A 72,089-nucleotide genomic window follows, 5' to 3' on the forward strand; every position below is an offset into this window, starting at 1 on the left:
AATGATTGGACTCCAAGACCATGTGGATTGCATCTTGTCTTCAATGGCTAGGTGCAATATCAGAATGGCTTCATATCCATGATTAAATAGATTTCTGGAACATCAGAACACTGATACACCTAAATCTCTTCCACTGAAGAGGACCATTGATCATGGCTTTTTTTTTTTTAAGTTGGTTGCTCAATAGCTTATTTATCTAGGCATAATATTATGGAAAGCCAGAAAAAACAATCACTAGTGGAGGCCCAACCTTTCCAGCCCCAAGGGATCATTATGAACGCCTGAACCAAAAAGAAGCCTCAGCTTTGGAAACTCCCTGTTATGACTGACCCACAGCGTGGGCATTTTTAGTTCTGTCAATAGCCTTGAAGAAAAGGACAGACCCAGAAGCATTCTGCAATGGTGGAAAATTCAGGCATGTTGACAATGCTAATTCTATCCCTGACAGTGGGATGAATATCTCGAGTCTGGATTTTCCCCAGGTTAGATATCTGAGATTTCCTCATAAAGAGGCAATGTTGACCTAATGATGTGCTATGTTTACAATATACAGATGATCCCACTGTCTCAACCATTACAGCTCTTGCTTCATAGAGTGGATCACTGATTCTAGAAGTGGCAAGAATTATATGATCAAAGATGACCACCACCATTTTACATAGGAGGAAAATGAAGTAATAAGTAGGGAGAGCAACAAGTGTGTAGTTGGATATACAGTAAATGACATTGAATCCAAGTCAGAAGCTATCATCCCTGACTTAGAGGGTTCGTCAGAGGTCAAAAAACAAAAACAAAAAGACCTCCCTTCCTTCTTTCCTTCTTCCCTTCCTTCTTTTTTTCCTCCCTTCCTTTTTTCCTTCCTTTCTTCCTCCTTCCCTCCTTCCTCCCTCCCTCCTTCCTCCCTCCCTTCCTCCCTCCCTCCCTTCCTTCCTTCCTTCCTTCCTTCCTTTTTTCTTCCTTTCTTCCTTCCTTCCTTCCTTCCTTCCTTCCTTCCTTCCTTCCTTCCTTCCTTCCTTCCTTCCTTCCTTCCTTCCTTCTTTCTTCCTTCCCTTCTTTCCATCCTCCCTCCCTTCCTTTCTTCCTCCCTCCCTCCCTTCCTTCATTCATTCCATCCTTCCTTCCTCCCCTTCCTTCTTTCCTTCCAATCTTCCTTTTTTTTCTTTCTGCTTTTCCTTGAATAGTAGGTTCATAATAAATCATATTTGGCTTACTAACTGATTGACTCTTACCTGGTCCTACTTTATCACCTAACTGCAAGACAGTTGGTCTAGGCTAGCCTTCTGCTGAAGATTAAAACTAAATATTTCCCTCTCCCTTCCCACCAGCAGTTTAGTGACATAGTAATTAGAGGAGTGAATCTGAAACCAGAAAGATTAGAGTTCAAATTCTCCCTTAGTCTCTTCCTAGATTTGTGATTCTAGGCAAATCACTTAATCTCCAACAGCTTCAGTTTCCTCATCTGTAAAACGGGGTTTTATTTCCCAGGTTAGTTGTGAGGATAATATTTATAAAGCACTTTTCAGAGTTAAAATATATTATTATACTATGTGTAAGGTGTATTACTATACTATATAGAAATAGTCTAATCAGAGAGGAGTGGGATATGCTACCCGACTTCCTTATCATGCCCTTAATGTCTTTCTTCAGTAATCCTCATATTCCACATGCTGATGCTAAGCTTTCAGCTTCCAAATATTGATTGTTGATTGTTACATTTCACAAGTAATTAGATGAAGAAGTTGCAAAAAGTCTTTCTCATCTTTTTTCTCATCCCCACTAAAAAGTCTTTTACTTGCTTTGGAGGGTTTTTTTTAGATAGATAAAGAAAGAGAAGATAAGTCTCAGGTGAAGGACCAGTTGTCCACCTAATAGAAGCTGTGACTAATAGATTGGTAAGGATGACTGTGAACTATGTGCCAGTGTGGATGGACCACAGGATGACCCATGGCTTTGGGAAGCAAGGTTTAAATTTGGAATTGGAGTTGGTCACTTTGCTGGCCAGAAGTTAAGCCATTGTGAGAACAGAATCTCTGACCAGGAAGCAAATTCTTTCAATTTATCCAGAGCATCAGATGGCCAAAATTAGTAGAGTGTGATAGTATTCCTCAAGCATGTTAGTTTGGGTTTTCCACACCATACTGAAAATAGGTGATTCAACTCTCTGGCCCTGTTCCTTTCCTGGCTTCCTGCTGTGACTTGGATCCTAACCTAAAATGTCATTTACCAGAAATGGGCAGTTTCCCATCACTAGTGAACAGTGAGAAGGTTGGGGCAGAGATGATGAATGGAACACTGAAAGAGAAAACTCTTGAATTGTGTTCCCTTCCTCACTTGTTCCAAGAGGTCTGAGAAGAACAATCCTGAATTAAGAAACTATCTGGTTCCAAAAGTGCATGTTTAATTGTACCTGTTTTTCTACAACCCTACCAACAGTGGATTTTATCCTTTTATTTTATTTTTGCTGATTGAATTAGTGTAAAATAATACCTTACAATGATTTTAATTTCCATTTCTTTAATTATTAATGAGAACAAGATATCTCCTTCACGTGTTCATTTAATGTAGTATTATTGAAAGAATTTCTTTGTACTTCTAAACGAGATGATCTTTATTTGGTAAGAAAAGTGTAATATTGTCAACCAAATAATCTTTCTCCTCAAATATTCTATGTTCCCCACAAAAATGTTCATGAATTTTGGGAAAACACTGAAGATAGTCACCAGAAACCAAATTTTTATGTGGTTAAAATATATAATGGGGCCATATTTTTTTAAAGTGAAATAAAAACCTAGACAAAATAACACTCTCTTAGTGGAGCTGTGAATTGGTCCAGGGGAAAAAAGTGAATAAAATGTTTATATCTCTTAACTGTTATTAGGCATATACTCCCAGGAGGTCAAAGAGAAAGAGAAAGCTCTTATATATGCCAAAATATTCATGGCATATTTTTTGTAATAGCAAAGAACTGGGGGAGGAAAAAAGGAGATACTCATAGCCATGGTTTGGCTAAACTTATGAACACATGAACACAATAAGGCTTTACTTTACTGTTAGAAATGATGAGGATGATGAGTAAGTATGGAAAGACATATATGAACTGATTGAGTAAAATAAGTAGGGCCATAAAAGTGATGTACACCTAGAAAGTTGAAGAGTGCATTTTTGAGCTACTGTTAAACTTCTGGCCAGTTTCAAGTGACTCAGAAATACACTACAGCTACAATTAGAATCATACAAGACTTAGCAGCCACAATAAAAGACGACAGGTCCTGAAATCATATCTACTGACAATCAAAAGAACTAGGCCTGTGACCAAAATATCATATACAGTGAAATTATCTATAATATTGAATGAGAAAATATGGACATTCAACAAACTTACATATTTTCAGGACTTTCTATCAGCCAAATCTGAATTTAATAGAAAATTTAACATATAAGAACCAATATCAAACATTAATTTCAAGGAACTCATGGACAAATTGTTTATGTTGTTTTTAAATGGGAAATGTATACCACATGTTTAAAAATGACATCAACAATATGGTAGCATAAAAGACAGAGTTATGATAAAAATAGTAAGCATTTAGTAACAAATGAGGTGCAGAGGAAGAATAAACTCAGAGACATTAGAGGGAGGAAGTGGGCTCATAACTTTGAAAATCTACTTATATTAGAAATGGGTTAAATAGGCAACACTACATATATACCATGAAGGGTATAACACCCTCCAAAATATATAAAGAAATAAGGGGTGAGGAATGGGTGAATAAGTAATCAAAGGATGAGGGAAGAAGACAAGAGAAGGATCCATGGGTGGTGGGAGATTAATTAAGGAGCAGAATTCAAGCAAAGAGTCAGCAGAGATAAGAAAGATATGTGTGTGGATGTGTGAGGGAGATGGTATGTGTGTATGAATGTATATGTATATATCTGCATATGTATACATAAATATATGCTTTCTTAACTATATCCTGCTTGGGGTGGGGAGGGGAATGAAAGGTGGAAAATGAATAAAGTAAAAAAAGTGCATAGTAGAGAACAAAATAATAATTTCCAAGGAAGTAAAGATGGACATTCATGAATATAATTTCTTCTACTAATATATATACTTTCTCAAACTGGTAATTTGTTATTATATATTTTGAATCCTCCCTGATGTTCTGCTGGGCACTTAACAATATTAAACAAAGAAAGAAAAGAAAAAGAAAAGCAAACAAAAAGTATGTGACTCAACAAGGGGCTTGTTACTTTTTGGATGACAAAGCAATTCCTTCATTGGCCATTGAGCCAAAGGAGCTAATGACCCCAAGGGTCATTACCATCCCAAGCTTTCTCTTACTCTGTTGTCCTTGTGATTTGAATTATTCTAGGACCATTTGGAATCATTCCCTATGAGAGGTGGAAGAAAGGTAGCGCACTTTATCCCCATTCTGGTCATTGTGCAGCTATGAGCACATTTATTTAAACCTATGTCCTGTCTAAGGGAGCCTGATGATGAATCTGGATCTGCTCTTCTGTATTTGTTCTTTCATGAACTTAGGGTGAATGAGAATCAATCTCAAGATGGATATATAAGACTTGAAGTACATATTGTGAGTTTGGGAGGTTCAGGAGTCTTGAGTCCTTTGATTAAAATTGCCTAGCAGCTGTCCCTAAAAAATTACTCCAACACTTCAATCACCAATGAGACAATGAATACTATTTCTGATCTCATCTGACAAAAGATATCTGTCATGAGAAAGACAAAACAGCTGAGGTGAAATGTGAAATGACTCTTTAATAGTTCTATAAACTGCTTCATGTGCTGAAGTTTATAATTCAGCTTCCCAGCACTCTGTAACATTTATGATGTTATTGATTGCTTAAGTCTCATCAATTCTTCCTTAATCAATGTGTTTAAGGTTTTTTTTTAATCATTTCTATTATATAAAGGAAATTAATAACTGTCCCTTACATGATTCTTATTATACATTGCTTACATTTCTATTCCTCCTTTTGGCTAGAGAGTTGATCTTATAACCAAAAAGACATGTGCAAGTCTTGTTTCTGGCATATCCTAATTGTATTATTTTGGGTATATCACTTGACTTTTTATTGTCCCAGACAAATTTTATTGTCCCAGACAAATCTCTAAGAGTATAAATTGCAGGTCAGGTGCTAATTTTAACTTTAAAAAAAAGAAGTTTCCTTAACAGGAGTTCTTTATTCCACTGACATCATATGTCTGTTCCTAAGGGGTAAAGCTGGAGATGGAGATAGAGATAGATAGAAGTCAATAGAGATGGAGATAATGATAGAAATAGGTGCAAATGTAGATACAGATATAGATAAAAATATAGACATAGACATAGTGATATTAATGATATCGTATAATAATGTCACCTAATATGTATATATAAATATCATTTTAAGGTTCATAAGATGTTAGAATCCTAGTGTTAACTCAATGGAATTGATAGAAACAATGCTTACACCTTTGAGAGTTCACATAATTAGCTCACACATTAATTCACAAGTCGTTAGATATCCAAGTTTACACCTCCCATAATCCCACTCTCTCAGAGGAAGAGTCAACCTTTGGGTTCACACCTTTAAGAGATTATATATAAGAAGCTCTCAGTATCAGCAAGGGTCAGTTGGAGATTGAAAAGCCAGGAGTCGGAGTTGAGCTAGAGGCAGAAACTGGAAGAGCTAAAAGACAAGCTGCAAGAGCTCTTGGAACCAAGGAGAGAGATAGGCCTCTAAGAAAACTACCAGGCTATTTTGGAAGAGACAAGAAAAGATTGGATTTTAACTTCTGGCTGTATTTGAGGTGATTATTACTCTGAACTGAAACTAAGGCTGCCTCCAGAAACCTCCCCAAGAAACCTGCTCCCAGAGAACCATCATATTTTAGAGAAAAGAAGAACACCACAATAAAATACTGAACAAATTTCATCTCATTTGATTGTCACAATAACTCTGGGAGATAGGTGCTATTATTATAATTTCCATTATATAATACACAGATGAGGAAACTGAAGTTGAAAGAGGTTGTGAATCACCCACCCTCACTCAACTAGTAATTGTTTGAAGCTAGATTTGAACGCTGGTTTTTCTGACTTCAATTCAACTCTTTGAACCTTTGTGCCACCGAGGTGTCAGATAAGAGCAGATATAGAAGTGTGTATATATAAAGACATCAATATGTTATTATGTTGTTATTATTATTAGTTATTTTTATTAGTTCAAATCAGATAGCTCTGACTAGAGAAACATGGCAAGATACTCATAATAAATAAATGAATAACATAATAAATAAAATAATAATAAATTCTCTCATACACTCCTTTCCTATAGGACTGTGCAATCCTTTGAGTAGCAGAATTCTGCTTTCAGTGGGGATTTAAGAAAGATTATATTCCCTTTCTACAGTATTGCTTATTCTAGGTTTATGATACTTCCAGTCACAGGATTAGATCCTGTCAAAGAGTTCTTTACTCCAAACGCAAACTACCAGTATTCATTAATAGCTTGAAATGATCAAGAAAAACAAATTACCACTGTGGAAGGACATTTGTTTGTGTCCTCAATCTGGTCAATCTGGTCCCAGAAATCCAAATCCCAGCCAGCTCAAATGTGTTATTAGTTACATGTGTTAGTTAGACTAGGGGTAACAGCAGTCCTGCCTACTATAGTTTTGGGAAAATATAATACAGATGCTAAAAGGACTACCTACCTAAAGAGACCACTGCAGCAGGTTAACCATACAGTATACTTCTTGTCTTTAATCTAATGATTAGGTTTGCCTAGGTTCTTCCTGAGTTCTTAATGAAGGATTACATTCTTTTAGTCTCATACTCATTGTTTCATCAAACCCCTATAATTTTTACTTAGGGGACGATTCTACTTTGGATTCTTATCTAGAGTTTCCCCCAAAGGGAGAGGGAATAAAAGAAATATTCAATGCATAGTGTGAATCAAGTACAGTCCAGGTGATGAATTCCTACTCAAACAAAGATTATATTGTTATTATAAATTATTTTTAATTATTATAATTATAAAAGAATCAAAACTTTTAACAAAATAATTTAAACAAGATTCAGTATCTTTTGGGAGGGAAATAAATAACAACCATCTTTAATTTGTCGACCATTTCCTCAATTATTTTACATAATCTAGAGGATTTAACATTCTTTTTAATAAAGTTTTTTATTTGCAAAACATGCATTTTCAACATTCACTCTTTAAAAAAAACCTTGTGTTTCAATTTTTTTCTCCCTCCCTTCCCCCAACACCCCATCCCTAGATGGCAATTAATCCAATATATGTAAAATACGTGCAATTCTTCTATACATATTTTCACAATTATCATGCTGCACAAGAAAAAAAAATCAGATCAAAAAGAAAAAAATGGGAAAGAAAACAAAATGCAAGCAAACAAGAAAAAAGTGAAAAAAGTGAAAATGTTGTGATCCACATTCAGTACTCACAGTCCTCTCTCTGGGTACAGATGGCTCTCTCCATTATAAGATCATTGGAACTGGCCTGTAAGATTCTTAAGTATCTTAAGTAATTATTACCAGTATAATAAGCCAGGACACTAACATTTGGCTAACATTTAAACTTTGTTAGGGCATAAAAAATTTCTGTGGATGACAATCATATTATATTTCACTTCTTTTGACACTATCTAACCAAACAGTGGGGCTGATATCTTCTCTTCCCTCTGTGCCAGTTTAGCACATATACACTCTTCCCTCCTATTCTCAGGAGGTAGGAAATGAGAAGGACACCAATTGTCATCAAAGCAATCTCTCCAGTTCTTTTGATGCTCACTAAATCAATGATGAAGTAAGGAAACAGATAAAAGAAGCAAAGGCAGCCAGGGATGCTCTCCTTCTCCACTCCGCCCGTTGAACCCACCCCATGTCTTCTACATGGCTGCCTCTGAGAGAATCACCATTTGGAAGCTGCCTTTTTATTTTTGGCACCCCACATTATTAACTTTTCTGGCTCAGCAACTAATTAGGAGACTCAAAAAAGAGTGGTTAGAAGCCAGTCCTAATTGAGAGGTCTCAAATGGTCCACTAGAAGGAGGTAGAGAATATTTGTGCAATAAAGAACGGAGAGGTGCCCCATTACATATAAATAAAAAGCTGATCCCTACAGATACTAAAGAGCTATGGTGCTTCTGCTCACAAATGGCGTTGTGCTGATTCTTGAACATGCAGAGACTCCTAAATGAGATCCATGATTCCTCAAGAGTTTAGTCTAATGAATCACAAAGGGAAAACCAAATGAATGATGACCACCTATTATTCCAGACCATGGGATGTAGTTGGATAAACAACTCATGCAGCAATTCCATTGTGATTCTACAGGTGGAATCCTATGCATTAAACCCAGAAATGATTAGAAGAAGAAGAGGAAGTCACATGATTTTTTTGGAAAGTGCTTTCAGTGATGCTACACAGATGCCATGTATATAAATCAAGCACTGGTCCATTCAATCACATCACTCTTCTGCCCATTAAAGCCCAATGGCTCCCTATTACTTTTAGGATCAAATTAAACTCCCTTGTTGGGCATTTAAAGCACTTAACCACCTGACTCCAACTAACCTTTCTAGCCTTATTGTACAATACTCTCCTTTGCATACTCTATACTAAGCTGACCTTCTGACTGTTGTTCTTCATATATGGCATTACATACAAGGTATCTGAAATGCACCCCTTCCTCACCTTTGTCTTTTAAAATTCTTCATTTTCTTCAAAACTCAGCCTGAATCCTTCCTTCTATACAACAACCTTTCTATTCCTTGTATGTCAGATAACCCTATATAGTACATGTTTTCTCCATTAGAATGTAAGCTCCTTAGCCTAAAGACCTAACTCCAGAGTCTGGCACATAATAAAAGCTTACTAAATTATGATTGATTGATGGTTGAAATAACCCCTGCCTGGCTTTTCTCAGAAACAAAGTCTCATGTTTTAACATCAATATTTATTTGATGGTGGTAGGAGGCTGTGAGTCATGGACTATCAGAGCCTCTGAAGAAATTAAATTATAGGTCACACAGGAAACAATGGAGAGGTATATGGTGGCTTTGAATAGGTGGAAAGTATCACCAATGAAAATTGCTCAAGAGAAGCAACATACAACAAAACATGGAAACTGAGGCACAAACAGGTAAGGTGAACTGCTTAGAGTAAACAACAAATAGCCCATGTGTTCCCCCAGTATCCAATCAATGTAAACAGATCAAGAAGAGAGCCTTCAAGCAAGTTCTCCTTTTTTGATGAATTTTGAGAGGATGTGGACAAGAAGACAAAAAGTAATTAACTGATTGAAATCTACACTGTGGTTTTTGCCTTTTCTTATATCCCTAATGCTTAGCATAGCACCTAGTGTTTAGTAAAGCTTTTTGTTATTGTTTTTGTATTTGTTATTTGTTATTGATTGACTGAATAATTAAAGAGAGTATCTTTGAACATACGCTCATCAAAGAAACAGAAAGGAGAAATTGTTGTTCAATAAGTGATCTCTATCACATAAGATAAAATATTCCCACACAATTACAAGAAGGACAATTTAAGAGCACAATGGAAAAAGTGAAATCTTAAATTTTATTTTTTAATAATATTTTATTTTTCCACAAATGCATATAAAGATAGTTTTCAACATTCATTTTGATAAAACTTTGCATTCTAAATTTTTCTTTCTCCTTCCCTTATCTCTCTCCTCAAGACAGCAAGCATTCTGATATAGAATAAATATGTGTAATCCTTTTAAACAAATTTCCATATTGTTTATGTTGCATAAGAAAAATCAGACCAAAAGAAAAAAAAACACAAGAAAGAAAAAAAAACAACAAAGAAAAGAGTGAAAATAATATGCTTTGATCTATAATCAATCTCCATGGTTTTCTCTCTGAATGTGATTTTCTATCCCAAGTCCATTGGAATTGTCTTGAATCACCTCATTGTTGAGAAGATCCAAGTCCATTACACTTGATCATCACATGATCTTGTTACTGTGTACAATGTTCTCCTGGATTTGATCACTTCGCTCAGCATCAATTCATCTAGATCTTTCCAAGTTTTTTTTTCTGAAATCATCCTAGTCATCATTTCTAAAATCTTACATTTAAAATGTATAAGAAACTATCAAAACGCATATATATCTAACGGCAATACCTAGTCTCAAGTAATCAAAAGTCATACACTATCATCATTTGAATTAATGTTTAAAAGGCAGGACTTAAAGGAGCAGTGAATAGAGCACTGGCCCTGGAGTCAGGAGGAACTGAATTCACATCTGGCCTCAGATACTTAATACTTCCTAGCTGTGTGACCCTGAACAAGTCACTTAGCCCTAATTGCTTCACACACACAAAAAAAAGACAGGACTTTCTTGTAGAAAGAATCCTAATCATGTTAAAAAACACTGTATAATTTTCCAATGTCAATCCAACTTGGCTTTCTTTCTCCCAGCAATTACTTGTTCCATGGCATTATCCAACCACAAACCCCATTCAGCAGATAGCATATAAAAGAGAAAACACAAATTATCAATATTTCAGAAAGATGTTAACCCTCACTAATAATCAAAGAAACGTACATCTGAAGTATTATCTCTCCTTCACAAAACTAGCAGCAGTAAGTAATTAAGAGCAACAAAGTTTAATGCTGGTGGGACTGTAAAGAAACGGGTACACTTCATATATATTTTGGGTTGAAATTCAAATTGGTGGGATCTTTTTAGAAGTCAATCTGGAAGTATTCTGCAGAAGTTAGATCACCTCATTTTTGGATTATTGCAATAGTCTGCCAGTGATCCTACATGCCTCTAGTATCTCCTCACTTTAATCACCTACAAAAGTGATTTTCTTTAAATTAAAAGATGTGACCATGTTAAATCCCTAACATTTTTCTTTATTCAGTGGCTGCTTTAAAACTTTAAAAACTCCAATGGCTCCCAATCACCTCCAGGATGAACATAAAACCCTCTGTTTGACATTCAAAGCCCTTTATAACCTAACCTCCTCCTACCTTTCTAGTCTTCTTCTACCTTACTCCCTAACTTGAAACAATGACACAGGCTTTTTAGCTAATCCACAAATAAGACCCTCCATCTCTCTGATCTGTGCTTTCTCTCTGCTTGTCCCTGCTTGTCTCTGCTTGTCTGCCTGGAACACTCTCCTTTCTCTGCTTTCCACCTACTGACCTCCCTGGTTTCCTTCAAGTTTCAACAAACATCCTTCATTCTACAGGAAGTCTTTCCTCTCTTCTCTTTATACCAGTGACTTCCCTTTGTTATGTTCTGCTTCTTATATATATGGCTTGCTTTGTACATATTTATTTGTTGTTTCCCCTCTTTTGATTGAAGGCTTCTTGAGAGCAGGGATTGGCTCTTGCCTCATTTTGTATCCTCAGGTTTTGCACAGTGCCTGACCCATAGTAGGTCCTTAATATATGCTAATTGTTGATTGATTGAGAAGCATTTCAGGCATCCTGCTCTGTTTCCAAGAAGGAAATTATCACACTGAGAATTAATTTTCCACCTGATGAAATCACAGTTCCTGATCTCCCATCTTAATTATAATAAACTATCTTACTAAGCAAAAGAACAACCCACAATAGGTATTCCAGATATTATTTCTTCAAAGGTTCAATCTTATACTCAAATCTCATAATCTCCAGACAGATGCAACGTTGCAAAACTCCAGTTTGGCCATGGTAATTGGAATATGATATTCCAAGAAGGCAAAGGATATGGACTCAGAGCCAAGAATAATTCATTCAGAAAAACAATGTAATACAAGTAAAAATGAATATTTAATGAAATTGGGGAAATGGATGCATTCCTGATTTTAAAAGTTGCTACAGAGCAACTTTGGGACTAAAACAGAGGAGTGAAGAAAAGCACTAAAGTATGAACAGGAATGATATGATAAAGAACCAAGCAAGGATAAACCACCTTAATTCCAATATGGAGAAATGTAACCTATGTCTGCTCTGAACCCATCATTATCAGGTTTCATGAAGGTGCTCATTTAGACAAGGTCTAAGAAGGAAAAGGAAGGGGAAGAGGAATATACTGTGTAGAGTAGTGGAGATTGAGAAGAGAAAGGAAGGTTAAGGGAAATAATCTCATAATGACAATTCCCAATATAAACAAGGAGAAGGGGGTGGGGGGAAAATAGATGATACTTGGACCTTGATCTCATTTGAATTGGTTAAAAGAAGGAAGAATACAGAGAGAGAGAGAGAGAGAGATAAGCATGAAAATATATTTCACAACAGCAAAAGAAAAAAGAAAAGAGAGAAGAATGGAGGGAAAATTAGGAGGACAGATTAAGGAAGGGGTAGTAGGTGACACAGTAGATAGAGTACCAGGCCTGGAGTCAGGAAGTTCTGAGTTCAAATCCAGCCTCTGATACTTATTGGTTGTGCTATTCTGGACAAGCCATTTAATTGTGATGACCTCAATTTCTTTATCTGTAAACAGAGTTGGAGAAGGAAGTGGCAGATCAACCAGGAACTTTGCCAAGAAAACTCTAAATGGAGTCATAAAGAGTTAGACACAACTACTGAAAGGAAATCTTTTTTTTATGTTAAACATGTAGAAATATATGCTAAATCCAATATATGTATACACATATAAGCAAACAACAACAAAAAGAGTGAAAATGCAGTGTTGTGGTTCACACTCAGTTCTCACAGGCCTCTCTCTGGGTGTAGATGGCTCTCTTCATCAGTGAACAATTGGAACTGGTATGAATCATCTCATTGTTGAAGAGAGCCATGTTCATCTGAATTGATCATCATAAAGTATTGTTGTTGAAATGTATAATGATCTCCTGGTTTTGCTCACTTCACTCAGCATCAGTTCATATAAGTCTCTCCAGATCTCTCTGAAATTATCTTGCTGGTCTTTTCTTACAGAACAATAATATTCCATAACATTCATATACCATAACTTATTCATCCATTCTCCTACTGATGGGCATCCACTCAGTTTCCAGTTGCTAGCCATTACAAAGAGGGCTGCTAAAAACATTTTTGCACTTGTGGATCCCTTTCCCTCCTTTAAGATTTCTTTGGGATATAATCCAAACACTGTTGTATCAAAGGGTATGCACAGTTTGATAACTTTTTGAGCAGAGTTCTAAATTGCTCTCCAAAATGATTGGATCTGTTCACAATTCCACCAACAATGTAGCAGTGTTCCAGTTTTCCCACAGCCCCTCCAACATTGGTCATTATCGTTTCCTGTCACCTTAGCCAATCTGAGTATCTCAGAGTTGTCTTAATTTGCATTTCTCTGATCAATAGTGATTTAGAGCACCTTTTCATATGATTAGAAATAATTTCAATTTCTTCATCTGAAAATTGTATTGTTTATATCCTTTCATTGGAAATCCTTTTTTTTTTAAAGCTTTTTATTTTCAAAACATATGCATAGATAGTTTTCAACATTCATCCTTGCTAAATCTTATGTTCCAAATTTTTTTCTCCCTTCTTTTCCCACACCCCTATCCTTAGATGACAAGTAATCCAATATATGTTAAACAAGTCCAATTCTTCTATACATATTTCCACATTATCATGCTGCACAAGAAAAATCAGATTAAAAAGTTAAAGAAATAAGAAAGAAAACAAAAAACAAGCAAAGACAAAAAAGGGAAAATATTGTGTTGTGATCCACACTCAATCCCCACAGTCATTTCTCTGGATGCAGATCACTCTTTTCATCACAAGACCATTGGAAATGACCTGAATCACCTCCCTGCTGAAAAGAGATACATCCATCAAAATTGATCATCATATAATCTTCTTATTGTGTACAGTGTTTTCTTGGTTCTGCTCATTTCACTTAGCATCAGTTCATGTAAGTCTCTCCAGGTCTGAGAGAAAGTCCTAAGCAAAACAAATTCTAAGCATGTACAAAAATATTTATAGGTGTTTTTTTTTCCAGTAACAAAGGATTGGGGGATGGATAAACAAGTTGTGATATGTAAATGTGATGGACTGTTGTCCTGAAATGTTATTTCAGTGTAACTGTCAACCAGGATTCCAGAGGACTAATGATAAAACATTGCATCTACTTCCTGACAGAGAGATGAAGGATTCAATGAAAAGTGGGCCTTTTTTGTTATGGTTAAGGTAGAAATTTGTTATGATTAACTATACATGTTTCTAATGATTATGTTTCACTCCTGTTCTCACTTGGGAATAGGGCTGGGAAGAGAAGAAGAAAGCAAGTTTTGACTGATTAAATTTTTTTTTCAAGAGAGTTCTTGAACGTGCTACATTTCTGCTCTACTATAATATAATTTTCTATTATGATCTTCTTCCAGGACATGAAGGGAAATGTTTCATCTCTATCATGAGAACTATGAGGACATTTGAAAACCTTAAACACAGTTGCTCTGTCTTCTGAGAAGTTACAACTAAAGAAAAAGTACAGTTTTATATGCTGGTATCTTGGGACAAAGCCCCTATAGTCTTACTTTAGTTACTGCTCTGCCAAGAGGTTTTTTTTTTTTTCTATTTCCCTGGAAGAGGAAAGTGAATCTGAGAATTATTAAATGTAGCATCAAAAGTGAGAGCCCCTTGGTGTCCTGGCTCCAAGCTCTGGAATGTTAGAACCCCTACCAGATCAAAATTGATCATCATATAATCTTATTGTGTACAATGTTTTGTTTTCTTGGTTCTGTGACAATTATATATATATATATATATATCCCTGCCCACAGTCATGTGCAGAGCATGCTCTGAGTGTCTCAGATTTGCCAGTAAACTCTATTGCATACCTTATCATTGCCTATCACCACTCCCATCCTCTATCCTTTCACTCGTGGGAAGTAAGGGACACTAAAGAATCTATATCTCTTGTTTGGTAACTTCCCCGATAGAGTGGTAATTAATAAAATCTTTATTTTTACAAAATGGGTCATTTTCCTGGAAATTAGACTTCCTCCTAACTGCACTAAAACCAGATATTTTATAAGATCTCGGAAAGCTTCTTGACTTCACCGCCCCCCCCCCCCCACCTAATTAGCTTCCCTGCTGAAAAAATGTGATATTAGTCTCTGAAGCAATAATTGGGCTGATAGTCAAGCTGTTTGTCAGAGAATTATGATGAAATTCTAAAAATGATCAGTTCCCAGTTTTATTGCTGAACTTATCATTCTCACCATTTTTATTAGTAGTAGTAGGAGTTATTATTATTATTATCATCATCATGATCAAAATATTTAAAATAACATCAAAATCATAGAAATACATCAAAGTTAATTGGGAAGCCCAGACCCAAGCTAATATATATGCTCCCAGGGCTACTATGCCCACTTTGATCAATTTCAAGTTGAAAGGATTATTTGATGGCTAGGGTATGTTTCACTTAGCACTATTTCATAATCCTGGCTTGAAAAAAGAACAAGATAAATTAAATTCAGATTCACACACACAAAGGATCAAAGAAAGAACAACTGGTTGATGAACAAGAAGGCATTCCCTGTTTCTTCTCACAAGGAAAGTCCTTGCCAGGTGTCAGTGAAAGACAGCAGGGCTGAAATTAGCAGAGGCCAGGCATTTTAAGCCAATGGTTTGCACTGAAATGAAATCAATAATTCTAAGGTCCAACTGGCAGAGAGAGGAATGGAGAAGGCAGAAGAGAGAAAGAAAAAGAAAGAGAGAGAAAGAGAGAAAGAGAGAAAGAGAGAGAGAGAGAGAGAGAGAGAGAGAGAGAGAGAGAGAGAGAAGAAGAAGAAGAAGAAGAAGAAGGGAGGAAGGAAAGAAAGAAAAGAAAATCTAGGAGGTTAAGGAACTCCCTGACACCATGAACTGTACTCCTAGAACCTTTTCCCTTTGATGAAAGGAGGCTGTCCTGTTCTCAGTTGATATGCTGAACCATTTATTAAAATGGCCAAGTACTCTAGGTGAACAAGATACACCAAAAGAAGTCATTGTTAAAATATCGAGATGCTATATGGCTGAGAGATGAAGAGGTAGTCAAGGAAGTGATATTTGCATAGTTCTCATTGCAATGGCAAGGAATGGCTTGGGAGGGATAGATATTTGGAGGTATTGTTAATAGGGCTGAGAATTAGTCCAGCCATATTGGAAACTAATTTGGTACAATGCCCCCAAAGTTTATAAACTAAATGTACATTTTGACCCAGATATATTACTACTAGTAATTAGGCATATACACCCAGAGGTCAGTACTAAAAAGGACACATATATGAAAAATGTTTCTAGTAATATTTTTCTCACAGCAAAGAACAGGAAATAAAGTAATTACTCATCATTTGCAGGATGTTTGAATGAATTGTGCCAAGTAAATGAAATATTATTATGGAATAAGAAATTACTCTATGATGGCTTCAGAGAGAACTGATAATACTTGCATGGAACCATGTAGAGAGAAGTTAGCAGAACCTGGAAAACAGTTTTCATGATGACCACAACAATGCAAAGGAAAACAACACTGAAAGCCTTCAGAAAACCTGGATTAATGTGGAAACTGGGCACTATTCCAGAAGATTAATGATGACTCATGCTTCCTACCTTTTGGCAGAGGGGTGGTAGACCAGAGGAACAGAAGGAGACATCCAAATACAAATATAGCCAATGTGTTCATTTGTTTTGCTTAACTATATTTACTAGTTACAAGGGAGAGATTCTATTGGGTGTTTGGTGGGTAGTGATAATGATGAGGGAAAAAAAGAGGAAAATAAAGAAAAGAGCATGATCTAAACACTAAAAAATAAACAGAACAGAACAAGGAAAGTCAGAAGGGGACACAGACTAGCAGAGTAATTTTTTTATTATAGTATTATAATCAATTTATGCCAAAATAATTATATTAACAGAAGTTACATATGCAATTCTCCTTTTTTCCTATTAAAATGTTCATTCCCTTTGGTACTTGTTAAATTCATAATTTTTAAAAGTTTCTTTAAAAACAATTAAAAATGATTCTCAGCTCTGAATATTAACTGGCCCAGCTTTAATGTTCAGTTGATTGAGTTAGTTACATACCCAAGGAAAGAATATAAGAATCAATTTTGAAACTTTAATATCCTTGAGGTGGTGAAAGAACTCCATGACACCATGAACTGTCCTCCTCGAACCTTTTCCCCTTTGACCAAAGGAGGCTGCTCTATTGTCAAGTGAAGTGTTGAACGAACCATTAGTCAAAATGGCTAAGTACTCTAGGTAAAGGAGATACACTAAAAGAGGTCACTGTTAAAATATTGAGATGCTAAAATATTGGGAGATGAAGAGGTATGTAGGGAAGTGATATTTACAGAGCAGTCTCACCGCGGTAGCAACAGCTGGAGAAAAGAACCATTGATTGCATTAGCATTTCTTTATGAGTAATTAGGAATTTCAGGGAGAAAGAAGGGGTTGGTTAATGAGGGTGGGCAATTCTGGAGAGCAATTTGGGACTATACCCAAAGGGCTATCAAACTGTGCACAGCCTTTGATCCAGCAGTGTTCCTACTGGGTTTATATCCCAAACAGATCATAAAGAAGAGAAAGGGACCCACATGTGCAAAAATGTTTGTGGCAGCCCTTTTTATAGTGGCAAGAAACTGGAAACTGAGTGGATGCCCAATAGTTGGGGAATGGCTGAACAAGTTATGGTATATAAATGTTATGGAATGTTATTGTTCTATAAGAAACAATCAGCAGGAAGATTTCAGAGAGGCCTGGAGAGACTTACATGAACTAATGCTAAGTAAAATAAGCAGAACCAGGAGATCATTATATATAGCAACAACAAGATTGTATGATGATCAATTCTGATGGACGTGGCTCTCTTCAACAATGAGTTGATTCAGACCAGTTCCAATGGTTTTGTAATGGAGAAAACCATCTGCACTCAGACAGTGGGAACTGAATGTGGACCGCAACATAATATTTTCACTGTTGTTGTTGTTGTTGACTTACATTTTGTTTTCTTTCTCATTATTTTTTTCCTTTTGGATTTGATTTTTCTTGTACAACATGATATTTGTGGAAATATGTATAGAAGAATTGCATATGTTTAACCTATATTGGACTTGGTGACTGGGGGATAGGGAGAAGGGAGGGGAACAAGTTAGAACATAGGATTTTGTAGTAGTGAGTGTTAAAAATTATCCAAGTGTATATTTTGAAAATAAAATGCTATCATTTTAAAAAATGAGTGGGCAATGCTCACTCATTAGAAGTCAACTATTATTTGGTAGTAGAACAAAACAATGAAAACAAAACATATCGAGGGTGGAGAGGTTGTAGTGTGCAGGGGAAGGGAAAGGAATAAGCATTTATTTAAGTATCAACTAAAGACCAGGCATTTTACAAAGATTATCTTTTTTGATCCTCGCAACAACCTTGGGAGTTAAGTGCTATTATTCTCTCCATTTTACAATTTAAGAAACTGAAGCAGAAAGAGGTTAAGTGACTAGCCCAGAATCATACAATTATTATGTGTCTGAGGTAAGATTTGAATTCAGGTCTTCCTGATTCCAAGTCCAGTATTCTCAGCACCACCTACTAATACTGATAGTATCAGTGGATGATGTAGCAAGAATAAGAGGAGGCTGAAGGTGGATGGAGGGATCAGTAAAAGCTTAAAAACATGGGCGCACACAAAATATTTAGATATGGTACTCATTGTAGTATAGGAGATGGGGGAGAGGAAAGTTCCTGAGGAACTATGTTTTTCTGGTTGTGTTTCATGTTGCTACTGTGCCCCACACATAGCGTGCACTGCTGTGGGGGGAAAAAGGTGGTGACAAAGCTATGATATCAGATCCAGGCTATGATTGTCTAGATCTAAATTATACCAGCTGAGGCTGATCCTAATTCCTTGTGTGTCATCACGCTGGCAATGGCATTGGGTTTACTTCATAACCTCTGACAGGTGTCTCTTATGTGCATGCAAATACTGCTGATTTGCTTCCCTGTGTTTAGATTCCTCAGCCACTTTTTGCAAATCTCTTCAGATCCTCCTCTGGTCTTGGTGCTTGCATCCTTGGACTAACTTTTAAATGATCAGATCTCCACTTGATCCCAAGCATACCTTTATTCTATATCTGCAACCTAGCTGCTTCAGTTGACTTGAGGGAAGTCACTCTAATTAGGGTTGAGTTCTAAGTCTTGGTAGAACTGGCCCTCCACCCATGCCCCAGGGGCAACCCACAAAGTATACCCAGATCTGACACGCACCCAAAGAATTCTTAGCTAAAAGGTAAGTGAGATATATCTCCAGGAATGTTCTTCTCTTCTTAAAGATCAACCTCATAACATAAATGCATGAAGACAAGGAGAAGATACATGGACTGTATTTAGTATAGTATTCAGCCACGAAAGGACTATTTTATTGGTTCAGACAACCTAAGCCTTTATGAGTATCTGGGCAAGAAAAATGAGCAGTTTGAGTTCCATAACTACTTGTAATGGACTTCTTGTTAATCAATCTGAAGGCACTTTCCTGATTTTTTCATCGGGAACTTGAAAGAATAAAATGACCTTAAAAAGTATCTGCTAGGATGCTCTCAGAAAAACCTGGAAAGACTCACATGAGCTGATGCAAAGTGACCTGACTGTGTACAAAGTAATAATATTAGAAGATGATTTGCTGTGAATGACTTAGCTATCTCAGCAATACAATGACTCAAGACAACTCTAAAGGACTTATAATGAATAATGCTATCCATCCCCAGAAAAAGAACTGATGGTGTCTGAATACAGAGTGAAACCTACTTTTATAAATTTTATTTTTCTTTAAAAAATTCTTGGTCTATGTTTTTCTTTCACAATATGACTAATATGGAAATGTTTTGCATGATGATACGTGTAACCTATATTGAATTACTTGCCTTCTCAATAAGGAGGGATGGGGAGGGAAGAAGGGAGAGGATTTGGAATTCAAAGTTTTAAAAATGAATGTTAAAAATTGTTTTTACACTTAATTGGGGGAAAACAAAATACTAAATGAATTCCAAAAAAGATATTGTTGATATGATTCATGAAAACAAGTATTTTCTTAATATTGAAACATTTTTTAATATTGAAACATAAAAATATTACTTGATTATAATAAATTTTTTGATGTCACTATATTCCATTTGACAATCAATAAATGTTTCTGTATCAATATTTTCAAAAAGGAAGGTACTTGCTATAATCATCATTTGATAAATATGAATTTGAATAATATCAATTTGGTTTTCATCTATAATGAGGAAGTAAATGGCTAAGAGCTGTATGGCACATGAATGGAAAGAATGTTGGACTGGGATACAGAGATGCTGGACTCAAATACTGACTCTTCAATTTCCTCTCTATGATATCTTGGATAAATCATATATCCTCTTTAGGCTTCAGTTTGTCATATATAAAATAAAGGTTTAGATTTGATGATCCCTAAGATCCTATTCTCTCTATTATCACATAATTTGTCCCTAAATCTATCCCCCAATTATAATTGAATCATAGAAATGCTGACTTGTTGAATACAGCATGAATGTGATCTAATAAAATCCATTAATGTCAAAATTATCCAGATAATGCCGAGTTAGTAGCAGTTCAGTCCCTTAGAAGTAAGAAATTTTATTGCTTTTTCATGTTTTCATTTAATGTTTTTATTCTGATATCTAATGGCCTATTTTAGGATGTGTGTATTTTGCCAGAAGAGAGAGATGGGATAATTCTCTTTGAACAAGACTCACCCAGTATCCAGTCACACATGCCTGAGCAATTAAAATAGATTATGTGATCACTACAATAATGACAAAGGCACAGTTGCCTAAAAACTTAGTAATGTTTTCATTTACTAAATGTATCATGATATAACCAAAATATAGTATCACACTCTGGAGAGATCCTAAGACCAGGTATCAAAAGACCAAGTTTTGGATCTGTTTCTGCCACTAAGTAGCTACATGGTCTGAGCAAATTGTTTCATTTCTCTGGGCTCCTCTTTCCTCAACCATTTAAAAATAGTAATAATAAACTGAAGGGCTCAAATGGAGATGATTTTAAGTCCCAAAGGACTCTAACATTCTATGGATCTATTTGTTGTTCAGTCATTTCAGTCTTGTCTAACTCTTTGTGACCCTATTTGGGATTTTTCCTGGCAAAGATACTATAGTAATTTGCTCTCTCCTTCTCTGGAGGAGAAGCTTCTCTGAAAAGCTGAAGCAAATAGAGTTAAGTAACTTACCCAGGGTCACATAGCTAAAAAGGGTTTGATCTGGATTTGAACTCAGGAAAATGAGTCTTCTTGACTCCAGATCTGGTACTCTACCCACTGCACCACATAGCTACCCTATGGATGCCATTAAATTCAATTCAGCAAATGTATTGGAGGTTTACTGATAAATGAAGTAATTTATGAATGTAGTATTTATGAAAATAATTTAAGAATGAAGGAAATAGGGAAAATTTAGATCTCCCTTGTTCTATACAAGTATATAAGTATATGTAAATATACATCTATATATAAATAGTTGTTTGTGAAAATATACACAATGTGTATACATGTGTATAGATATATCTACACAGTAACACACTATATATGTATACACATATACTTATTATATATGTACAGCATAAGGAAATTCTGAATTTTGTTTCCCTTTTTTCTTTATTTTATCAACATATACACATTTCTATGCCTGTATCTATATGAATATGTGTACATATATATATGAGTTGTGTGTGTGCATATTTATATATATACATATGCATATTATATCATTATCATATTTGGTCTTCACAACAATAGTAAGTGTGATTATTATCCTCATTTTATAAATGAGGAAACTGAGGCACAGAATGATTAAGGGAATTTCCCAGCACCTATTGTCTCAAGGAGGATTTTTTAATTCTGGTCTTTCTGATTCTAGGTGAAACACATTATCCATAGTACCCCCATTTGTCTTTAATATATGTGTGTTTACATACACGTCAGTGATTGACATCATGTTGAAATAAGAGATAAAGAGTATAGACTTTGTATCTGGATCCAAGTTCTTGTTTTGATGTTAACTTGAATACTTAACTATTGAACTTTTGACTGTGGGCAGATTGCTCATTTGATTGTCTGCATCTGCAAAATGGGTTGAATGATAATTATACTATTCAAATTTTGTAAGACATTAAACAAATGAGAGAGAGAATCTGTAGGAGTGTCTAAGAAACAATTTAGATCAAACAAAATTTAGATGAAAAAAATCAACATTGAAGGCCAAATACATTAAAATGCATAATTAAGACTGTTTTTCATCGCCAATGGTTCAGTGTTGACATTTTCCTTTCTGAATGTAACGCCAAGATTACAGTTTCTGTGAATCACCTTTGGTGACATTACCCTGAAATAGTTCCTGATACTACAACTCCTACTGCCAGGCCCCAGAAATCAGAAATGATTAATCAGGAAGGGAGACTCCTGAGAGGAGCCACTGAGCAGGAAAAAGCCCTGTCCTCCCTATTCCCTAGAAACAGAGTAGAAATGCAATGATATCCAATGAGGAAAACTATCTTAAGCACCTCCAGAGTTCCCAGCACTACTAAATGAATAGTTTGAGATGGGGGAGAGAAGGGATCACCCTCAGAGATATAGATCAAAAAAAGGACTGCAGAGATCATTTAGTCCATCTCCTTCTTTTTATAGATGAGGAAACTGAAGCACAGATTTAAGACCATGCATATATCTTAGTAATTAGATGCAGTAACTGGATGGAACAGTGTCACCTTTAGACCTAGACTCAGGAAAATCAAATCTGAGTTCAAATCCAGCCTCAGATACTTACTATCTATATCACTTGAGCACTTTCTGTTTTAATCCACTGGCAAAGGAAAAAGCAGACTACTTCAGTATCTTTGCAAAAACAAACAAACAAAAAAAATGGACAGTATGACAGTATACTCTGTGGAGTCACAAAGATTTGGACAAAACTGAATAATAACAACAATATGTAGAAAGCTAAAATAACTTTTAGAATTTGAACTCGTGTTCTTGGACTCCAGAGACACTGGCCATAAAGTCATTGATAAATAGTTGGAAGAGATTCTGAAGGTCTCATCTAACCTTCTCACTTGACTGTTGAGTTAACTGAGAATATGGCATACTCCAACTTCACTCAGGTAAGCAGTAGGCAAGGTAAGTTCTCTGTCTTCAAATCCAGGCCTCCTTCCATTCCACTTGTTTCCAAAAAACTTTGAACCATTGGTCAATGATAGAATTAATTCTCATCTTTGACCATGCTCTCATTCATTGTTCTTTGGTGGAGACAAGTCTAAATTGAAAGGAGTTATGGTGTATTGAGGAATATCCCCAATTTGGAAGTCAGAGGAATCATTTTCAAACCTAATTCTGCTACTTTTCATCTATGTAAACTCAGGTAACCAAGTCAGGTCTACTCTGTGGGTCTCAGTTTCCTCCTCTGTACAAGGAGTCGAATGGCTGACTCTTTTAGGTCTAAATCCTGAGCATAATTTGGAAGAGGAGGAGCTTCAGAAGCATGGGTTCCTTTTTGATGGTAAACATTTCAAGGGCAAGAACCAGACATCTATCTACTTTGTTACTTCCTCTACGACTAACATGTCATACTTTGATTGCCAAGGGTAATATGAAAATCTTATACTGGCAACTCTGGCCAGACCTCTATTGACTGCAGAGCAATGGGTGTGTTTTTTTTTTTTTGTTATCAAAACTCATCAAAGAAATTTTGCCAGACAAGGAGTATCCAATAAACAGAGGAAGATGATGGCTTGTCCCAGATTTACTCATCCTACCTTGTCTTCCACTGCCTTCCAAAAAGGGCTGGCTGCTTAGGCAACATAGTGGTTAGGCTCTATTCTAAACAGCTGATGTCTCCTCCATTGATGGCAGTTGGATTAAATACAACGACTTATGAATTCTGGGGTACACCAGGAGGAAGAAGTCAGAGATGAAGATCATAGGATCAGGGGCTTGGGGCTGATGGTTCATAAATCCTAGTTTCATAAACTTAGAACAGGAAGGGATCTGTGAGACCATCTAGTCCAACCTCTTCATTTTTACAGATGAGGAAACTGAGACATAAAGCAGTGAAGTGGCTTGTCAAAAATCACATAGATTAGTAAAGCAATATTGGTGGGATTTGAATCCATATCTTCTTCCCAAAGAAGGAGCGAGTGATAAAGGGGTTCAGAAACTGGGACTGGGGAGGGGGTTCAATTCTGCATCAAAAAGTAACATTAGCCTCCCTTGGGAGGAAAAATAGTTGACCAGGACATGTCCAGTCTCACCAGTCTACTCCACAATCCCAACAATTAGCAATCGACCAAGCATATCTAAAGCACTTATGAGCCAAATGCTGTGCTAAGTGCTACAGCTCCAAGGACAAAAAATAAAACTGTCTCTCCTCTAAGGGGCTTACAATCTATCAAGAGAAACATAAGGCAAGAATTTATGCAAAAATATGCAAGAATTTTTAAAAAATCATATACCTGGGGCCAGCTAGGTGGTACAGTAGATAGAGCACCAGCCGTAAAGTAGTTAGGAGGATCTGAGTTCAAATGTGACCTCAGACACTTAATACTTCCTAGCTGTGTGACCCTGGGAAAGTCACTTAACCGTAATTGCCTCAGAGGAAAAAAAAACAATAACAACCATATACCTGATAATTTGGGGGTGGGGGAAGCTGCAAGTGGACTCAACAGAAGTAACACAGACGGAGTATATAGCTAGAAAGATTCATGAATGGGCAGAGGTGAGAGAATGGGCAGAGTATCTCCCTTTTGGTTCAAGACTATTTCTGTGATGGATCAAATGATCTTACCTCAGGGACCTCCCCCAAGCACGATGAGCATCATGTAGGAATGTGGTCAGGTCACATTTCCCATCTTCAGTTTCTCCATCCCTGAGCACATGAGAGGCCATGTGCACCCTTTGTAAATAGGGAAGCAAGAAGTTAATTCAGTTGGGTATTGGTAGAGCATTTCCCCTTCTCCTGGTCTGGGAAAAGGATGGTGTTTCTCCCCTAATTAAAAAGAAAATGATCACTGAAAGACAGTAGAGGGAATACCAGAAGGAAATTGTTGAGGGTGAGAGGGTGGTTTCTTAACCATAAAGAGCTCCAAGTGTCAAGCCCACAGAGAGGACCTGGACCTGGGCCTTCCTTAACCCACGTAGAACACAGGAGCCCTTTGAAGGCTGAGATCAGGAGTTCAAATGTGTTTGCCATTTTGTAGAGGGAAGTACAAGGTGACACTTGAGTTACCAGCTATTTAAAATGGTACCTTGGCAATGAAGCAGCAAAGCGTTTTTAATTCCTTCTCCAACAACTTAAAGATGGCAAAAAAAAAAAAAAATTCAGACTTTACTCTTCTAATCTAAAATTAATTGGTCTGTGACAAAAAATCTCTCTCTCTCTCTCTCTCTCTCTCTCTCTCTCTCTCTCTCTCACACACACACACACACACACACACACATCTCTTTATACACACACACACATAATGCCCCAAATAATGTAAAGGAAAATAACACACACACACACACACACACAAAAAAAAAACACCTCAGAACTCAAGCTAACACAAAGACCAATCTTGGTTCTAAAGGACCATTTTTAAACTCTTAATACAGAGATGGGGACATTATGGATACATTGTGGAATCAATTGATCAATCAACAATGTTTATTAAGTGCCTACAATGTTCCAGGCACTGTGCTACGGGCTGATAATACAAAAAGAGGCAACAGACAGTCCCTGTCTTCAAAGACCTTATAATCTAATGAGATTTCTCTACACCAGACTAATGTGTCTCTGTATATAATTAGCCATTAATACACACCTTCCAGGGGTCCTCAAAACTATGGCCCTGCGGGCCAGATGCGGCAGCTGAGGATGTTTATCCCCCTCCCCCAGGGCTATGAAGTTTCTTTATTTTAAGGCCCACAAAACAACGTTTTTGTTTTTACTCTAGTCCGGCCCTCCAACAGTCTGAGGGACAGTGAACTGGCCCCTATTTAAAAAGTTTGAGGATCCCTGCATGCATTTGTTCATTCAAATCAACTGGGTCAGAGGCAATTTAGAACTTGGAGAGGAGGGAGGTAAAAAGGAGATGACTGGCTTGCTCTAGGCTATATCATCCAAATAACATCTAGATTATTGAGACTAGTTATTGGAGCTTCATTTCTCTTTGAACATATGAAACCATGACTGTATCCTAAAGAGATCTCCAAAAAGGGAAAAGGACCCATATGTGCAAAAATGTTCATAGCAGCCCTTTTCATAGTGGCAAGGAACTGGAAACTGGATGGCTGCCTATTAGTTGGAGAATGGCTGAATAAGTTATGGTCTATGAATGTAATGGAATATTATTGTTCTGTAAGAAATGATCAGCAGGATGATTTCAGAAAGGTCTGGAGAGATGTACATGAACTGATGCTAAGTGAAGTGAGTAGAAGAACAAGATTGTGGGATGATCAACTGTAATGGACGTGGTTCTTTTCAACAATGAGATGATTCAAGGCAGTTCCAATAGAAAGAACCATTTGCATCCAGAGAGAACCATGAAGACTGAATGTGAATCAAAGCACAGTATTTTCGCCTTTTTTTGTTGTTGTTGTTTCTTTTCTTGGGTTATTTCTCTTTCTACTGTTTTTATTTTCCCTTTTGATTTGATTTTTCCTTTATACCATGACAAATATGGAAATATGTTTAGAAGAATTGCACATATTTAAACTATTTTACTTGCTGTCTAGGGAAGGTGGGGAAGGGAGGGAGAAAAATTTGGATTGCAAGATTTTGCAAAGGTGAATGTTGAAAGCTATCTTTGCATGCGTTTGGAAAGGTAAAAAGCTATTCTAAAAAAAGAGAAAATACCAAACCATAAAATACTACTGTGCTGTAACAAATGATGATTTCAGAAAGATGTGAAAAGATTTACATGAAAAATGCAAACTGAAATGAGCGGAAGCAAAAGAACATTACATACAGTAACAGCAATATTATTCCAAGAACAACTGTGAACTATTACTATTTTGAATATTATAAATACTCAAATCAACTACAAAGGAAAAATGTTATCCACCTCCAGAGAAAGAACTGATAAATAGAAGCACACCTAGTATGGTTTTATATGTATATGTATATATGTTTGTATAATATATATGTGTGAGTGTGAGTGCGTTCTATAGTGGGCTTCTCTGCTGGGGAGTAAGGAGGGAGGGAAGGAGCTATTTCAGGAAATTATAATTCAGTAATATACCTTAAAGATGTAATGTACATATATATGTAAATATGTTAATTAATTATATATATATATGTGCACATATGTTTTATTAATGTCTTTTCTTTTTTTCTTCAGTCACTTGCAGACATCTCGACTCCTAGCACTGAACTCTCCTTTATAACCAAGAAATATAGTCAAACATCTCTTACCTTTGTAAAAAAAAATTAATTAAATATTATTAAATTATAAAAATTAAAAATAATTAAGCAACTGATACAGTGACCAAGTCCAAGAGTGTATGCTGCACTACATAGTCCCCTCCACCCTTTTGCCAAGAAGTATGTCTTCATATATCCTCCAGGGAAAAGATTGATCATTACATATAATTACTCAGAATTTGCTTCCTTTTAGTAGTCTTTTTCTTTAAATAATTATAATCAGATAAGAGACTCACTTAATTTTGTTGTTGTATCCCCTGCTCCCGGCACAAAGAGTGGCATTCACTCAGAGGAACCTGTGAGCTCACCCATTTAAGAATGCCCTCAAGAGATGGAGTTCTCCTCTCATCCATGGCTGCCTTCCCTGGGCAACTCTTGACCATGTTCTCCCAGGGGTTCCACTTAAATATTTAGAAGCTGTCTTTGATTTCTCCTAACATCTAGAAAGTACAGTGGGGGACCCCAGGCTCTCTACTTTGAGTTGTCCTTCATATTTGCCCCCTGATCAGCTCATCTTTACTCCCTGCCTACAATTTCTAGGTGACACCTTTTTCTGTTTTTCAGAATTGTCCATTGGCTATATGTTATCACATGCTCATATTTACCACACTCCTTTCCATAGTCCTCCATGGGATGCTTATCTTTAATTCTTCAGAGATGATGATATTCCATTTCTCCCATCAACACTATTCAAATGTTAATGTTGAAAATATGGAATAGGCATATGATTTAGGCATAAAGGATGGTGTCATAAACAAATTAGAAGAGCAAGGAATAATTTACCTGTCAGATTTATGGTGAATGCAAAAATATGTCCAATGAAGATCTCTTTATTGAGAGAGCATTACAAAATATAAACCGACAATTTTATTATATTAAATTAAAAAGGGTTTTCACAAACAAAACTAATACAAGCAAGATTAGAAAGAAATCAGAAGACTAGGGAAATTTTTAACAGTAAATATCTCTGATAAATGCCACATTTCTCAAATATATAGAAAACTGAGTCAAATTTTTTAAGAGTCATTCCTAAATTGATAAATGGTCAAAGAATATGAACAAAGTTTTCAAATGAAGAAATTAAATAATCCATAATCATATGAAAAAATGCTCTAGAAGCACTATTAAATAGAGAAATGTGAATTAAAACAACTCTGAGCTCACACCTATCAAATGAGTTGATATGACAAAAAAAGAAAATGATAAATATTGGTGGGGATGTGCAAAAATTGAAACACTAATATATTGTTAATGGAGTTATGAACTAGTCTAAACATTCTGAAGAGCAATTAACTATGCCCCAAGGGCTATAAAACTCTGTATCCTTTAATCCAACAATATGGCTACTAGGTCTATATCCCAAAGAGATTTTTTTAAGGGGGTGAAAGATTAGAAATATTTTCTAGTAGCTCTTTTGGTGATGGCAAAGAATTGGAAATTGAGGGAATGTTCATCAACTGAGGACTGACTAAATAAATTGTGTTAAATGATTATAATGGAATAATATTGTGCTATAATAAAGAATGGGCAGGGTGATTGCAGAAAAACCTGGGAAAGACATTAACTGATGCAAAGTGAATGAGCGTAACTAGGAGAACTTTGTACACGGTAACAGCAGTATTGTCTGATGGCTAATGACTTAGCTATTCTCAACAATATCCAAGACAATTTCAAAGGACTCATGATGAAAAATGATATCTCACATCCAGAAAATGTGGATCAAAGCATAATAATTTTACTTTTATGGGTTTTGTGAAAATATGTTCTGTATGATTGCACATGTATAACCTGTATCAAACTGTTTACGATCTCAGGGAATGGAGAGAAGAGGGAAGGAGGGAGAGAATTTGGAACTGAATTTTTTAAAATGAATGTTAAACATGCGTTTATATGTAATTGAGGAAATATTATTTGAAAAAAATTAAAATATTTAGCATAAAAAATAAAATTTAAGTTAAAAAAAAAGCAAACATGGGTCTTTGCTTCCATAGGAAGATTGTGGAATCAGTAAATGAACTTTGTAATTTCTTAAAAGCATTCAGGTGATGATTCCCTTTGTTTAGTTGGATATTTGCCATGATTTCTTTATTTTCCATTGCTTCTTCTTGCTTTATGAGATAATATTAGTCATAACTCTCCATTTTCACTATTCTTCACAACGTTTTTTACACTAGTTTAAATTCTAACCTGGTGCTTCCTTTGGTAAGCATTTTTATTCATCTGGCAAGTAATTCAACTGTTTGTTGACTAAGGAGCTTTCTGGACTCTTTTGGTTTCTCTGTTACAATTAATTTACAATGATTAAATTTATGAATGAAATAATTATCATCAGTATCAATATCAGTTCTCTTGTCCATTTTTGGTTTTCAATTTCCTCTTTAAATAACAAGCAGAGTTCCCTCATTTTATGATATGTTATTATGTTAAATGAACATAATAAACACTAAATAAACACCTACACATTAGTAGGTCCTTAATAAAGGCTTATTGTTTGTGTATATTCTTCACTTTTGTTTATTTCTCTCTGCATCCATTCATATGTCTTGCCATGTGTCTTTGACTTCCTCCTGTTCTTCATTTGGTATTGCACAAGAATACTCTATTATGTACATACTTCTCAAACCCTCATCATTTCATTGTTATCAACCCCTCCTACCTCCAAAGGTGGAGTAAGGGTTCCTTGGGGAGATACTCAAGGGAGCTAAGTCAAATGGAAAGCATCTTTGCAACTTTGCGTCACATACCACAGTTACATGTTCCTTCTCACCCTTTCTCTGTTTGTTCCACCCCAGCCTCATTATCATAATTTTACATGAGTTACATCCATTCCTCTGACTCTTTATGACAAGTCAGAGGAAGGGGAAGAACCAGGAGGTATAGTTCCTGTCCTTGAAGGGAGCAATAAGAGGGCATAACATACTCTGGTAACGTGGGTGGAAGGAGTCTCGTTAAACATGGGTGGAGAGAAGACATTCCAGCTCATTGATGCCCTGGAGGGCAGCCATGGAGCAAGGCAAGCCATGTGCTCTCCTGGGTTCTTGGGAGGAGGCTTATTTTCAGTATAGAAGCTGGAGTGGAGGAAGGAAAAAGAGAATGTGGCAGTGTTGGGAGACACACCCAAGAAGGACAGAAACTGATTTCCCCACCCATCCCTCAAGAACAAAGTTATATTTATGTAGGTGTGATGTAGACAGTAGAATATAGATAAGTATATATATATATATATATGTATATTTGTAGACATAATAGCTAATATATATTGGTCTACTTATAATATCTACACATGTCTAAATACAGATATGTGTGTATATAATTGTCTATTCATATTTTGTCTATATGCATATATCTGCATAGGTACAATTGCTTTATACATATTATATCTACCTATATGATTGTAATGATTTATATGCCATCCTCACATATACTTATCTAAATATATATGCATAGTTATTTCTATATATCCATATATAATTATATATCTATACCTATTTTATCTCTATACATAAAATATTTATATACATATTATCTCTGTATAATTACCTATATACATATTTGATAATCTGTGTATAATACATATGCATACAAACTATTTGCATTTGTATTTGTGGCTATACTTATAATACCAATGCTATATAATTGTGTATATACATCGTATCTCTATACATAGCGTTATATGCAATATCTTATCCTTCAAGAATGAATTATGCTTTTCAAATCAGCCAGTCAACAAGCATTTATTAAACACCTACTCTTTGACAGAGTTGTTGTTTGTCCTTCCTTCTCAAAGAAGACCATGGATCAGGAAGGTGATGCCATGACTTGTAAGTGAATTGGTTGAAAGTGAGGGAGGACTATGCAAAGTCATTCTCTGCTCTGGAACTATCTGAGTCCAATGGCAAGATGTAGATTGGGATAACTAGAGATGGTTTCTGATGCAGAGGGAAAACTTGGCCTTTTAAAATTAATATCTTGGGGCAGCTAGGTGGCACAGTGGATAGAGCACCAGCCCTGAAGTCATGAGAACCTGAGTTCAAATCCAGCCTCAGACACTTAACTCTTCCTAGCTGTATAACTCTAGGTAAGTCACTTAACCTCAATTGCCTCAGCAAAAAAAAAAAAAAAAAAAAATTAACATCTTTTCCATTTAACTGAGGGAGGTAACCCTTTGATAGGCACCGAAGAAACAAAAGAAGCAATGAGGAAGGAGGAGGAGAAGGAGACTTCTAGTCCAACCTGGTCACTTTACCAATGAGAAAAATGAAATCCAAAGGGGTAGGCATTACTTGCTCAAGGTTAGACATGTAGGAAGCATCAAAGGTGAGATCTGAACCCCAGGTTTCTGGCTAGAAAGTCAATGCTCTCTCCATTGCTCTTTCCATTGCTGCCAAAAATATTTTTGTATATATGTTTTTTCTTATAGTCAATAACTTTGGAATATGGCCTATTAATGGATCTCTGGTTCAAAGGTTACAAAACCTCTAGTAACATTTCTTGAATAATTCCAAACCATTTTCGAGAATGATTGAATCACTTTACAAGTCCACGATATAAACTTAATTAGTTTATAGGTGTTCTGATTAGCTCTTCCAACAATAAATTTTTTAAGCATCTCTTACCATCTTTTGGCATTTCTGCTAACTTAAGGGCATGAGGTAATGTGTCCGGCTGTTTTTAATTTTAATTCTTTAATTCATATCATTAAAAAATTCAGGCCAATTTCAATAGACTTATAATGGAGAGAGCCATCTGCATCCAGAAAGAGAACTATGGGAACTGAATATGGATCACAACACAGGATTTTCAATTTTGTTGTTTTCTTGCTTGCTTTTTTTCTTTCTCATTTTTTTCCTTTTTGATCTGATTTTTCTTGTGCAGAATGATAAATATGGAGATACATTTAGAAGAACTGCACATGTTTAACCTACATCGGATTACTTGCTGTGTAAGGGGAAGAAGGTTGGGGGAAGGGAGGGAGAAAAATTTGAAACCCAGGTTTGTAAGGATGAATGTTGAAAACTATCTTTGCGTGTATTTTGAAAATAAAAGTTATTAATAAAAATTTTTAATAACTTTTTGTTGACAGAAAAAAATTTTTAAAAGAAAAATAAAATCCATATCCTTGAACTACTTGTCTACTGAGATATGATCTACCACAATTTTATCTTCTTTCCCATTATCCTCTTCCTTTCTTCCTTCCAAAGACCAAAACAGTGAAGATCAGTAAAAATGAACAAACAAGCAACACTACAATATTCTAAGTAAAAACATTAAACTATTGTAATCAAAAGCCAAAGATAATCTTGACAAATGCCAGTGACAGCTATTAACATTCCTTGGTTGTAGGGATGTGGTTATGTAAGAGGCGTGTGCCATTTTCAAGGAAATAAATTGAAATGCTTCAAGGTCTGTGTTAACCTTTGTGATATCTTACCTTAAGTCACCTCTTCTCAAGAAAACTGGGAGAGCTCAGTTAGGTATAGGACTTTGCAATTGCAACATGAAAATACTTGTCTTCTTTAATCTCCGCAACAACTCTAGGAGGTAGGTAGAAAAGATAAGAACCAAAAAATTCACAGAACGAAGCTCAGAAAGGTTTAGTGATTTTCCTAAAAGTAAGAGACAGAACCAAGAGCCTACTTCTCCAGACTTCCATCACACCAGTACAGCTGCCTCTAAGATCCACATCATTTATTTTACATACACACACATGCACATGCACTGCTTGCTCCTTAGTTCTTTAGCATAGCAACCGTAGGAAAAGGGAGCAGTGATGTGCATTATTCCAATGAATAAATAACCTAAATATATGGCTTTTTATCCAATAGATTTCACAGAATGTTATGGCTGGAGGAAACCAAGGTGCAAACTTTGTGGAATAGTTAGCAGGAGAGTGAAAAATCGGAAAGTAAACCAGGCTCCATATCCATACATTCTACTCACTCCACCATGCTTCCTTTTAACAGAGAAGAAAATGCCAGTGGATGTTTTGAGGCAAAATGAGTTTCTACATACTTAGTGGAGATGATTTGAATGGTAAGGAGAAAGAAAAACATCTGAGATACAAAATTGGCATTCTACAATATGGAAAAACTGCATGGATAATGGGGAGATGAAGATATTTGGATCCCTAAGATCCCCCCAAAAAGTTCCTTTCCTTCAGCATTGTAAGAAAAGTTAAACTTATAAGCAAAGAAATCATCCTGGGTTCACCTCATTGTTTCACGTTGCTTTAATCACACATGTTTTCGAGTAAATAAATTATATTATTGTAGTCCATGTAAACTCTGAGGATTTTTCTTCCAACTCCTAGTCCCATTCTGATTGGTAAATTGGGTTACCAGATTTAGACTGGCTATATCTCCCCCTCAGGATTCTGGGGGTAACTCAGAAGGATCAGAGATAATTCTCTAATACATTGGCCTGAAGCCCCACCAGTATACTTCCCTCCAAGACTGTAAATTGAAAAATAATTTAATCAGCCAGTCTAAATTTTGAGACATGTATTTATAAAGGTAGTGGATTAAAAATAGCTGGCACAAAACATCCACCCCCTTTTCTCCCAAAAAGAAAACAAACCAACCAAAAACCTCTGATGTGCTCTCCCACCAATACACACACAATTCATGTAAAAGTGAGATTCAGCTTAGGTAGCACACATGGCTAAGGGATAATTCAGTTCCTGATCACTGAAAACTTCTTGCTACAATTCATAGAATACTCAAGAAATTTTCCTTAAGCATGGAATAGTCTCTTCACTGGGCTCCTTATAGAGCCACAAATCTGCTCTGTCTTTGGTTCCAAATGATGCAGACACTGACCCAGCTGATCCAGGGAGGGGAAAAGGAGAACCTCTTCTGTCATTGGGATATGTCATGTTAAGACACTGACAGGAAGATGGGAAGGTCCAACATCCTCCAAATCCTTCAAAATTGTCAAAGGTCTTTTCCGGTCAAAGTGAGTGAAGGGAAATATAGGAAACGTGACCAAGACTGAAGCAGACGCCTCTCCTTCCACCCCACCCCACCCCTCAGGTGTCTTCTCAGGGGGCCCAGCTAGAATGCCACGTAAGCACAATCTTTGGGATTCACCTCTTCTTGACTTATAATTTACAGATGATCCTCTCTGATATAGTCAAGTCTCCTTGGTCTGTGCAAACTTGATCTTTTACATAATCATTCTAGTTTGAAGGCCTTTTCACATTCATTCTAAGACGTTTTAATTAATTAACTGATAGAGATATGTTCCCCATTATCAGGATTAAAATGGGGTGAAGGGGTTATAACAGACATTTATTAAATGTTTACTATGTGCCAGCCACTTTACTAAGTGCAGGAGATGTTAAGAAAGGCAAAAAGAGTTCCTGCCTTCAGGGAACTTACAATGTCATAATAATCTCTTGAAGAGCTGCATCATGCTAAAGTGGCTAGAAAGTTGGTCTGGAGGCAGGAAGATATAAATTTGAGGTCTCTCTTCCTCCTACTGGCCATAGTACCCTAGGCACGTCACTTAACCCCTTTCTGCCTCAATTTTCTCAATTGTAAAATGGGAATAATAATAACTCCTTCTTCCCAGAGAATGAGAAATAAGAGATAAATTACTTATCAGAATACTTAGCCCATTGTGAGCACTAAAAAGTTTTGTTTCCTTCCTTTCTTTTTTCCTTCTTTCTTTTTCTTTTCTTCCTTTCTTCTCTCCTTCCCTTCTTCCTCCCTTCATTCCTTTTCCTTCTTTTTTCTTCTTTCCTCCTTTTTCTCTCCTTACTTCTTTCACTTTCTTTTCCTTCTTTCCCCCTCACTTCCTCTCTCCTTCTCTCCCTCCCTCCCTCCTTCTATTCCTCCATCTCTTTGAAGGGATACAGTTTCATAGAGAAATATAGCAATAACCCTAAGGTCCCTTGACCTTAGAGTTCTATTGTTCTAACAATGTCAATGATTCTAAAGTCTTCTGGCCTTAGGATACTACTACAAATATTGCTAACTGTCAGATAGATAATCTGCTGGTCAGTAATAACCTGAGACAATAGTGAATAGACCACACTTCAAAGCTCCTTATAAACCATAAAATTAGCAAATAAGTAACATGAAACTCTGGTCTCTCTTTTTCCTATAAATTTATCTTCTTTCTCCTTGTTCTTTGCTAAATCCTTTTGGAACTTAGCTCTCTTCGATTGGAGTTATACTTACAATAAACTTTGCCCCTTCACTTGGAGATGGGTTCAAGCCGGCAAATTTTTTTGAGATACCTTGTGACATCAGTCTGCAACCCCAACCTTTTGGGGTCTCCTTTTGAACCTTAATACCTCCCTTTCCCCCTCCTTTTCTTTCTCCCTCTTTCTCTTCTTTCCTCCCTCCATCTCTCCTCCTTCTATCTTTCATCTCTCCTTTCCTCCTTTCCTTTCTTACTTCCTCCTTCCTTGTCTTATTTCCTCTTTCCTTCCCTTTATTTCACCCTCCCTATTTACTTATTTCTCCCTTCCCTCCTTCCTTCTCTCCCTCACTCTCTCACTTCATTTCTCCTTGTTCTCCTCCTTCTTTCTGTTCTTCCTCCCCTCCTTCCATAACTATAAGATACAAAGGAGGTGCTACCTACTTTGATATAGAGTTTTCACTGGAATCCCCCTAGACCCATGAAATCAGAGTCTATTCCCTTACAAACCTTAGAGGCCAGATTCTTGTTCCTCTGCAAATCTGGGGGAGTAGTTCTAGAGCTGAGGCAAGAGCCCAACTTGGCAGGAAAAATTCTTGAGCTTTGGAAGATCTAAGTTCTAACCCCAGTTCCATGTCTATACTGACTTCCTATGTGATCTTGATCAGATAATCTAGAACAGAGATGTCCAACATGTAACCAGCCACTCTCCTGATTGTCACTGGAAGCAAATGTAAATATAATTGGGAAATATTAAGCAAAGCAAATAAAAATACAATAGAGCATAGATAATGTTAATCTGTGGTTTTCTAAGTCAGTAGGCACCTGCAGGGATCCTTTTATTAGTTCAGCAGCTCAACCCAACTGCTCTAGAATGTCAGAAAAGGAAGAGATCTTAAAAGACCACCTAAAAGAATCCTCGGGGATTCTTAACCCGAGGGTGTGGGAGTTAATTTTCTAGAATGTTCTGAACCTTAAAAAGAATTTTAAGAGAATTTTACTTATTTCAAAACAATTGTTTTCTCTTGTAAGTATTTCATGCATCTAAAAACATTACTCTGAGAAGGTATCCCCAGATTGTCTTTTCAAGGAAGACAGGATACACATATCCTGTATGTGCTCATCCAGTACATTCATTTTACAGAAAAACAAACTGGAACCAGACAGGGGAAGCCACTTGCCCAAAGTCACACAGCAAGTGACATCAGAGAATCCTCAGAATTCCTCAGACAGTTTCATTACATCACGGCTTATCCTCCTTGTATCTATTTCCATCTGTAAAGTGGAACTAAATCCTCCTACAAGATGAGGAACCTGGGCCTGAAGGTGGAGACGGCATTCAGATTGACTTGCAAGTGGAACAGGAAAAATTCAGCGTTACCAGGAAGCATCATTGCTCAAAATTAAAGGTCATTTTTCAGTAGAAACTATTTCAGGAATAGAACACTTACTAACAGGTAAGGATGCCTAGAGAGGAGCTGGGGTGGTGGCAGTGTGGAGTAGTAGAGAAAACACTGGGCACAGAGTCAGGAAATAATCAGAGACCTTTAGCCAAGAGGCTCTGCTCTGCTACTTAGCTGTTTATTGAGTTCAGCTACTGTGCCCATTGACTCTCCAAATACAAACCACAGAGAGAATGGGGAGGGTGGCTTGTGCCAGGTCACGAAGGCTCCTGGGAGATGGAGTTCCAGGTGGGAGGAACAGGAGGAGGGACAGGTTGGCTGGAATATGGAGCACATGAAGGGGAATGATGTATAATAAGGTTGAAAAGGCAGGTTGAAGAAGGGGAGTGTGTGTGTGTGTGTGTGTGTGTGTTCTACACATAAAAGAAATGCTAAACATAGAACAGTCATGGACATGTATTTGACAAAAACAGACTTAAAATATGATTCAATTAAGAACTTAACATAAAATCTATAATATTACATATACATACACACACATACATATATATGATCATTTACATGCCATTGTCAAAAGTCCACTGTGGGATTGACTAAAAGAGCTTAGTAGAAAACCAAGATAAACCAAGAGGCCCTTTTAGTTAGTGTTTAAGGGAAGACATGGAGAGGTCCGCATGGGGTAAATGAAGATATCCATAAGCAACTGGCAAGGCACACTGAAGAAATCGCTCAATGAATTATCTTCCCCTTGGGCCAGCCCTGATACCTCCAGTCTAGGTCAGCCCCTCAAACCCCTCATGCAGGTACTAGATTTGCATGTCTCTCACCCAGGTGAACAGGGACAAAGAAAGAATGCATTGAGGAATGTCACCAGAGTGCCTCTAGAATGTGGACAGAAGAGGGCCCAGTGAGTAGACCATAGTTCCCATAGGTCACACTTCAAGGAACTCAGCAGTTTGGGGATCAGGGCAGTTTCTGGATTGGAGCAGCTCAGCTATTTTATAAGGAGAGAAGAGGTCTTGCTCAAGTGGCATCCCCATTGTAAAATTCTCTGAGGGCAGGGGACTATTTCGTTTGTAGTCCCTGTGCGTAGCACAGAGCAAATAATATACAATAAATATATATGATAAATGCCTTGGTGATTGTTGGATTGATTGACTTGAGTTCCCCACACCTGAAATTGCAAGCTGGGAGATGCCATTCACTAGGAAACTAGAAGGAAAATAATCTAAGTATATTGGGAAGGCTTTCAGAGAACGTTAAAGGCAAAAGGGGGGGATTTCAACAGAAGAAAAGGATGTGATTAGGGAATACACAGCCTTTGGGAGACAAAGAAAGACTAGGTCAGAGAGACCATAGTTTTTGTTTTGTTTTGTTTTGAGATTATAGAAGAACTTCCTGGTTAGTACCTAGGCCTGTGGTTTGGACCGGGTGTAGTTCTGGGAAATCTGGTGGGTAGAGACTAGGCTTTCTGTTGTCATACTTTCTGGTTTGCTTACTCCTGACTTCAATGCCCCAGGAATTAATTTACTTAGAGCCCAAGTTATAGTCCACATCTAGGTTTTCTCCAAAAAGTGGAAAGTAAATAAGTACTAAATATACAGTATGACAAATAACTTATTCCTACACACGCCAAAAATGTTAAACACAGGACACTCATGGACATGTATTTGACAAAAACAAACTTAAAATATGATTCAACTAAGAACTGAACATAAAATCTATAATATTATACATATATACATATATATATAAACAATATAATAATCTGCTGGAAGGCTGATACTTAAATCTCATCTGAACATAAAACAGTAGGAGTGCTATTTAAACATTTTACATTACATCTCTTCTCTTTACGCTATCCAAAAAACTCCTAGTATATGTTTGCTGGTCAAAAACTCAGATCCGAGCCAATCTTCTTGTCCATGGTCGTCATTTCTAATGTGGAAGCTTCCTTTAATAGTTTCAACCTAAAGGGCCTGAACCTCTTAAACTCACAAGGTCATCTTCACTCCTGGACAGATCTATTTCCAGGCAGATAATCAACCATCTAAGATCAGAAGGAAAAAAAAAACACAATGGAAAAAGTGGCCAGGCAGATTTCAGAAAAACTTCGAAAGACTTACATGAACTGATGCTGAGTGAAGTGAGCAGAACCAGAAGAAATTGTACACAGTAACTACATGATGATCAGCTATGATAAATTTAGTTCTTCCGAGCAATAGAGTGATCCAAGATAAATCCAAAAGATTCATGAAGAAAAATGGTATCCACCAGAGAAAGAACTGATAGAGTCTGAATGTAAATCAAACAAAGCATACTATTTTCACTTTCCTTGGGTTTTTTTTTTTTTTTTTTGTGGTTTTTTCCCTTTTGTTTGTTTCTTCTTTAACAACATGACTAATGTTTAACATGATTACACATATATAACCTATATCAGATTTCTTGCTGTCTTCACTTATAATTGGGAAAAAAATAGTGTTATTACATTAAAAAAAGAAAAGAAGTAGTCCCAAAAGTAATCTAATGGGAGAAACAACAACATATAGATAGCTCTGCACAGACAAGATAGAGACAGTCTAAACTGGAGAAGATTAGCAGAAGGAAGGCACTACAATAAAAAAAAAAACTGTAGAAGATGCCATTTTTTAGCAATGATTTGAAACTGGAAGACAAAAGGCAGAAGTGAGGAGGGGGGCAATTACTGAAAAGGCCCTGAATTGGGAAATGGAATATCTCATGTAAAGAACACAAGGAAGCCAGGATAACTGGATTAAAGAACATATGGAATAGAATAAGGAATAAAAAAGACAAGAAAGATGAGTGGGAACCAAGTTAGGAAAAGCTTCATATGCCTCAAATAGAAATTTATATTTGATCCTTGAGGTAATAGGGAGCCAGTGGAGATTATTGAGTGAAAGGGATGAGAATGTGGAGTGGAGTAAACTGGGACCTTATTTTTTTTTTTTAATTTAATAGCCTTTTATTTACAGGATATATACATGGGTAACTTTACAGCACTAACCATTGCCAAACCTCTTGTTCCAATTTTTCACCTCTTACCCCCCCCAACCCCTCCCCTAGATGGCAGGATGACCAGTAGATGCTAAATATATTAAAATATAACTTAGATATACAATAAGTATACATGACCAAAACATTATTTTGCTGTACAAAAAGAATCAGACTCTGAATTATTGTACAATTAGCTTGTGAAGGAAATCAAAAATGCATGTGTGCATAAATATAGGGATTGGGAATTCAATGTAATGGTTTTTAGTCATCTCCCAGAGTTCTTTTTCTGGGCATAGCTAGTTCAGTTCATTACTGCTCCATTAGAAATGATTTGGTTGATCTCGTTGCTGAGGATGGCCTGATCCATCAGAACTGGTCATCATCTATGGGACCTTATTTTGAATCCCAGCTTTGTCACTTATTATCTAGGTGACTTTAAGCAAGCTCTCTGAGCTTCAGTTTCCTATCTATAAACTGAAGAGGCTGGATAGGTCACACAATAAATATTTGTTAAGCACCTACTATGTATCAGGCACTGTGTTAAGCACTAGGGTTACAAAGAAAAGCAAATGATGGTTCTTGCTGTCAAGGAAGACACCATGCAAATAACTATAAGTTGGAGATGATCAGCATTAAAAGAAGGTGGCTAAAGGGTCTTCTAAGAGCTCTAATAGAATATAAGCTCCTGAAGGCAGGGGTTATTTCATTTTTGTACCCATGCATCTACCTTACAGCATATAGCACATAATAGGTACTTAATCTATTCTTGTTGATTGATTAGCTCTAAAAGCCTTTCAAGCTTTAAATGTTTTTTTCTCTTTCTGTTCTGTTCTGTCCAATCTCTACAACCCCATTCGGGGTTTCTTGACAAAAAGTGGTTTGCCATTTCCTTCTTTAGATCATTTTATGAAGAAATTGAGGTATCAGGATTAGGTGACTTACTCAGGGTCAGACAGCTAGTAAAAGTCTGAGGCCAGATTTAAATTCAGAAAGATGATTCTTCCTGACTTCAAACCTAGTATCCACTGTGCTCTTAGCTACCCTTTCCATTAATTCCTCAATTTTCCTCAGTTGGCCCAACTGGTCCAGTTGGACCTGGAAAGGACTGCTTGTTCCCTCTCTCCCAAACTATTTTGGGAGTATTTGACTATTATATATTTTTTCTTTATATTTACATTTATTCTGTATATACTTACACACACACACACACACACACACACACACACACACACACATTTATTCTCTCTCCCATTAAAGTGAATAGGAACAGTCTCATTCTTTGTCCATCCAGCACTCAAATACCTGTGTGGTACATAACAGCTACTTACTAAATGCCAGTTGATATGCATATGATTCAAGATGCCCAAAGCATCTTGCTATCTCGTTTGGACCCCAGAATAATTATGATTCATAACCACTACTTACCCGGCAGGGTTACTTAACAAATCCATATTAGCAATAATCAGGAAGTTTCCTTCCAAAACTCTTTTCTAATCCTCCTTTGGGATTCCTTCCAACTGGAGGATTGTAGGTATCTACAATAATATAACCACTAATTGGAAACTGAAGACAAGACCATGAAGCTACACTGAATGAGCATCCTCTTTGGCATTCTGTGGATCTGCATTCTCATGGCCAGCGACGACAGAGCACAGTGGGACGAGGAGATAATAGAAAGGTGAGATCCATCAAGAAAAGGGCTCATTTTGAAGACATGACATTGCAATGATGTGTGCATCTTGTCTCTCAGAAACAGCAATAACAAGAGCCAAAAGGAAAGCCTGAACTTCAAGAATATGAAAAGATATGTCTTGTGTAGACAGTTTGGGCTGATGTCTACAAACAGGAAGCAACTATTATAAAGAAAGCTCCTTCAAAAGTGCATATACTATCAGCCAGGGTGAATGTGTGGTGAATGCCAGCTCTGCTGTAATGCTTCTTCCCTCGGCTTTCTTTTTTATTTTTTGTTACAGAGGATGACTTGCTAGGTAGGGCAATGAGGAAAGACAAGTTTGGAAAAGAAGGCACTGGCAAAACAAAATGTACCAATAAAAATAAGACTAAAAAAAAAGAATCATTTCTGTAAGATCTTAATGAATTTTTGTCTTACTGTTAACATAGATAACTCTGAAAGACATAAGAACTCCAGGATGCTAGGGAGAGCATCAGCCCTGAAGTCAAGAGGACCTGCATTCAAATCCACCCTTAAAAACTTGACACTGCTAATTGTGTGATTCTAGGCAAGTCACTTAACACTCTCAAAGAAAGAGAGAGAGAGAGAAAGAGAGACAGACAGACAGACATAAGAGCTTTGTTAAAGCAATGAGCAATCATAATTTCAGAGGACTGCTGCTAATGTTTGCTGCCTGCCTCCTGACAGAGAAATGGTAGACTCCAGGTATAAAATGAGACATGAGCAATATGGAAATTATTTTGCTTGACTATGCCTAGGTGTTATAAGACTTTTGTTTTTTCTTGATTTCTTTTAAATTGAGGAGATATGAAAGAGGAAGAAAAAGCTTATTAATTGAAAGATAAAAGATATTCCCCTCCTAAAAGTTTGAATCAGTCTAATGCCCCACAAAAAAAAAAAAAATACTCTGGAATCCCTGTAACCACATAGTGGGGTCAATTTTGAATTGTGTTATTTGTGGCTATTTTTGTCTTCTGGTGGATGTAAGATAATATTATAAAGTGGTCTTGATTTGTATTTCTTTGATCATTAAGGAATTGTCATATCTTATCATATTATTATTAATTTATATTTCCTCTTTCATATTGCATGTGTCATTTGAATACAGGGGAATATGCATTAGTGTTATTCATTTCACATATATCTCATAGTTATTGCAAATATTTGTTTCACATCAATTCTGATTCTTTTAATTTTAGAAGTATTAATTTTGGATATGCAGAATCCTTTTTAAAATATATGAATTCAGTGATAATTCTTTCAAAAAAAGAAGAAAAAAAAAGGAGTGAGATATAAGAAGATGGGAAAGGTAGGAGGGGGCTAGGTGATGAAGGGCTTTGAATGGCTTTGAACACCAAGCAGGATTTTGTATGGAGTTAATAAGGAGTGCTAATCCCACTTTTGACATTTACTACCTGTGGGATCTTGGGCACCTTGGGCCCACTTTTGTGGGCCTCTTCATCTGTAAAATATTTGCTTATTAGCAAATATTTATATAAAGTGCCTACAATGTGCAAAGCACTATGCCAGGGATACAAAAACAAAAATCTTATACATTTATACAAGCACCCACTATGCTTAAACTATAGGCAATGGAATACAAAATCAAAACAGAGTCCCCGTCCACAAATAGCTTACAACCTTCTGGGAGGTTACAATGTGGACACATACAAGTAAATACAAAATATGTACAAAGTAATTCAATGGAGTATGTGCAGGCAGCCCCGGGGGGTAAATAGAGTGTTTGGTGTCTGTTTGAGGGTTCAAGTCCCATCTTTGACACTAATGGTCATTAGTTATGAATTTTAAGTGAATTGAGCAATTGGTTTAGCCTCTCATTGCCTCCTCCGCCTCAAGTAACTCTCTAAGATTATAAATTACAAAGCAGCTCTGGATCTGAATTGGTAAGGAGTAGTTTCTTCACTGGAAGTTCTCAATAGCTGTGAAATCATAGGTCCCATAAATAATAACACCACCAGGAAAATACCAAGGGGAGCAGAATAAGGAGTACACTAACCCTTAGGTCCCTGGTCAGCCTCCATCCTATCAGTGTTACTTTGCATATCATTTGTCTAGGTATGAACTATTGCTCTCATCCTCCAATTTTCCTTGATATTACATATTGTGTGAATTCACTCTCTCTATCCCCACAGGCATTTGTGGGTTTGATCCCCAGAAAAGAAAAAAAAAACTACTGTTCTTGGTATTTCTACCCTTCGAGATTGAACCATCTAGAATATCACTCATGGGACCCCATCCAATGTGTTCCATAATAGAAATGAGCCAGTTGACATAATTTAGCTATTGCAAAAAGACATTTGCTGAGAAGGTATAGCAAGAATAGAAGTTCCAAAATAACACCTTCCCCAAATTTGGGGAATACACTTTTCTATTGCATGCACACACACATAGAAATTAGGTTCAAAGGAGGTTCAAACTTAAAAGTTCAAAGATAGTTAGCACTAGAAAATAGAGTTTCCTTTTACCTCTGGGATCAAATACAAAATACTCTGTTTGGCATTCAAAACCCTTTATCACCTTCCTCACTTAGCCTAAGGGAAGCCCTTAGCTTCCCACTCTTCTCACCCCTTATCCCCAACATATAGTCTTTGATCTAATAATGGCTATCCAGGAGTCCTGGCTGTTCTATAAACAAGTCACTCTATCTCTGGACTTTGGTTCTGTCCCAATGGAATACTCTCCTTCCTCATCATTGACCACTTAACTCCCTGGCCGCCTTTAAGTCCCAATGAAAATCCCATTTTTTTATCTTTTTCAATTCCTGTCAATTCTTGTGGCTCCCCTCTCTTAATTATTTTCTATTTATCCCTTATCGATCTTCTTTCCCAGAGTTCAGTCTAAGAAAGACAAAACAGGTTTGTATCCATGGCTTTATTTCTCCTAAGTGGACATGTAAACATGGAAGCTCCAAGTGGGCACAGGCAGTAGAAGTTATAAAGACAAAAATCACGGGGTGAGGTGTTGATATAATCACATAGCGGTCTTTATCAAGTCATCGCTTGTTTTGGGGGACTGGGCGTGATATGAATCAATCTGAGTTGGTTATCTGACAAAACCGGGAGAAGTTGGGTTCAATATGTCAATACTGTAAGGAATTTATGGTCTGCCTAGCCAGGAATGTTCAGTCTTATCTGATTCCCAGATCTGGCCTCTTCTGTAGATTCTTAAGCAAATCAGAATGATTAGGAAAGCCATTATTAACCATTCAATTTTCACATTCCGTATTTCTGGTCAAGAGAAATAGATTACAGGCATTCCTCTCAGACCAAAAAGGAATGGCCACAAACAGCATAATTTTGTTTACCAAGATGGTGGAGCACTGCAGGCCCTAGGATATATCACTAAATGGATCAAAAACATTCCAGCTGCACAAAGGAGAGAGGAATGAGGCTTCCCATCGCCTAAGGGAAGGGAGCTAAAAATATCATACCCTCAACTGAATTCACCCTTCAAGTCTTTTATCATGGTGGTGAGCCCATCATTAGAAGGAAAAAATGCTAACACACTCTTGGATGAGGGCCTTGGTGATTGGGAGCATAAAAAGGAGAGGGGAAAACAAAGGGGGAAAAAAGAGGATAATATACTCGGCCCAATCCAGACTCTAGGGATAGATGTCTCATCTGGATGTCATCTGCTTCTGGGTCCATACGAGACAAACTCTGAGGTCCCTGGAGGGGTCTGCCATTTATTCAGGAGCATGGGCTTTCTGGAGGGGTCTGCCATTTATTCAGGAGCATGGGCTTTCTGATGATCCAGAAGTCCACAACCGCAAGTGTGACAGATATAGGAATAGTCAGAAGGATCTGACAGATCCGTTAGAGAAAGCTCCTTGCATCAATCTTTGAATATGCTGTTTCTGGTCAGCATAACACAGATACTAAGTTAACAGTCTCTATAAACAATCCTTAGAGATGATCCAGCCACCAGGGCTAGGTTTAAATAATACAATAAAATTTTTCTCACAAGTCCTGTAATTGAATAATTACATTAAGTCAGATATAGCTCAGGCACTTAGGGGGCTGCAGTAGACTAGTTCTGAAAAAGGAGATGTACATATCAACAGGATAACCAAGAAAAGATTAACATCAAGTCCTATCTTAACAGAGGCACATCGCTAACTGAAGCCTCCCTTAGAAGTGGCCAGGGAAGGGGAAAAGAACTAAAGTTGGAACAGCACAGGTTGGGGGAATAAAGCATACAGAAAGGATAGTCCCTGATGTTTCATGTTATTCATTGTGTGTATTCTTAAAAAAAATCTTGTACTGATTATGTTTGATAGAATTCAATAGTAAATGTCTAGTCCTGGTATGCTTTTTCCCCTTATGAAGACTATTTTTCTGCCCTTTAAATCATCAATCTGTATTTAGTTCTTAGAGAAAAACAATCAAGTCCTGTTGCTTTTATCAAAATTTACTATTCCATTTAATTAGAAAATTTTCATATTAACTTGTCTAATCATTCCCTCCTTTGGAAGATATAATCCTATATTATATATATATATATATATATACATGGATATAATCTCTACATTATAATTTGATCATAAATATAGGTCAAAATTATAAAGTATTCATACTTGTATCCTATTATAATAATTCAGCAATGCTCCAGTATCGATCTCTTATTTAATAGAGTTAGTGTTTATTTGACAAAAATTGCTGAGAAAATTGGAAATTGGTATGGCAGAAACTATTTGGGCATTGACCCTCACTTAACACCATATACTAAGATAAAGTCAAAATGGGTTCATGATCTAGGCATAAAGAATGAGATTATAAATAAATTAGAAGAACATAGAATAGTTTACCTCTCAGACCTGTGGAGGAGGAAGGAATTTGTGACCAAAGAAGAACTAGAGATCATTACTGATCACAAAATCGATAATTTTGACTATATCAAGTTAAAAAGATTTTGTACAAATGAAACTAGTGCAGACAAGATTAGAAGGGAAGCAATAAACTAGGAAAACATTTTTACAATCAAAGGTTCTGATAAAGGCCTAATTTCCAAAATATAGAGAGAATTGACTCTAATGTTTAAGAAATCAAGTCATTCTCCAATTGATAAATGGTCAAAGGATATGAACAGACAATTTTCAGATAAAGAAATTGAAACTATTTCTAGTCATATGAAAAGATGCTCTAAATCATTATTGATCAGAGAAATGTAAATTAAGACAACTCTGAGATACCACTACACACCTCTCAGATTGGCTAAAATGACAGGAAAAAAAAAGACAAATGTTGGAGGGGATGTGGGAAAGCTGGGATACTGATACATTGTTGATAGAATTGTGAATGGATCCAACAATCTGGAGAGCAATTTGGAACTGCTCAAAAAGTTATCAAACTGTGCATATCCTTTGATCCAGCAGTGCTACTACTAGGCTTGTATCCCAAAGAGATCTTAAAGAAGGGAAAAGGATCCACATGTACAAAAATGTTTGTGGCAGCCCTCTTTGTAGCGGCCAGAAACTGGAAACTGAGTAGATGCCCATCAGTTGAGAAATGGCTGAATAAGTTATGGAATATTATTGTTCTGTAAGAAACAAACAGCAGGATGATTTCAGAGAAGCCTGAAGAGACTTATATGAACTGATGCTGAGTGAAATGAGCAGAACAAGGAGATTATTATACACGTAACAGCAATACTATATGAGATCAATTCTGATGGACATGGCTCTCTTCAACAATGAAAAGATCCAAATCAGTTCCAATTGATCTGTAATGAACAGAACCACCTACACCCAGCAAAAGAACATTGGGAAATGAGTGTGGACCACAACACAGCGTTTATACTCTTTCTGTTATTGTTTGCTTGCATTTTTGTTTTTCTTCCCAGGTTATTTTTTACCTTCTTTCTAAATCCAATTTTTCTTGTGCAGCAAGATAACTGTGTAAATATGTATACATATATTGTATCTAACATATACTTTAACATGTTTAACATGTATGGATTACCTGTCATCTAGGGGAGGGAGTAGAGGGAAGGAGGGGAAAAGTTGAAACAGAAGTTTTTGCAAAGGTCAGTGTTGAAAAATTACCCATACATATGTTTTGTCAATAAAAAGCTATAATAACAAAATAATAAAATAAATCTTAAAAAATGAAAAAAAAAAAAGGTTTAAAAAAAAAAGAATTTCCAAGTCTGGGCATCCCTAGTCAAGGAAAATTTGTTGAGTGTGGAGCTCAAGATGACCCAGACAAGCCTTCCCAGGGGTTTGGGTTGTACAAACTATAGGATTAAGGGAGAAAATAATGGGGGGGCTTACTGTAACAAGGAAGGGGTGAAGACAGGGAAGACCAGACTCTCCCCTACAGGGCTACCAAATATTAAGGTTCAAAGAAGTTCTCAAAAAGTTGGAGTTTCAGACCCGTGTCAAGAAGTGACTCAAAAAAATTTACAGGTTTGAATCCATCTCCAACTCAAGGGGCAAACTTTATTATAATTGTAACATCAATTGAAGCAGACTAAATTCCAAAAGGATTTAGCAAAGAAGGAGAAAAAAGACAAATTTATAAAACAATGTTAGAAAGACAAGAAGCTTCGCATTATTTATTTGCCAATTTTATGGCCTACTGAAAGGTTTGAGGGGTGGTCTATTCACTGTATAATTCACAGGAACTTGGTTATCATTAACCAACAGATTGTTTTATCTGACAGTCAACTATGTTTATAGTGGGACCACTCCAAGGCTGGGAGACCTTAAGGTTATTGATAAATAGTTTATCTGATGGTTATCCTAAGGTCAGGAAGCCCCAGGGTCATTGCAACATTTTCCTTGGAGCTGCATCCCATCAATAAGAACTTCAGTGGAATTCAGGGCTGTTTTTGGTTGGTTAACACCAGCACTGGAATACTTAGGGTCATCAGACTGCTTAATTAGATTCTGACTGACCGATAACCAATTACCAGAAGATATCCCCCAGCCTTTGGAAAAGACATATATCATGGTGTGGTCTCCACCCACACAGCTGCTGAGAGAGCCAGAGTGAACTATGACCAAACTAGCAAGAGTCCAAGATGGGAGTGGGACATTTGGGGAAGGGACTCACTCACATGTCAACGTCAGAACTTCAGGAACAACAATCTTATGGTGCCATGTCTGGTTGCTATTAGAAAAGAATCCCAATTCTCTAAACCTCCATTGTCCTGTCTGAGTCACAGGTACCATTAATATCAATCTTTCCCCCCAGAGTTCCATTTTTTAAAGACAAAATAGCTTGTATCCCTGGCATGGTGCCTCTTAAGTAAGAAGACATGTATACATGGGAAGGGTTATAAAGACAAAAATCACAAAAATCACACCAGGGCAGTGGTGTAATCCCATAGTGGTCTTTCTCAGGTCCTCTCTGGGCTGGTTTGGGAACTGGGAATTATAAATCAGTGTAAGCTGGTTATCTGGCATGGCAGAGGAAGTTCTGAATTCAATATACTAATACTGCAAGGAACTTCCCAAGCACAAATGCTGCACGAGACTTGTGATCCATCCAGCAAGGAATGATCAGTTTTGTTTTTTTTTTTTTTCTGATTCCCAGGTCAGTCCAGTCTCTTCTGGATAGTAAGGGAGCTTGAGCAAATCCAGGTGATTAATAAAATCATTAGCTATTCCATTTCACACCTCTATAAGCAAATACAGTTGTTTGCTTATTGTCTCTTCCATTAGACTGTGAACTATTTGAGAGCAGGGACCATCTTTTGTTCTTTTTGTACCCTTAGCACAGTGCCTGGCACATAGTCGGCATTAAATAATTGTTTATTGACTAACTCAATTCCCAGCAGATTTCCTCTTCTATTTTCTACTGGTCTTAGTTCCCTATCTGATAGATGAATTTCCATCTTTATCTTGACTAGTATCCAAATGATTTCCATATCTCCAGACCAGTATACCCTGTGATTTTCTCCTTCCCCTTTGACTTCCTCCATTATGTATTATCTTCACCCATGATTATAAAAGTTTCTCAGGAAGCTTCTCAGAAAGCAAGGACTTTCTTCCTTGCTGATACCTGTATTTCCAGGGCTCATTACAATACCTAGAAAATAATAAGCATCAACCAATATTCTATCTACTTACCTATCTGCTTCTTAATAGTTGCTGTTTGTCCTTTGTCCTCAGAGAAGCAATGACATTAGAAGCAAATGACAATTAGTGAATTGCCTTTAAGTGAAGCAGGACTGTGCAAAGTCACCAGCCTCACTCTATCCTCCAGAGGTATCTGGGTCCAGTGGTAAGACATCAGTTAACACCTGGATTGACAATGATCTGGAAGCAGAGAAGATATCCTGGCCTTTTTAAGCTAAGGTCTTTCCCAAGTCTCAGTTTGTCTGAGGTAATACTCATTCAGTAATTGAAGGGTAGGTAAGAAGTGAGCCAAAAGACAGCCTAGTTTGATTTCCCAAAAGGATCAGTCCAGGAGGAAAGACCCTCAGAATGTCTAGCCAGAATAGAAATAATTGCCAATTCACTCTGAACCATGGTCCTCAATGGGCATTGTGCCGGCTGTTGTTGATACAAAGGTAAATATGTCACAGTCTGTGCCCTTGAGGAACTTTTAGAGGGAATAAGGCATATGCAAGTACAATACAAAATGAAATATGGAATAATTCTGAGGAGGGAAAAATCACTTCCATTGGGGTAAGAATCAAGGAGAGGGAGTGCAATCAGGATTTCATGGAGGTGCCTGTCCTGCACCTTGGAGGAAGATAATAATTTCAAGAGGCACAAGTGGGGAGTCATCAGAGATAATGAATGAGTAGCAAGAAGACTATCAAAGCTGAACTGCAGTGAAAGCCTTGCTTTAATTCATTAATTCAATCAACTCTCTGCCATATGTGAGATGAAAGGCAGTCTGTCATGTGGATAAAAAGCTGAACACAAAAACGGGAAGACCAGTCCCACATTTAAAACATACTGGCTATGTGACCTAGACAAGGCACTTAGTTATTCACTGTCCCACACAGCTTCTAAGAATATAAATTGTAGACAAAGTGTATCAATACAGGAACTTCCTCAGTAGAAGCTCCTCAAACTGATGAAATTATAAATACAGGAAAGAAAGAAAGAAAGGATCTAGGGAGGAAGGAAGGAAGGAAAAGAGAGAGAAAGAAAAAGAGAGAGAGGAGAGGGAGGGAGAAGGGAAGGAAGGATGGAGGGATGGAGGGGAGGAAGGAGGAAGAGAGAAGAAAAGAACAGAGGAGAGAGAGAAAAAAGAAAGAGAAAGAGAAAAAGAGAAAGAAAAGAAGGAAGAAAGGAAGGAAGGAGGGAAGGAGGGAAGAAGGGAGGGAGGAAAGGAAGAAGAAATGGAAGAAGGGAAGGAAAGAAAGAAGGAAAGATGTACACAAAGATGAATTGATATCCAAAAATGTATTTATTTTGACACCAAGAAAAGTAGCAAAATGTACCAATGAACCAATAGGTATCTCAAAGTTTTATAGCATCATGACTTGTGAATACAAAGTGAATGTTCAGGTAGAAAAGGGCTAGACAGATATGAGTGTAGTAGGATACAACTGTGTCCTAAGAAACAGCAGATACAGCCAGTTCAGAAAACATGAGATTTAGATGAAGTGATACAGAGTCAAAGGATAAATGCAGTGACTTTAACAACACAAATAAAAATCACATTGTAAGAGGTAATGACATTTGGGTAAAGTAAAACTGGCAATTTTCCTGCCATTCTGTCATTTTTCAGTCATGTCTGACTCTTCATGACCCCATTTGGGGTTTTCTTGGAAGAAATATTGGAGTGATTTGCCATTTTCTTCACCAGCTGATTTTACAGATGAGGAAACAGGTAAACAAAAGTAAATGACTTGTTCAGGGTCACATAGTTAGTAAGTGTCAAGCTGAACTCATGAAGATGAATCTTCTTAATTCCAAACCCAGTGCTCTATACACTGCATTATCCAGCTGCCCATAAAACAACGTAAACTCTTTAATATCAGGGATTATTTTATTTTGTGTCTGGAATATAGTGCTCAATAAAGCTTGCTGATTGGTTGAAGGCCACTCCCATTCTAGGAAAATATCAGCTCCTTGAAATCAGGTTCTGTTGAATTTATCTTTATATCCTTAGCAAATAGAATAGTATCTGGCAAACAACAGGTGCTGAATAAACAATTTCTTGCTTGTTGATTGTAATTAATTACATGACCTTTTCTCACCTGGACAAAAGGACAAAAGGAGCTATCCTCAGAAAGAATAATCTAGACAATATGGGCAAGTCTAGACTATATTTAAGACTAAGTGCCAGCCTATTTTGACAGAAGGAGCTGCCTCAGCCAGGAATTCCCTACACCAGTGAGATCATGACAAGGAATTCCTACGCCAGCAAAACCACAGTCCAGTTGCTATTTCTATCCCTCTCTTTTCTTGTCTACAGAGCTCAATTCTACTTCCAATAGGAGGAAAATTGGAAGAACAAAATGAAAGTTGAAAAAGGAGCATGTTCCATAATAGTTTTTCATCTCTCAGAAACCACTGGGAAGGATTGAGGATATCCTTCTCCTTGCCTCCTCCCCACTTTCAAGCCCTAGTCAAAAGTTCATCCTGAAGGGACCATAGCTTGGCCCTCAATGTCACCATAGACTTTTGGCGGCTTTCTGGTTAGGATCAATCAGAAATCCAGTTCCAAGCAGTTTGGGAATTGACCAGACCATCTCAGTTTTGGATTTGCCTTTGCTTTTGAGTTCACTGAGTACAATTGGATCAATTCACAGGTGAGGAATCATAGATATAGGAAAGAAAGACAGAGAGAGAAGAAAGAAAAAGAAAGGAAGGAAGGAAGGAAGGAAGGAAGGAAGGAAGGAAGGAAGGAAGGAAGGAAGGAAGAAAGAAAGAAAGAAAGAAAGAAAGAAAGAAAGAAAGAAAGAAAGAAAGAAAGAAAAGAAAGAAAGGAAGGAAGGAAGGAAGGAAGGAAGGAAGAAAAGAGAGGGAGGAAGGGAGGGAAGAAGGGAGGAAGAAAGGGAGGGAGGGAGGGAAAGAGGTAGGAAGAGAGGGAGGGAGGAAGGAGGAAGGAAAGAGGTAGGAAGGGAGGGAGGGAGGGAGGAAGGAAAGAAGGAAAGAAGGGAGAGAGGGAGGGAGGAAGGAAGGAAAGAAGGAAGGAAGGGAGGGAAGGAGGGAGGGAGGGAGGGAGGAAAGAAGGAAGGAAGGAAAGAAGGAACGAAGGAAGGAAGGAAGGGAGAACAAAAAAGAAGAAAGTGAAGGCGGGATGGAGGGAAGGATGGAGGGAGAGAGAGCTTTTAGAGTTCACTGTACCAACCTTCAGAGTTCACTGAGTAAAACTCTTATCAATTCACAGATGAGGAAACTGAGACCTGGAGAGGTGAAGAGTATTATCAGAGGTCACACAGTCAATAAGGACAGAGTCAGTAATTTCTACTTACTTTGCCCAGTAACTTTAGATGGGCAAGTTACTTAACCTCAATCTTAGTTTCCTTATCTGTTCAAAAAAAAAAAAAGTGGATATCTGATTTTTCTTGTGCAGCATGATAATTGTGAAGGTCTGTTTAGAAGAATTGCACATATGTAACCTGTGTTGGATTACTTGCTGTCCAGGAGAGAGGGAGTGGGGAAGGAGGGAAAAAATTTAGAAGGCAGGGTTTTGTTAAGGTAAATGTGGAAAACTGTAAGAAATGTATGAGTATTTGTTTGATTTCCACAATTATAAAAATTAAATTGGAGAAATAAATTTAAATTTAAAAATTGAGATAGATCCATAGGGACATCAGTGGGTGCTCAGAGTTGGAGTTATCTCCCCCAAAAGAAGGTAAGAATGCAAGTTCCCTAGGAGCAGGGACTGGGTTTTGTGATGGGGATAGTGGTCTGAAATTCAAAAGGAATCCTTAACCCTATTTTCCTCAATTTCCTTATCTGTCAAATGAGCTGGAGAAAAAAAAATGGCACACTTCGTCAATATATTTCCAAGAAACCACAAAGGAGTCACAGAGTCAGAAACAAGTAAAAAAAAAAAAAAAAAAGTAAACAAGTTAAACAAGTTAAAAACAAAAACAAAAACAAAAATTTCCATAGGTTGTGGTATAGATCAAATGAAATAGCATATGTAAAATGTGTTGCAAACCTTAAATGCTCTATTATCTAACTCACATCCTGACTCAAATCCACTGCTCTTTTCACTACCCCACCCCAGATGTTGCTAATCTCTAGGAAGTTTCTTATTCCTGAAATAGTTTCTAGTGAACAATGATCTTGAGTCCTTTAGTGATGTTGCCACCTGGTTGTACAGTATTTTTCCTGCTAGATGAGGCACACAATCCTCTGCCTCCAGGCCAAGTTCTGCGACCTATGGGAGTGTTCCTAATTTTCACATGGAAACAATCCCAGAGGGAATTAGTCATGATGTAGTGAAAAAGAATGCTGTCTGGGGAGTTAATAGGCCCACTCTGTCATAACTTGCTGTGTGACTTTCAGAGAGACCCTCTTTGGGCTTATTCCTCCTACTGAACTGAACAAAAGACTGAAGGAAACAAAATAGAAGGGAAAATTTCATCCAAAATAATTACAAAATGAATAAAACATCTGCATTAACATACTAAGACATGTTCAGGACATATAAGTATAAAACATTCTTTACATAAGGAAAGAACTAAATAATTGGGAAAAGATGCATTGTTTGTGGTTGGGTCTTACCAATATAACAACAAAAAATGACACTAATACTTAGATTAATTTACAGATTTAATGCTATTATGATACTTTATAAAATTAAACAAACTAATAATGGGAATTCATTTAAAAAAACCAAAAAGTTTAGAATACCAAGGTAAATAATGAAAAGAATAGAAATAAGTGGGGTTAATTGATAAATGGTCAAAGGATATGAACAGACAATTTTCAGATGATGAAATTAAAACTATTACTACTCATATGAAAGAGTGTTCCAAATCACTATTGATCAGAGAAATGCAAATTAAGACAACTCTGAGATACCACTATACACCTGTCAGATTGGCCAGGATGGCAGAGAAAGATAATGCAGAATGTTGGAGGGGATGTGGGAAAACAGGGACACTGATACATTGTTGGTGGAATCGTGAACACATCCAGCCATTCTGGAGAGCAATTTGGAACTATGCCCAAAGTTATCAAAATGTGCATACCTTTGATCCAGCAGTGTTTCCTACTATACCCAAAGAGATACTAAAAAGGAAAGGGACTGTATGTGCAAAAATGTTTGTGGCAGCCCTGTTTGTAGTGGCCAGAAGCTGGAAAATGAATGGATGCCCATCAATTGAGAATGGTTGAGTAAATTGTGGTATATGAATGTTATGGAATATTATTGTCTGTAAGAAATGACCAGCAGGACGAATACAGAGAGGGATTCGAGACTTACATGAACTGATGCTGAGCGAAATGAGGAGATCATTATATACCCAACAACGATACTGTATGAGGATGTATTCTGATGGAAGTGGATTTCTTCAACAAAGACAAGATCTAATTTAGTTTCAATTGATCAAGGATGGACAGAAGCAGCTACACCCAAAGAAAGAACACTAGGAAATGATTGTAAACTGCTTGCATTTTTGTTCTTCTTCCAAGTTATTTATATCTTCTAAATCCAATTCCTCCCTGAGCAACAAGAAAACTGTTCAGTTCTGCACACAATATATTGTATCCAAGATCTACTGTAATCTATTTAACATGTATAGGACTGCTTGCCATCTGGGGAGGGGTGGAGGGAGAGGGGAAAATCGACAGAATTGAGTGCAAGGGATAATGTTGTAAAAAAATTACCTGGCATGGGTTCTGTCAATAAAAAGTTATTAAAAAAAAAAAAAAAGAAAGAAATAAGTGGGGTTGAGCATGATTTAATCCCAATCTATATTCCAGCACAGTAATTATCAAATTTACTTGTTAGTGGTTTAAAAATATGCAGTCAAAAGAAGAAACTAAATTAATGGTGTCCAAAAATATGCTTTCCAATATCGATATTATGTATTATATGTTTATATGTATGTGTCTACTTATTAATAAATGTGTCTTGCTTGATGATTGGCATGAATTGAATTACCTTATTTTTCTCACCTGGAGAAATTGCCTCTTTCAGGAGTTCCCTAAATCCAACAAAATCACAGAAAGTTAGATGCATTCAATTATATCATTTCTAGGGTCCCTTCCAGGTCTAGATCTATGATCCTGTGATCCAAAATAGATCAGCAATAACAATAACAACAACAAATCCCAAATATGCATCCCAGCACTCTTTGTGGTAATCAAAAATAAGAAACAAAATGAGTGTCCATCAGTTGAAGAAATGACTGAACTGAGGAAATGAATGCACACAAATGATGAGGTCCTGGGTCTCTCTGTGGGGTTGGCAGAGAAAGCCTGAAATACTGATAAAATTACTCCCTGAGGCAAGTAGGAAAGGACACTGATGGGGATCAGCTCAGCTTTGCAGTGCCACTCCTGTGGAGGTCTTAGGTAACTCTACCTGACTTTATTCAATCAGACAACCAAGTTATGTCAAAACCCCTGAAGTTAAATTTCCCTTATAAATCTGCCCATGGTGTATACCATCTTTGCAGAATCCCTTTTGGATTAGCCAGCCAATACATTCTGTCTGGCAGTCTTTCTTCCCCTCCCCTCCCCCATTCCTCAAATTGTTTTTCTACTTGTGATAGCTAACTAACTCTTTAAGGGTGCTAAATCTCTTTTAGGATTAAGCCTGCCAATCAATGGCACATTCCCTTTTTCCTAGTTAATTGTGAGTTCCACTAGGGAACTTGTCTTTTTCCCTAGTTAATTGTTAAAACCCCTTTCCGCACCCTCCCAAATCTATTCATATTTACCACTTTGAGTGACTACTTTATCTCTTCATTTTGTATGTAATCTCTTCTCATAAAATAAATGTATTTTTTGGACAGTGAGAAAGAAGGCCCTTGTGAATTCTTCCATGTGAATTGCTACCGAACCCCATTATTTGGTGCTAATGGCTCTCCTAGATCTCATCTTAAATGTAACGAAATATAATTTTGCCTTTAAAAAATGACAAATACAGACATTCCTCTAAAATACAAATATCCATAACTACAATAATAGAAATGAAAATAAAATGATGCTGCCACACTTAGGTTGATTACACTGACCAGTCTCAATTCCAGCAAAAGGAAGAAGCAAAACAGGGCTCAGTCTGGGACTCAGTACAAAATGTGCAGATGCTCTTAGGTAGGGTTACTTTGCACTTGGGTTTTATTTAGGGTTTTCTTTATCACAGTGAATCAGGGTGTCAACTGAGAAATTATTTGGATTTTTGAAGAGCACAAATAATACTTATTTTGAAAAAAAAGAAAATGACTAGACCAGATGGTGCAGACACCAGAGGGTTCCTTTCATCGCTGCTATTCTAAGCTTCTAGATTTCCTGCTCCCCCCTTTCAGTTTATTTTTATGTATTTTCTTCTGCCCTCTCTTCTATTGGAATATAAGTTCCTTGAGGAGAGGAAACTGGCTTTTTTAAAAATTATATTTGTATATACAGTACTTAGCAAGAGTTTGGATATACAGTAAGTACTTAATAAATGCCTATTTCCTTCCTTTTTTGCTTCCTTTGTTCTTCTCCTCTTTCCTTCTTTGCTTTGGTGATCATTTCCAATTTATCCTGTCAGTCAGTCAGTCAACTACTATTTATTAAGTGCCTAATGTATGCCAGACATTGTGCTAAGACCTGGGAATATAAAGGAAGGCAAAAGATAATTTCTGTTCTTAAGGAGCTCCAAGTATAATGGAGGAAAAACTCTTCTGAACACAGGGTGTTCAAAAGTCTTAGTGTAACTTAAAGATATTAAAGAGAGACTTTGGGGACTATAAAAACCATATATACAGGAAAAATCAGAAATATTGGGAAGGCAGTAGGATTAAGGAGAACCAGAAACGGTTCCTTGCAGGTGGTGGGATTTTACCTGAAACTTAAAAGAAGCCAAGGAAGCGAGGTGGAGGAGATGAGAAGGGAGAATATTTCAGAAATAGGGCCATAGATAATGATAATATCAGGACAGAGATGATGTGTCTGGAGCAAGGAAGCTCCTTAAAGGTATGTGGAAGGGGGAAGGTATAAGAGGATGGGAAAGATAGGAGAGAACCAAATTATAAAGAGTTTGAAAGCCAAACAGGGCATTTTATATTTGATCCTGGAGATGATACAGAGCCATGAACTTATTGAGTGGGGAAGGAACATGGTCAGTCCTGTGTTTTAGGAAGACTAATTTGATAGCTAAGGGAAGAATGGATTGAAGTAAGGAGAGCCTCAAAGCAGGGAGACCAATCAGCAGGCTATTGTAACAATCCAGACGTGAGGTGATGCCGGTGTGTTTGCAGTGTCAGAGAAGAGGAGACAGATAGGAGAGTGTGATGAAAGCAAAATATATAGGACTTGGTCACAGACTGGGTATGGAGGAAACTGGAGAGTAAGAGAAAATGAGGAGTTGAGGGTAATACACAGGTTGCACTCCTGAATGACTTTGAACTATCTGCATATACCTTCTCTTTCTTGAGTTTTTCATCTCACACTAGCTTCCTTCCTCTTTTTGTTCAGTTTTTCTATGGAAAGGAAGTAGACTCCTTTTACCGACAGGATTCAGCTAACCATAGTCATCATCTTACTGAGATTTCCTTATCTATGTAGTAAATTTCACATGGTGGACAATGATCTCTGGTACTGGCTTGAATACAAATGCTGCTGCTACTTAACTGTTTATGTGATCTCAGGCCTGGTGCCTCCTCTGTAAACTGCAGCAAGCAGTTTGACTCTATACTATGAATCCAACTAATCCTTCTAGTTTTATCTCACATTATTCTCCTTCACAACCTTTATATTCATCTACTACAGTGGTTCCCAGGGGCTCTCAATCCCTTTAGGTGCTTGAGATAATATTCCAAGGAATTCATGCTAAAAGTTATTCAATGCTGTCTTCAGCAGTAAATAATCACCCAGTTGTGTTACAGATATAATTTTTCTCCGTGACAATACACATGTGCATGTCTAAAATATTATATTGTTTCTTCAGCAATTTAAAATTGTCATGATTATGTACCGGATGATTTTTGTGTTTGTGCAGCAATTATGTTAAACTGACCATTTTTAACTAAGAATATGTTCTTGTCATTTACCAACCTATTATCAAATCATTTCCAAACAAACATAAGGATTCAATATTCAAATGCAAACCAATTCCCCAATGGAAGGATTAGGCCTATGTGGATAATGTCTTTTGCATTTTGTACGCTGTACTTGTCACGGTCCTCTTTGAGAACAGATGATGAACAACAATCAACAATCTATGAATAATAGTAACTACCCCACTGAGGACTTAAATGGCCAGATCCAGTTGGACAACACAGCTACCTCCCTCCCTCTTTCCCTTTTTCTTCCTTCCTTCCTCTCTTCCCTTCCTTCCTTCCTCCTTTCCTTTCTTTCTTCTCTCCTCTCCTCCTTTCCTTTTTTCTTCCTTCTCTCCCTCCCTTCTTCCTTCCTTTTTCTTCCTTCTCTCCCTCCCTCCCTCCTTCCTTTTTCTTCCTTCCTTCTTCCTTTTTTCCTTCCTTCCTTCCTTCCTTTTTTCTTCCTTCCTTTCTTCTTTCCTCTCTCTCTTCCTTCCTTCCTTTTTTTCTCCCTCCATTCTTTCTTTCTTTCCCTCCTCTTACTCTCTCCATCCTTCTTTCCTTCCTTTCTTCCTTCCTTCCTTCCTTCTCTTCTCCCCTCCCTTCCTTTTTTTCTCTCCCTTCCTCCTTCCTTCCTTCCCTTCTTTCCTTTCTGCCTTTCTTCCTCCCTCTCTTCTTCCATTTTTTCTTCCTTCTCTCCTTCCTTTCTTCCTTCCCTTCTTTCTTCCCTTCCTTTCTTTCTTCCTTTTTTCCCTCTTTCTTTCCTTTCCCCCTTATTTCCCTCCTCCCTTCTTTCCTCCCTTTATCCCTCCTTCCTTTCTTCCTTCCTTCCCTCCTTCATCTTCCTTCTCTCCCTCAGTCCACATAGAGTATCTTCCCCTTACTTGGTGGTATTCTCTCCAAAGAAACATAAATTTTGATCACTTGAGGCTAGGAAGATATATTGGGTTTACAGACTAGACTTTTTTACGGTCCGTGCCTTAAGTTCAAATCGCTCTGGCTCTCAATGAATGGTCAACAGTAAATACCAGCCCATGTCTCTTGCACATGATCATTGCTTGGGTTCTAATGGCTCAGAGTCAGTTTAAATAGTAATGGCTTCTGTTTTGGCCAAAAACTCTGAGGGTCTTCCCTTTCCAGATTTATTTTATATATATATATTTAATAAAGTTAAGAGACCCATTATTTATTTCATTTTTTTTACCTAGTCTTAATCACTGAATGGACGTTGCCTCAGACTAACTGACACCTGGGGAAAACTTTAGGTTAAAAAAGGCCAAGGCTTCCCACTGTATCCAGAGCCATCTCCAATCAGCCTGATCTGAATCTTGCCACTGGATCTGATGGGGTGAAGAAGACCCCAGAGGACCAGGGCTTCAAGAGCTAGGTAGATCATAGGGAGTAACATTAACAGGAGAGGATCTGAATAATTATATACAAATCAGGAAGTCAAACCACTTCCTGAAGCATACAGGGAGGAGCACTGACAGATGTATCTCAAAACTTTTTGTTCTTAAGTAGGCCTTTTGTATTCCTTAAGTGCAGTAGGCCCTTGTTGAATTCCATGTCAAATTCCATACACTGACAAAATTATCATGACCCTACAGTTACTGTATTCAACCAGAAGACCAAGTTATGTTGTTAACCACCTCCTGCCCCCAAGGTTATATTTCTCCTGTAAAAGAACCTATTTGGTATCCCACTTCTTTTCTATCTCCTTTTAGGCCACTAACTCCTTTTAGGATTAGTCTATTTACCAAGTGTCATGATGGCTAGTTGGTTAGGAACTTAGTCAGTCTGCCTTTATGGTGTCTTCCCCCTTAATGACATCTTGTGAATAGTAAGTAAGGTCCACTAGAGAACTAAGTGTTTCGTCTTGTCAATTGCTAACTCCCTTTTGGAATTGTCTGCCAGTCAATGGCATAATAACAAAATCTTTTCCTTTGATTTGGAGATGGTCTAAGCCTACAAATTCTTTTGAGACAACTCATGGCACTGGCTCATAGCCCCAGTAAATTTTGGGAGTTCAAACCCAATGTGAGCAACCTATAGAACTGTATTTCCATATTGGAACAAAGTCTTAGAGAAAGGTCACATCAGCTGACCTAGTTAATTGTACAAAACAAGATATTGAACCACTGAACTGATAAAGTGATAAAAATCAACCAAAAACAAGAAATGGGTTAAAAGTAATTGCAAACACTGCGTGTCTATGCTTAATGAGTTAATTAATATCAATTTAATTAAGAGGAGCTTTCTGACATTTTTTTAACAAAGGAGGGGAAACATGTCAAGGAAGAACATACAATAGGCAGGCTGAGAAGTCTGTTAACTTTGTCACCCTCAGTTATAATGGGCCAGAATTCTGGAAAAATTCTCACAACAAGGTGTTAACTCAGCAGAATTGATAAAACAATGGTTATCTAGTTTAGCATGGTGCTTAATAGTTCTCTAGTTCGAACATGAACTTAGTACTTAATATAGTTCTACAAGATTCACACCTGCGATGATTTAATTATAATAGAGATTATAAGCTAGAACAAACTCAGCCAGAGACATTCATTCCATCTCCCACCTTTATGGTGGCTGGCCTGTCCTTCTTCATTTTTCCACTGAAACCAAGTCCTGTCTGAAAGACCTCCCGAAAGCTAGCCCGGGCCCCAGGCAAGAAGAACAGACTGTGAAGGAGATTATAAAGAATTTGGACTTTATCCCTGGCTATTCTAGTGGTGGTTATTATTCTGAAAGGAAGGCTGGTCCAGAGACCTGCAGAAAACTAACCAGAACATTACACTCAGCCATTGGGTGACAAGGGAGGGATCTTGCTCTTCGGAGACAGGAAATAATGATATGCCCTGAATAAAATTATTATAGCCCCACTCCTTTTTCCTTGCCATTAAGATTGGGAGAAATTGAGTCAGAGAAGAAGCTCAACATATCATTGAGTCATAAAACTCCCGGTGTCTTATCTCAACCTTTGCTGGGAAAATTCCCTCCCTGTTTGAGTATTGTCACTCGCCTCTGCTATCTCCTGCCCTCAGACTTCTTATCTTGATCCTTATCCTGTCAGGAATAAGTTATGATCCTTTCCCGGAATTATGGCTTCTCCACTCACCTAGTGTCCTCTGCCCCCTTATCTGCCTTTGTTTCCCCTATAAGAATGTAGCTATAAAAGTTTCCTGATTTAATTGCTTGCTGCTGAATGCTTTGGACAAGAGTCCCAAACAGCCAGCTAGTCTCGGCTAATCTAAAAATCTCCACATTAAAATGACTAAAAACCAATTTCTGTCTTGCCTCAGTTTCTCTGGCATTACAATAAAAGGCTCATTTTTGTGTCTATTAGGGATTAGCTTTCCAGGGACTGCCATTTGGACCATCATCTGCTTCTCGCAAGAACTATAAATAAACTAACTTACTTCATACACTCCTGAGTCTTTCTTATCTTTGTAGCAAATTTCTAACACCCAAAACTTGGTGGATCATTCAGGGAGATTCCTGAAATCCTATTATATTTTTTGGGGGGATCAGTGCTTCTGCACTCCCATGCCCCAATTGACTCAGATGATTCTAGAGGAGAAAGTGAAATTGGTGACTTTGTACAGACCTCCCTCACTTAAATCCAATTCAGCAACATCTTCCCATATCATCAAAAATGAAGGACAAACAATAACTGCACCACAGTGTTTCCGTCATTCCTATCTTACCTTGTATTCATATCTCATTAGCTTCATATTCAAATGCCTAAAATGTTATGAACACCTTATGAACATTTGCAGCACAAATCTTTGGCTATTTGAAAATCACGATGGCTGGATGTTGAGGACCCTTGTGCAGTGTGAAACCCAGACATTGAGTAAAAGGATTATCAGGGATTTGCACATAAAGGCAGATCGGTTCTCACAGTCCTGTAGCTGTGTATTACACACTTTGAGAATTAAGAGAGTAAAGAGCTACAAATCAATCTCTATGGTTATCTTACCATTAAGTAAGACATATTGGAATTAACATGACCCTGGCAATTGGAGATAAATGTTTGGAGGTCATAAAAACAGTTATCAAAAAACAGGTATTGCTTGCAAAAAATGTATGCTTTTCTTTAACTGATAATAACTTTGCTGTTCTTTGAAAACATATATATTCTGCATGGGGTAATGGAATAAACTGGAGGTATTCATTGACATACTGTTGCCTCTTGTCTCCTTGTGTTGTTCTCGTCTTCTCACATGATACAATCTATTCTGCTGGTCAGAATTAGATCCCAACAGTCCTCAACAGCTGGACATGAAAAATACAAACACTATCTTGAAACCGTCACAGACCATCATATATTTTGCTCATACAAACCTCATATTGCCTCTCGTTGCAATATTAAGGCTGTTTTCTAATTTAAACTTGTCTTCTTCATAGTAAATTATTCTCCTGATGGATTTTCAAATGTACGGTTGGTGACACTAATCAGTCATTCAGTAGAATTTTCCGTGAGAGTCTAGTTGATGTTTCAGTGGTAGAAGAGAAGAATGTCACATCTGAAAAAAAAATGATTGCCTTGAAAACACTACTAAAAATGAAGCAATATATGCAATAAACTTTAAAGTATACTTAATAAAGTGCTTATTATTAGCCAATAGAAAAGTCCATTTTTTTCTATTATAACTAATCATTTTTGTTTATTGGTTAACTGGCTAAATTATTTTTAAACTTATTTCCTTCTCTTGGTAAGAGCACTTATAAAATTCTTATAGCATTTTTTATGACATATTTGTGTGAACAAGCATTTTCAAGTTATTCTCATTTTAAAACAAAATCTCATAAATCTAATAAACTCATTGCAGAACCAGATTTAAAACTTCATTAGGAGGAGAGGACATCTAGGTGACACAGTGGATACAGCATTGACCCTGGAGCAGGAGAACCTGAGTTCAAATGTGACTCAGACACTTACTAGCAGTGTGACCTTGATCAAATTCTTTAATCCTGATTGTCTTCCCCCAAAACAATTGCATCTGATATTCAGCCAAATATTGAAAACTTTTGTTTAAACAGAAGAGTCTAGCATTGAAATGAACTATTACATCATGCAACTCATAATTTATTTCAAATTGTGACTTATTTCATTAAAAATATTATTTATGTTCCACAAAATTTGCAAAATAAAGAAATTCAGCATGAAATCTTGTAGGTAATCATAAACCTATGAGGTCTTAGTGGATTACCTCTTTTAAAACTTACGGAAAACCCTATAGAAAATGGTCATATTTATTTTGTAAATATTTTTACAATTTTACATTTAGAATTTTCATAATTATGGACAGGACAACATTTTATGTTTCATAATAATAATTATATAATGTAAATTTTAATTGGGAGCTTTGGTATGTAAAAATTATTGTTATTATAACTACTTAGTGAATAAACAGAAAATAATATTATGAATAGTAAACTAAATTACCACAATGGTTCACAAGATAATTTGATTGCTGTTATTGTTGAAAAGGATTTGAGTAACAAAAAATTTTGTTCTCCTAGATACATTCCCAAAACTGACTCCCTTCCTGATTTTCATACCATTGCACAGGCTGGAATTCATTCCCTTCTCACTCTCCCTCCCAAAATGTTTATCTTCATGTAGAGATCAACTCAGATACCACTTCTTATGGGAAGCCTACCTAAATTTCCTTCTTTTATTTGTGTACTCTAACTCCTCAAATTGCTTATTTACTTACCTGTGCAAATGTTGAATTATTTCATGAGGGCAAGGACAGTTGATTTTGTTTAAATGCCCAGTGCACGGCACACTGTAAGTTCTTAGAAGATTGTTTCATTTCAATGCATTCTTATACTTCTGAATTTCAATCTTTCCAACTCTTTGGTGAGGAATCCAGGCACAAATGATGCTTCACATTTTGCATTTTTGTAAACTGAGGCCAAAGAGGCATACTTACTCATTCAAAGTTACTCAGTCAAGTAATCAATTTTAGTTTACAAGTATGTAAACTAGCTTTTTAGTGCTATTTCTACTAAGCCACGTTATTCTATGTGGAAATAGGACCCTCTGTCTTGGAAATCCTTGGGCTTTCATTACAACCATCAGAAGAATTTTCCGAAGTTACTCTGCAGAGTTGCTGCTCAGATCAATAGACACGACTCCTAATCTATAGAAGAAAATACATGCTTTAAAATAAAGGGTACAGATCTATTCTGGAATAAATGGATCCTATAATGAAACTACAGTATTATTTTCTTCCCCAACCCCTACCATGTCTTTTTATCCTCCTATTCCTTTTAAGAATTGGAAGAGAAAGGAGAATGGAAGGATATGTATAGAAAAGTGAGATTATTACCTAATAGACTAGTGATCAAAGGATATAAATGTTTTTTAAAAGATCTGAAAGTTATCTGAAATCACTAATAATCAGAAAAATGTATTAAATAAAAACAAGCCCAAGATACTACCTCTGGGGCATCAAATTCAGAAAAATACCAAGAATTTAGAACTCATTGTTGGAGGAGTTATTGAAAGATAGTCACATTCATGAATGTCTTTCTAGAAGAGTTCTGAATCAGTTCAATTTCTGAAATACAACTTAGTTTTATGAAAGAAATGCTACTAAATTGTTCATATTTTTGTCTCAGAGATTTCATTCTTGGGACTGCATCCAAGGAAGTTATTGAAAGCAAAGAAAAATCCAAAGTTACAGAAGTATTCATAGCAATATTATTGATTATAGCATAGGCATGGAAACAACCTAAGTGAATGACTGAGCAAATTATACTACTATGAAATAGTACTATTGCAAGAAATAACAAATATGAAGAACCTGAAAAAACATGGGAAGAGTTGTATGAACTGATGCAGAATGAAGAAAATAGAATTCAATTTAATTTACTAATACTGTTTTTGTTCTTTTATTCCCAACACCTCATACTGTGACTGGTACCTAGTAGAAGCTCAACAAATGCTTATTTAATTCAGTTTAAATAATCCTTAGTAAGCAAAGGCCCAATATAATTGACTTTATCAACAAGGTGGGAAAATATGGTTTGGAACACAAAATCAAAATGCATTTTTTAAAGTGCCTAATGTCAAACATTTTTAATAGTATAGCCATATGACTCTCTCTCTCTCTCTCTCTCTCTCTCTCTCTCTCTCTCTCTGTGTGTGTGTGTGTGTGTGTGTGTGTGTGTGTGTTTCTCCCTCAGGAACTTAAATAAAGATATAAATAGCAGATTTCTCATTTTGTTGATGACCACAAACCAGGAAGGATAGATAAATTGTTGAATGGAAGAAACAGGATTCCAAAAAGTCTAAAAAGGCTAGAAAATAGGACTACAATCCCTCTGACATCATTGCCTATTACAAGATGTGTCTTTGAACCCCTTTGGCAAGTTAGGGTCAAAACTATGGACCCCTTTTTGGCTCTTAATGTTCATGTGTCTTGAACCCCTTTGGCAAGTTAGGGTCAAAACTATGGACCCCTTTTTGGCTCTTAATGTTCTTCGATGCATAAAATAAAATACATATGATTACCAAAAAAGTCAATTATGAAATGCAATTATGAAAATACTAAAAATAAATATTCACAGACCCTAATTAAGAACCACCCACAGATACTTGTGACTAAAATGGTGGTCTTGGAGTCAAAAAGGTCTCCTTTCAAATCCATCTCTGATACTTACTGGTTGTGTGAGTGCAAGCTATTCATATCTCTAAATCTTTTTCCTTATTTGTAAGGTGGGGGAGCTGGACTTGATGTCTTGTCTATCTTTTCCATCTCCAGAACTATGACCTATTGGGTAAAATGGCACTTATTTTCCTAAAAGGAGGGGACTGGACTCCCCAATGCCACGAGGAAAAGATCACGTTTGGTCTCAAAGAGCAGAGAGACAAACTTACACAATAGAAAGAAAATCTCTCTACTGATGAGAACTGATCCAAAGTATAGTGGATCTAATAAGGAAGTGGTGACTTTCTAGCAAAAGTTAGATGGCCATTTATTGAGTACATTGTAGCAAAGATCCTTGATTGAATTCTGTGATCATGGAGGTGTCTTCCAACCAGTGATACACTGGTGAATGTTTAACAACTAGCTTTCCAGGAAAAAAAAAATGTATGCACAACATACTCTGAAGTAGAATCGGTTCTGTTAACATTTTTCTCCACCGCTTTAAATCTCGACAATCAATGAAACCATAAAGTAAGCCCTGATTTGTATCATTTGCTGATTTTCAAGGTGCTCGCTCCTACCAACAATTTAACAATCGGCTCTTTTGCAAGCAGGGCCAAGCAAGAACTAGCATATCCCTACTTCAAACTGTGTGATTCTGTGACACCCAGAATGTTCCTTCATTTTACAGAGAGGGAAACTGATCCCGGAGAAAATCAAAGTGTCCAGGAACAGATCTGGTTTTGAACTCAGGTCTTTGACTCCCAATTCAGCCCGGAGCCTTCCTCAGAACGTGTCCAACCAAAAGAGTCAACAGCAAGTTCCAGCATTACCTAAGAGGATGTTCCTGTCTTTTGGAGGTTCCAAATTCTCTTAAGGGACTACGGGAATCCTCGCTCTCATCCCGGACTCGGCACTGAGACGAGACAATAGACAAACTGCCTTGCGCCGCACTGCCACCTGGAGGCCAAAGCTCGTAAGTGCATGGTGGAAGGGTTAGTATTCTAGGACCGGCTTGGAGCTAAAAGGGGTTTAGAACTCCGTTAGCTGTGCTCTGGGGGCAAGATGGTGCGGTGGATAGGGCCGTAGGCCTTGAGGCAGAAGATCTGAGTTCAAATGCAGACACTCAGAGGCTTCCTAGCTGTGTGATCTTGTGTGATACTTAATCTTGATTCCCTCAGTTTCCTCCTCTGTAACTAGAGAAGGTAATGACAAATACTCCAGTATCTTTGCCAAGAAATCCCGTATGGGGTCACTGATCACCCGTCCTCAGCAGGCGGTAGTGAAGCCTAGGAAGACCCCCACTGTGACCGTGTTAAGGAAGAAATCCAACATGGTAAAGTAAAGGGTCAATAAGTCAGTCAAGCAGAGAGAGCAAAGAACCAGAGGGCCATCTCTGCCATTTAAGCACTTCTGTGAGCACAGGAAAATCATCTCACTTTTTTGTGTCCTAGATTCCTCCTCCTTAAAATAAGGGTGTTAGACTAGATGGCCACTAAAGACTTGTTCCAGATCTATGAACCCATGTTCAGAAGCCTTTTAAAATTATTTTTAGCCTTTTGCATTCATGAATTCCAGATGACGGAGGTTTATTGATGTGATCTTCAGCTAAACAAGTTGCAACAGTTATTACCTTATCATCCTTGGGACCCATCACCCATTAACATCATTAGCTAGAAAAGATGAACTCGTTTTGAATCCAAAGATTTAATGAAATATCCAAAAGCCTGTAATAAGTGCTTTTGTGTGCCAGGCACTGTGCTAAGCATTTTACAATTACCTTATTTTATCTTCACAATAATCCTGAGAGGTAGGTCTTACAACTGTTCCCATTTTATATATGAGGAAACTGAGTCAGGCAGAAATCCTCCTGCCTGCAAGTCCAGAGAGATATGCATTGTACCAACTATCAGTCATACTCCTTTTAAATTGTTTTCACAACAAGAGCGCTAAAAATAGTGCTATGGTGAATCTACTGAGTATAATCATGGCTATTATCATCAGTGTTTTTTATTAAAAGGATGTTTTTCACGTGTTTTGCACTTTCAAAGGGGGTTTTAATCCTTCTTCAAATAGGAAACTAAATCATCACAAAAAAAATACTCAGCCATGAAATAATAAAAAATACTAATGAACACTGCATTATGGGAAGAACTCTCTCATTGGATTAATATCAAGAATTAGAAGCTACCAAGCTCAGTGCTGGCAGGGTCGTGACAAAACAAGAGCATTCATTCATTTCTGGCATCCATAAGCATTTATTAAGTGCCTACTGGACACCAGACCCTACAGTTCTCAGACAAGTTCAAGAGACATTAAAATAGAACCTCCTCTGAGCTCCCTCACTGATGCCTGGAATTCTTTTAAGAGGAAATGATTCTTTCATCCATTTCACAGTCGAGGAGTCTATTTTGAGATTTAGGTTGAATATGATGCTTCTGAGAATCCAACTAACTGAATTATTATATTGGCTGCTTCCCCTTAAGACTCAGTATGCACATCTGTGAAATGGAAAAGTTGGAATCAGTGCCAAGGTCTCTTTCATTTCTAAAGCCAATGATCCCATAAGTCTGGGAATTGGTAAGAGATGCAGGTAGTCAGCATCAGAGAGCACCAGCCACAGGCACAGCAGCTGGTGGGCAGGCAACTGTCTTGGGGATTCTAGCAGCAGACGGGGACCCATGAGGAGTAACTGAGGCAGAGGCAGGCAAGTCAGAGATCCAGCTATGTGCACTTCTCTCGGTCAGCCACTTTTCCCTGTCATTTTAAATGCCTGCTTGGTAAACAATAAAAACCCAAGAAAGGTTGTGGGCTACTGTCAGGGAACAGCGCCGGAGAGAAGCCATGGAGCCCAAATGGGGAGAAATTTGCAGCAAAAATCCCACTAGAGGGAGCCTATGAGTCAAGCCCAAGTGCTCCCAAACAGAAAGGAAGGTGAGAATTATATCAGTCTGTTCGGAGGACTAGGGCTATCAAAATCAACCCAGCCATAAGTCACTGTGTCAGAGAAACACAGACCTGTGTCCTCAGAGATCATCCAGACCTCTCATTCTACAGAACAGGCTATGTGAGAGGCTAATCTCACTTGGATAGAAAATATGGGAAGGAAGGAAGGGAAGGAGGGAGGGAGGGAGAGAGGAAGGAAAGAAGGAAGGAAAGGAGGAAGGGAAGGAAGGAAGGAAGGAAGGAAGGAAGGAAGGAAGGAAGGAAGGAAGAAGGAAGGAAGGAAGGAAGGAAGGAAGGAAGGAAGGAAGGAAGGAAGGAAGGAAGGAAGGAAGGAAGGAAGGAAGGAGGGAATTTAGGGAAAGAGGGAAGCAAAAAGGGAGGAAGGAAAAAAAGAGGAAGGAAAGGAGGGAGGAGAAAAGGAAGAGAGGGAGAGAGGAAGAAAAGAGCAAGTACTTTCCTATGTGCTAAGCATTGTTATAGAGTTATGTTGACTTTTGGGGAAAAGTGGAGAAAGTAAAAAGAAAATGTTTATTTTCTTTTTGTTTACTTATCAACTATTAAGAAACACAGAATCCAAATATTCAAATAAGAATTTATATACACAAATACAATTAAGAATAAACAACAATTATACATGGAGTCATAAATTTGAGTTATTTGGTGTTCCTTTAAGAGGATTAAGCATGCTAATTGGTTAGAAAAAGAACTATTCTTTTTTTGGGGGGGTTCCCCTCAACTGTTTTTATCTTCTCTTTTTCTGGATCTCATTGCTGCTACATAAAAGTAGCAGATGCCATAAGACAGGCTAGATTGCTGGATTTGGAGTTAGGAGAGATCTGAGTTCAAATCCCCATTTCTGACACTCAGTTGCTCAACAATACTGAGTGTAGGAGCTTAGCTTCTATATTCTCCTAGGTAACTCCCTAGAACTTAACTCCAAAGTCATAGATGGACTATGACATGCCTTGGGGGGAGCAAGTTTCATACAAGAATTCCCCACATTAACAGAATCCCAGGATCTTGGACGAAGTTGAATCTTTATAATCACAGTAAATCTCCTGTCATTACAAGCCCTTCAGAAGCTGCCTCTCCTGCTTCCACCTTTCTAGTCTTCTTACACTTTCACATCTCACCACATCCTCTTCCATCTGGTGACATCAGCCTCTAAGTGCTTTCTGGAACAAAATGCTTCATCTCCCAACTCCCCTCCATCCATGGGATACTGTCTCCCCACCTCTGCTTTCTTGGTTTTCTTCAAGTCCCAGCAAAAATCCTTCCTTCTACAAGAAATCTTTCCCACTGTCCCTAATTCTTGAGCCTTCCCACCATTAATTATCTCCAATGTATCTTTCCCATAGTTTGTTCATACTTAGTTGTTTGTATGTTATCTTCTCTCTTAGAATGTAAACTTGGGGAAGGCAGACTATACTTTTTTTTGTCTTATGGCACATAGATACTAAATAAATGCTTTTGGATTGATTATAGTCACCATGCATGTTATTTTGAATTGAGTTTATTACTCAGAACTGCTTTATATCATTTTGTAGTTTTTAGTTCCTTCAATTGACCCTCGTATGTCATAAACTCAAGGCCCTTCACCATCTTGGCTCGCTCCCTCTGGCTGGCTGTTCAGCTCATCACTGTCCTTCCTCAAATATGGCCTTCAGAACTAAAGACAATATTCTGGATCTCCGGATGTATGGTGACACCATCACCTGACTCATCCCGACCCTGGTATCTCTGAACAAGGCCTGAAATTGCATCAGCTTTTTTGGCCACCGTGTCCTGCAGTTGACTCATCTTGGAAATAGACTCTCCAGTTTATCAATGTTCTTCTTGAACCATGGCATTGAGAAATGAGCAGAATGCCCCAAATGAGGTCTAATAAGGATATGATAGTGTCCCTCTCCCTGAGGGACCTTCTTTAATGTTACTCAAAGCATGTTAGTTTTTTTTTTTGTTGTTGTTGTTGTTATTGTTTTTTTTTTTTTGTTTTGTTTTGTTTTGTTTTTTTGGCTTCCACCTCCCACCTTCCCGATGACTTTTACAGAGTTTGCAATCTATTAAAAAAAATCCCAGATCTTTTCTTTTCTTGAGACTGGGTCATCATGAAAGCTCTGACTTATTCTTACTTGGGCTGATTCCTCCTCTACTTAGGTCCCCTCATTATATTGGTACTACAAGAGTGAATACCCAATCAGCTTTGTCCCTGATGAGCTCAGAACTCCCAAATTCAAGTAATAAATCAGCTTCAGTCTGTCCAAATAGGCAATATCTCACTCAGCTTCTAGGATCCCTTTTCTACAATTCTCCCACTTTTCCTTCTTGAACTTGTGTAGCTGACTTTTTTTAGGTCCCAAGTATAAAATTTTACCTTTGTTTCCATTTAATTTCATCGTACTTAATTCAGCTCAAAGCTCCAGATCAGAGGTATCAAATACCAACAGACTGCCTGAACCACATTAAAATGTAATTGGGAAATAATAAAATAAATAAAAATGTAATAAAACACAGATAAACATTAATTTGAAAATTAAATCAATACGAGGTCCATAGGGACCTTATGGCTGAATTAATGATTCTTGTTTTTACTACTCTACTCTGCCAAGATCTTTTGGAATCTTGACTCTGTTGTCCAGTGTCTTAGCTGG

This window comes from Sarcophilus harrisii, chromosome 4 (assembly GCF_902635505.1).
Source record: "Sarcophilus harrisii chromosome 4, mSarHar1.11, whole genome shotgun sequence".
NCBI lineage: Eukaryota > Metazoa > Chordata > Mammalia > Dasyuromorphia > Dasyuridae > Sarcophilus > Sarcophilus harrisii.